The sequence below is a fragment of the Aegilops tauschii genome, chromosome 1, assembly GCF_002575655.3.
Source record: "Aegilops tauschii subsp. strangulata cultivar AL8/78 chromosome 1, Aet v6.0, whole genome shotgun sequence".
NCBI lineage: Eukaryota > Viridiplantae > Streptophyta > Magnoliopsida > Poales > Poaceae > Aegilops > Aegilops tauschii.
In genome coordinates, this window is record NC_053035.3 from 432,281,519 (window position 1) to 432,353,122 (window position 71,604).

Consider the following 71,604-nt stretch of genomic DNA (forward strand, 5'->3'; position numbering starts at 1 on the left):
GGCAACAAAGATCTTGCCTTCGGATCTGAGGTAGAAGGTATACCCAATAGTTTCATTAGGGTATCCTATGAAGACGCATTTTTCCGACTTGGGTTCGAGCTTTTCTGGTTGAAGTTTCTTGACATAAGCATCGCATCCCCAAACTTTCAGAAATGACAGCTTAGGTTTCTTCCCAAACCATAATTCATACGGTGTCGTCTCAACGGATTTCGACGAAGCCCTATTTAAAGTGAATGCGGCAGTCTCTAAAGCATAACCCCAAAATGATAGCGGTAGGTCGGTAAGAGACATCATGGATCGCACCATATCCAATAGAGTGCGATTACGACGTTCGGACACACCATTACGCTGAGGTGCTCTAGGCGGCGTGAGTTGTGAAACGATTCCACATTTCCTTAAGTGTGTGCCAAATTCGTGACTCAAATATTCTCCCCCACGATCTGATCGTAAGAACTTTATTTTCCTGTCACGTTGATTCTCAACCTCACTCTGAAATTCCTTGAACTTTTCAAAGGTCTCAGACTTGTGTTTCATTAAGTAGACATACCCATATCTACTTAAGTCATCAGTGAGTGTGAGAACATAACGATAACCACCGCGAGCCTCAAGGCTCATTGGACCGCACACATCAGTATGTATGATTTCCAATAAGTTGGTTGCTCGCTCCATTGTGCCGGAGAACGGAGTCTTGGTCATTTTGCCCATGAGGCATGGTTCACACGTGTCAAATGATTCATAATCAAGAGACTCCAAAAGTCCATCTGCATGGAGTTTCTTCATGCGTTTGACACCAATGTGACCAAGGCGGCAGTGCCACAAGTATGTGGGACTATCATTATCAACCTTACATCTTTTGGCATTCACACTATGAATATGTGTAACATCACGTTCGAGATTCAATAAGAATAAACCATTGACCAGCGGGGCATGACCATAAAACATATCTCTCATATAAATAGAACAACCATTATTCTCAGATTTAAATGAGTAGCCATCTCGCATTAAACGAGATCCAGATACAATGTTCATGCTCAAAGCTGGCACTAAATAACAATTATTGAGGTTTAAAACTAATCCCGTAGGTAAATGTAGAGGTAGCGTGCCGACGGTGATCACATCGACCTTGGAACCATTCCCGACGCGCATCGTCACCTCGTCCTTCGCCATTCTCCACTTATTCCGCAGCTCCTGTTTTGAGTTACAACTATGAGAAACCGCACCGGTATCAAATACCCAGGAGCTACTATGAGCGCTGGTTAGGTACACACCAATAACATGTATATCACATATACCTTTGGTATTGCCGGCCTTCTTATCCGCTAAGTACTTGGGGCAGTTCCGCTTCCAGTGACCGTTTCCCTTGCAATAAAAGCACTCAGTCTCAGGCTTGGGTCCATGCTTTGGCTTCTTCCCGGCAACTGGCTTACCGGGCGCGGCAACTCCCTTGCCGTCCTTCTTGAAGTTCTTCTTACCCTTGCCTTTCTTGAACTTAGTGGTTTTATTCACCATCAACACTTGATGTTCCTTTTTGATCTCCACCTCCGCTGATTTCAGCATTGAATATACCTCAGGAATGGTCTTTTCCATCCCCTGCATATTGAAGTTCATCACAAAGCTCTTGTAGCTAGGTGGGAGCGACTGAAGGATTCTGTCAACGACCGCATCATCCGCGAGATTAACTCCTAGCTAAGATAAGCGGTTGTGCAACCCAGACATTTTGAGTATGTGCTCGCTGACAGAACTATTCTCCTCCATCTTACAACTATAGAACTTGTCGGAGACTTCATATCTCTCGACCCGGGCATGAGCTTGGAAAACCATTTTCAGCTCTTGGAACATCTCATATGCTCCGTGCTGCTCAAAACGCTTTTGGAGCCCCGGTTCTAAGCTGTAAAGCATGCCGCACTGAACCAGGGAGTAATCATCACTACGCGACTGCCAGGCGTTCATAACGTCTTGAGTTGCTGGGAAAATAGGTGCATCACCTAGCGGTTCTTCAAGGACATATGCTTTCTTGGCAGCTATGAGGATAATCCTCAGGTTACGGACCCAGTCCGTGTAGTTGCTACCATCGTCTTTCAGCTTGGTTTTCTCTAGGAACGCGTTGAAGTTGAGGACAACATTAGCGTGGGCCATTTGATCTACAAGACATATTGCAAAGTTTTAGACTATGTTCATGATAATTAAGTTCATCTAATCAAATTATTTAATGAACTCCCACTCAGATAGACATCCCTCTAGTCATCTAAGTGATACATGATCCGAGTCAACTAGGTCGTGTCCGATCATCACGTGAGACGGACTAGTTATCATCGGTGAACATCTTCATGTTGATCGTATCTTCTATACGACTCATGTTCGACCTTTCGGTCTTCCGTGTTCCGAGGCCATGTCTGTACATGCTAGGCTCGTCAAGTCAACCTAAGTGTATTGCGTGTGTAAATCTGGCTTACACCCGTTGTATTCGAACGTTAGAATCTAGCACACCCGATCATCACGTGGTGCTTCGAAACAACGAACCTTCGCAACGGTGCACAGTTAGGGGGAACACTTTCTTGAAATTATTGCGAGGGATCATCTTATTTAAGCTACCGTCGTTCTAAGCAAATAAGATGTAAAACATGATAAACATCACATGCAATCAAATAGTGACATGATATGGCCAATGTCATTTTGCTCCTTTTGATCTCCATCTTCGGGGAGCCATGATCATCATCGTCACCGGCATGACACCATGATCTCCATCATCGTGTCTTCATGAAGTTGTCTCGCCAACTATTACTTCTACTACTATGGCTAACGGTTAGCAAAAAAGTAAAGTAATTACATGGCGTTTTCATTGACACGCAGGTCATACAATAAATTAAGACAACTCCTATGGCTCCTGCCGGTTGTCATGCTCATCGACATGCAAGTCGTGATTCCTATTACAAGAACATGATCAATCTCATACATCACATATATCATTCATCACATCCTTTTGGCCATATCACATCACACGGCATATGCTGCAAGAACAAGTTAGACGTCCTCTAATTGTTGTTGCAAATTTTACGTGGCTGCTATAGGTTTCTTAGCAAGAACGTTTCTTACCTACGCCAAAACCACAACGTGATATGCCAATTTCTATTTACCCTTCATAAGGACCCTTTTCATCGAATCCGATCCGACTAAAGTGGGAGAGACAGACACCCGCTAGCCACCTTATGCAACTAGTGCATGTCAGTCGGTGGAACCTGTCTCACGTAAGCGTACGTGTAAGGTCGGTCCGGGCCGCTTCATCCCACGATGCCGCCGAATCAAGATAAGACTAGTAACAGCAAGTAAATTGACAAAATCGATGCCCACAACAACTTGTGTTCTACTCGTGCATAGAAACTACGCATAGACCTAGCTCATGATGCCACTGTTGGGGATCGTTGCAGAAATTAAAAAAATTCTACGCATCACCAAGATCAATCTATGGAGCTTACTAGCAACGAGAGGGGAGTGCATCTTCATACCTTTGAAGATCGCGATGCGGAAGTGTTGCAAGAACGTGGTCGGTGGAGTCATACACGAAGCGATTCAGATCGCGGCCGAATCCGATCTAAGCACCGAACAACGGTGCCTCCGCGTTCAACACATGTGCAGCCCGGTGACGTCTCCCGTGCCTTGAACCAGCAAGGAGAGAGGGAGAGGTTGGGGAAGACTCCCTCCAGCAGCAGCACGATGGCGTGGTGGTGGTGGAGGAGCGTGGCACTCCAGCAGGGCTTCGCCAAGCACTGCGAGAGACGAGGAGGGAGAGGGGTAGGGCTGCGCCAAGAGAGAGGGAGACTCGTGTCTCTGGCAGCCCCAAAACCCCCACTATATATAGGGGAAGGGGAGGGGCTGCGCCCCCATCTAGGGTTCCCCCCTAGGGGTGGCGGCCAGCCCTAGATGCATCTAGGGGGCGGCCAGAGGGGGAGAGAGGGGGGCGCACCCTAGGTGGGCCTTAGGCCCATCTGAGCCTAGGGTTTCCCCCTTCTCCCCTTCCCTGCGCCTTGGGCCTCTTGGGGGAGGCGCACCAGCCCACCTAGGGGCTGGTCCCTTCCCACACTTGGCCCACGCAGGCCTCCGGGGCTGGTGGCCCCTCCCGGTGGACCCCCGAACCCTTCCGGTGGTCCCGGTACGTTACCGATAACGCCCAGAACACTTCCGGTGTCCAAAACGGGACTTCCCATATATAAATCTTTACCTCCGGACCATTCTGGAACTCCTCGTGATGTCCGGGATCTCATCCGGGACTCCGAACAATATTCGGTAACCACGTACATCTATTCCCTATAACCCTAGCGTCATCGAACCTTAAGTGGGTAGACCCTACGGGTTCGGGAACTATGCAGACATGACCGAGACATCTCTTCGGCCAATAACCAACAGCGGGATCTGGATACCCATGTTGGCTCCCACATGTTCCACGATGATCTCATCGGATGAACCACGATGTCAAGGATTCAATCAATCCCGTATACGATTCCCTTTGTCTACCGGTATAGCACTTGCCCGAGATTCGATCGTTGGTATACCGATACCTTGTTCAATCTCGTTACGGCAAGTCTCTTTACTCGTTCCGTAACACATCATCCCGTGACCAACCCCTTAGTCACATTGAGCTCATTACAATGATGTCTTACCGAGTGGGCCCAGAGATACCTCTCCGTCATACGGAGTGACAAATCCCAGTCTCGATTCGTGCCAACCCAACAGATACTTTAGGGGATACCCGTAGTGTACCTTTATAGCCACCCAGTTACGTTGTGACGTTTGGAACACCCAAAGTACTCCTACGGTATCCGGGAGTTGCACAATCTCATGGTCTAAGGAAAAGATACTTGACATTAGAAAAGCTTTAGCAGACGAACTACACGATCTTGTGCTATGCTTAGGATTGGGTCTTGTCCATCACATCATTCTCCTAATGATGTGATCCCATTATCAATGACATCCAATGTCCATGGTTAGGAAACCGTAACCATCTATTGATCAACGAGCTAGTCAACTAGAAGCTCACTAGGGACATGTTGTGGTCTATGTATTCACACATGTATTACGATTTCCGGATAACACAATTATAGCATGAAAAATAGACAATTATCATGAACAAGGAAATATAATAATAACCATTTTATTATTGCCTCTAGGGCATATTTCCAACAGTTCTTGACCGCTGTCCAGTGATCCACTCCTGGATTACTTTGGTACCTCCCTGCTAAACTAATAGCAAGGCACACATCAGGTCTGGTACACAGCATTGCATACATGATAGAGCCTATGGCTGAAGCATAGGGAACAATTTTCATTTTCTCTCTATCTTCTGCAGTGGTCGGGAATTGAGTCTTACTCAACTTCACACCTTGTAACACAGGCAAGAAACCTTTCTTTGCTTGATCCATTTTGAACTTCTTCAAAACTTTATCAAGGTATGTGCTTTGTGAAAGTCCAATTAAGCGTCTTGATCTATCTCTATAGATTTTGATGCTCAATATATAAGCAGCTTCACCGAGGTCTTTCATTGAAAAACTCTTATTCAAGTATCCTTTTATGCTATCCAGAAATTCTATATCATTTCCAATCAATAATATGTCATCCACATATAATATTAGAAATGCTACAGAGCTCCCACTCACTTTCTTGTAAATACATGCTTCTCCAAAAGTCTGTATAAAACCATATGCTTTGATCACACTATCAAAACGTTTATTCCAACTCCGAGATGCTTGCACCAGTCCATAGATGGATCGCTGGAGCTTGCACACTTTGTTAGCACCCTTTGGATCGATAAAACCTTCAGGTTGCATCATATACAACTCTTCTTCCAAAAATCCATTCAGGAATGCAGTCTTCACATCCATTTGCCAAATTTCATAATCATAAAATGCGGCAATTGCTAACATGATTCGGACGGACTTAAGCATCGCTACTGGTGAGAAGGTCTCATCGTAGTCAACTCCTTGAACTTGTCGAAAACCTTTCGCAACAAGTCGAGCTTTGTAGGCAGTAACATTACCGCCAGCGTCAGTCTTCTTCTTGAAGATCCATTTATTTTCTATGGCTTGCCGATCATCGAGCAAGTCAACCAAAGTCCACACTTTTTTCTCATACATGGATCCCATCTCAGATTTCATGGCCTCAAGTCATTTTGCGGAATCTGGGCTCATCATCGCTTCCTCATAGTTCGTAGGTTCGCCATGGTCAAGTAACATGACCTCCAGAACAGGATTACCGTACCACTCTGGTGCGGATCTTACTCTGGTTGACCTACGAGGTTCGGTAGTAACTTGATCTGAAGTTTCATGACCATCATCATTAGCTTCCTCACTAATTGCTGTAGGTGTCACAGGAACCGGTTTCTGTGATGAACTACTCTCCAATAAGGGAGTAGGTACAGTTACCTCATCAAGTTCTACTTTCCTCCCACTCACTTCTTTCGAGAGAAACTCCCTCTCTAGAAAGGATCCATTCTTAGCAACGAATGTCTTGCCTTCGGATATGTGATATAAGGTGTACCCAACAGTCTCCTTTGGGTATCCTACGAAGACACATTTCTCCGATTTGGGTTCGAGCTTATCAGGATGAAGCTTTTTCACATAAGCATCGCTGCCCCAAACTTTAAGAAACGACAACTTTGGTTTCTTGCCAAACCATAGTTCCTAAGGCGTCGTCTCAACGGATTTAGATGGTGCCCTATTTAACGTGAATGCAGTTGTCTCTAAAGCATAACCCCAAAACGATAGCGTTAAATCGGTAAGAGACATCATAGATCGCACCATATCCAGTAAAGTACGATTACGACGTTCGGACACACCATTACGCTGTGGTGTTCCGGGTGGCGTGAGTTGCGAAACTATTCCGCATTGTTTCACATGAAGACCAAACTCGTAACTCAAATATTCTCCTCCATGATCAGATCATAGAAACTTTATTTTCTTGTTACGATGATTTTCGACTTCACTCTGAAATTCTTTGAACTTTTCAAATGTTTCAGACTTATGTTTCATTAAGTAGATATACCCATATCTGCTCAAATCATCTGTGAAGGTGAGAAAATAACTATACCCGCCACGAGCCTCAATGTTCATCGGACCACATACATCAGTATGTATGATTTCCAACAAATCTGTTGCTCGCTCCATTGTTTCGGAGAACGGCGTTTTAGTCATCTTGCCCATGAGGCATGGTTCACAAGTACCAAGTGATTCATAATCAAGTGATTCCAAAAGTCCATCAGAATGGAGTTTCTTCATGCGCTTTACACCAATATGACCTAAACGGCAGTGCCACGAATAAGTTGCACTATCATTATCAACTCTGCATCTTTTGGTTTCAACATTATGAATATGTGTATCACTACTATCAAGATTCATTAAAAATAGACCACTCTTCAAGGGTGCATGACCATAAAAGATATTACTCATATAAATAGAACAACCATTATTCTCAGATTTAAATGAATAACCGTCTCGCATCAAACAAGATCCATATATAATGTTCATGCTCAACGCTGGCACCAAATAACAATTATTCAGGTCTAAAACTAATCCCGAAGGTAGATGTAGAGGTAGCGTGCCGACGGCGATCACATCGACTTTGGAACCATTTCCCACGCGCATCGTCACCTCGTCCTTAGCCAATCTTCGCTTAATCTGTAGTCCCTGCATCGAGTTGCAAATATTAGCAACAGAACCAGTATCAAATACCCATGTGTTACTGCGAGCTTTAGTAAGGTACACATCAATAACATGTATATCACATATACCTTTGTTCACCTTGCCATCCTTCTTATCCGCCAAATACTTGGGGCAGTTCCGCTTCCAGTGGCCAGTCCCTTTGCAGTAGAAGCACTCAGTCTCAGGCTTAGGTCCAGACTTGGGTTTCTTCTCCTGGGCAGCAACTTGTTTGTTCTTCTTCTTGAAGTTCCCCTTCTTCTTCCCTTTACCCTTTTTCTTGAAACTGGTGGTCTTGTTGACCATCAACACTTGATGCTCCTTCTTGATTTCTACCTCCGCAGCCTTTAGCATTGCGAAGAGCTCGGGAATTTTCTTATCCATCCCTTGCATGTTATAGTTCATCACGAAGCTTTTGTAGCTTGGTGGCAGTGATTGAAGAATTTTGTCAATGACACTATCATCCGGAAGATTAACTCCTAGTTGAATCAAGTGATTGTTATACCCAGACATTTTGAGTATATGCTCACTGACAGAACTATTCTCCTCCATCTTGCAACTGTAGAACATATTGGAGACTTCATATCTCTCAATCAGGGCATTTGCTTGAAATATTAACTTCAACTCCTAGAACATCTCATATGCTCCATGACGTTCAAAACGTCGTTGAAGTCCCGGTTCTAAGCCGTAAAGCATGGCACACTGAACTATCGAGTAGTCATCAGCTTTGCTCTGCCAGACGTTCATAACATCTGGCATTGCTCGTGCAGCAGGTTTGGCACCCAGCGGTGCTTCCAGGACGTAATTCTTCTATGCAGCAATGAGGATAATCCTCAAGTTACGGACCCAGTCCGTGTAATTGCTACCATCATCTTTCAACTTTGCTTTATCAAGGAACGCATTAAAATTCAACGGAACAACAGCACGTGCCATCTATCTACAACAACATAGACATGCAAAATACTATCAGGTACTAAGTTCATGATAAATTAAAGTTCAATTAATAAAATTACTTAAGAACTCCCACTTAGATAGACATCCCTCTAATCATCTAAGTGATCACGTGATCCATATCAACTAAACCATGTCCGATCATCACGTGAGATGGAGTAGTTCTCAATGGTGAACATCACTATGTTGATCATATCTACTATATGATTCACGCTCGACCTTTCGGTCTCAGTGTTCGGAGGCCATATCTGCATATGCTAGGCTCGTCAAGTTTAACCCGAGTATTTCTGCGTGTGCAAAACTGGCTTGCACCCGTTGTATATGAACGTAGAGCTTATCACACCCGATCATCACGTGGTGTCTCGGCACGACGAACTTTGGCAACGGTGCATACTCAGGGAGAACACTTGTACCTTGAAATTTAGTGAGAGATCATCTTATAATGCTACCGTCAATCAAAGCAGAATAAGATGCATAAAAGATAAACATCACATGCAATCAATATAAGTGATATGATATGGCCATCATCATCTTGTGCCTTTGATCTCCATCTCTAAAGCACCGTCATGATCACCATCGTCACCGGCGCGACACCTTGATCTCCATCATAGCATCGTTGTCGTCTCGCCAACTATTGCTTCTACGACTATCGCTACCGCTTAGTGATAAAGTAAAGCAATTATAGGGCGATTGCATTGCATACAATAAAGCGACAACCATATGGCTCCTGCCAGTTGCCGATAACTCCGTTACAAAACATGATCATCTCATACAATAAAATATAGCATCATGCCTTGACCATATCACATCACAACATGCCCTGCAAAAACAAGTTAGACGTCCTCTATTTTGTTGTTGCATGTTTTACCTGGCTGCTACGGGCTGAGCAAAAACCGTTCTTACCTACGCATCAAAACCACAACGATATTTTCGTCAAGTTAGTGCTATTTTAACCTTCAACAAGGACTGGGCGTAGTCACACTCGGTTCAACTAAAGTTGGAGAAACTGACACCCGCCAGCCACCTGTGTGAGAAGCACGTCGGTAGAACCAGTCTCGTGTAAGCGTACGCGTAATGTCGGTCCAGGCCGCTTCATCCAACAATACCGCCGAACCAAAGTATGACATGCTGGTAAGCAGTATGACTTGTATCGCCCACAACTCACTTGTCTTCTACTCATGCATATAACATCTACGCATAAACCTGGCTCGGATGCCACTGTTGGGGAACGTAATTTCAAAAAAATTCCTATGCACACGCAAGATCATGGTGATGCATAGCAACGAGAGGGGAGAGTGTTGTCTACGTACCCTCGTAGACCGAAAGCGGAAGCGTTATAACAACGCGGTTGATGTAGTCGTACGTCTTCACAATCGACCGATCCTCAGTACCGAACGTATGGCACCTCCGCGTTCAGCACACGTTCAGCTCGGTTACGTCCCGCGAACTCACGATCCAGTAGAGCTTCGGGGAAGAGCTTCGTCGGCACGAAGGCGTGATGACGGTGTTGATGAAGTTACCGACGCAGGGCTTCGCCTAAGCACCGCTACGATATGACCGAGGTGGATTATGGTTGAGGGGGGCACCGCACACGGCTAAGAGAGATCAATGATCAACTTGTGTGTCTATGGGATGCCCCTGGCCACGTATATAAAGGAGTGGAGGAGGGGGGAGGGCCGGCCTAGCTATGGCGCGCCCTGGAGGAGTCCTACTCCCGCCGGGAGTAGGATTCCCCTCCCCCCTTCCCTAGTTGGACTAGGAGAGAAGGAAGGGGGAGAGAGGGAGGAAGGAAAGGGGGGGCGCCGCCCCCCCTCCTAGTCCAATTCGAACCAGAGGGGGAGGGGGCGCGCGGCCTGCCTTGGCCTCCTCTCTCTCTCTCTCCACTATGGCCCATTAAGGCCCATACAATTACCGGGGGGTTCCGGTAACCTCCCGGTGCTCCGGTAAAATCCCGATTTCACCCGGACCATTCCGATGTCCAAATATAGCCTTCCAATATATCAATCTTTACGTCTCGACCATTTCGAGACTCCTCTTCATGTCTGTGATCATATCCGGGACTCCGAACTACCTTCGGTACATCAAAACACAAAAACTCATAATACCGATAGTCACAGAACTTTAAGCGTGCGGACCCTACGGGTTCGAGAACTATGTAGACATGACCGAGACACATCTCCGGTCAATAACCAATAGCGGAACCTGAATGCTTGTATTGGTTCCTACATATTCTACGAAGATCTTTATCGGTCAAACCGCCTAACAACATACGTTGTTCCCTTTGTCATCGATATGTTACTTGCCTGAGATTCGATCGTCGGTATCTCAATACCTAGTTCAATCTCGTTACCGGCAAGTCTCTTTACTCGTTCTGTAATGCATCATCCCACAACTAACTCATTAGTTGCATTGCTTGCAAGGCTTATAGTGATGTGCATTACCGAGAGGGCCCAGAGATACCTCTCCGACAATCGGAGTGACAAATCCTAATCTCGATCTATGCCAACTCAACAAGTACCATCGGAGACACCTGTAGAGCACCTTTATAATCACTCAGTTACGTTGTGACGTTTGGTAGCACACAAAGTGTTCCTCCGGTATTCGGGAGTTGCATAATCTCATAGTCATAGGAACATGTATAAGTCATGAAGAAAGCAATAGCAGTAAACTAAAACGATCAAGTGCTAAGCTAACGGAATGGGTCAAGTCAATCACATCATTCTCCTAATGATGTGATCCCGTTTATCAAATGACAACTCATGTCCATGGTTAGGAAACATAACCATCTTTGATCAACGAGCTAGTCAAGTAGAGGCATACTAGTGACACTCTGTTTGTCTATGTATTCACACATGTATTATGTTTCCGGTTAATACAATTCTAGCATGAATAATAAATATTTATCATGAAATAAGGAAATAAATAATAATGTTATTATTGCCTCTAGGGCATATTTCCTTCATTGTGATCCGGTATGGGAGAGGGGCGATCAGGTTTTTGGAGATCAATTCTATGTGTCGAGTGGCAGGGAGTGTGGGTACCTTAGACTTACAATAAAGATGTTTTTGTCCAATAATTTTTCATTTGCGTACCATTGCAATTCTTTGTTCCCAAAGGGCCCTCATTTTTTTGAAGTTATGTTTTAATATTAAATAACTCCTACATATCGACCGTGGATAACATGTTCACATCAACTTTGGTGAAAGAATAACCATTTACCGTATGTACATATACTACAAGATTAATTATGGTATAATAATCTATAAAACTTTTATTGTAGCTTACTGTACATTAACTCATATTGTGTCCTATGCACATCTTGCAAATAGCCAGTTTTTAATCAAAATCCATAGATGTATATTGATATGGATTTATCTATATGAATTAATTTATTTTATGAAATACTAAGAAACAAAATCATTTATACACATATATCCAGACAATAATGAACTTATGAGTTAAGGTTTTGAGAAATTAATCAAATGACCAAAGACAAAAAAAACTTATGAACTTCTATATTGACGCGCCACTTGGCTCTGATTGTGCACTTGTTTGTATGAGATGCAAAACGTGTTGAGGACCTCTTGAACGATGTAGGTTGAATCCGTGTGATAGGGATCTTAGCACTTTTTCTCATGAAACCAATCATTCACAATTTAGCCAAATTTTCCGTGCCCTAGGACGACGAACAACGTCATCGGCTCCTCCGGTGGCTCCATTTCAGTGGTGGACGGCGGGACGGGGATGGGGGACGACGACTGTTGGGGCGTGAGAGGGCGGGGCTTTTCGCATGGGAGGAGGGGCAGCATCGTGCAAATTCGCGCGCTTCGAGTCTTGTTTCGGGTGGGTCCATGTTGTCGGAGTCTGACGTGCCAAACTCCCCCAGATCTTCCCTCGGTTTGGTGCCTTTTTTTGCAGGATTTTGACCGTCCAAACCGTTCCGAACATCTTAAGTGAGCTGTGTTGGATGGCTAAAAGTGTACGGGCCGCCCGGTATGAATTTGAGGTTGATTTGGTTGGGAGCCTAATAATTTGGCCAAGCAATTAAAAAATACCCCTAGGAAAAAGTTTTATTAATACAACATTTAGAGCAACTCCAATGGGGCGACCCATTTTGTCCGCGGCCGTCCGTTTGTGTCGGCGCGGACAAAAAAGCCGGCCCAACGCGCCAACCCAAACGGACGTGCGTCCGCTTTCGTCCGCCCGCCGACCCATTTCCGGCCCATTTTTGAGCCTGATTTGCGTCGGCGCGGACACGCGACGGACGCGCGTGCGCTCGCCCTCTTTCCTCACCGGGCCCGCTGGTTGGTGGCACATTGGATTCACACCCTCGCCCGCCTGCTTCGTCGCCGACGCCGCCGGCCTTTTTTCCAGATAAAAATGGATACATAGATAGTTCTAGCGTACACAGATAAAAGAAAAAAGACCACTACTCGTCGCTTTCTGACTCGGACTCGGTAATGTCCTCCTCCGACGTCTGAATGTAGGCGTCAGCATGCTGCTCGTCTTCAAAGTCCCAACCCGTCGTTTCTCGTAGCTTCAGTTTCAATTGAGTTGCCTGCTTCCGCGAACGCTTGTCCTCCCGATAGGTGGCTCGCTCCGTCCTCCTCGCGTCCCTCTCCAACCTCCTTTGCTTGTAGAACTGGCGCTCGTCGACGATGTCCTGCGGGAAGCGTTCGCGCCACAGCACCAAGGTTTCCACGTCCATCTCGGCGATGGCGAGGCGACGCTGCCGCCTCCGATGGACACGACGATCCTCGTCGGTGAAAAGCCGCGGGAGAGGCGCCAGATCCTGCGCCCGCTGGCTCGACATGTCGGGAAAATTCATATCCCGACGAGGCCTCAGGAGGCGCCACGCCGCCGCGTCGTGCGCGCGGGCCGCCTCCTCTGCGGTGTCGAAGGTGCCGAGGATGAGACTTTCTCGCGAAACCAGATCTCGGAGGAGAAGGCGCCGGAGCGGCGCTCGCGGACTCCGCGAAAATCCGAAGCGCCCAGGCGGCGGATCGACATGGTGGCGCAGATGCGGCGAGGCTAGTGAGGGGGGAGAGACGAGTGGGCGGCGGACAAAGTGTGGAGGGAGCGCCTTCTTAACGAGCGCCGGCCGCGGCGCGCGCGCGAACCTTTTCCGCGCGTTGGAGCGCCAAAACCAGCGTGCGCTAGGCCGCTTTCCCCCGCGCGCGAACCTTTCCCGCACGCTGGAGCGCCAAAAACAGGGCGACAGCATGAACGCTGGCATGATCTAGAACGCGCGCGGTCATAAAATGGGTCAGCCCGTTAGGCACACTGCCGACCAAAACTAAAAAGGGCGGACGGCGGACGGGCGGTCGATCCAAACAGACAAAAAAGGACAAAAACGCCGTCCATTTGGGTCGGCCAGTTGGAGTTGCTCTTGATTGAAGAAGAAGGAGAAGAAGAAGAGAAAAAACACTTGTTACCCGAGATACCAGATTTTTGACCGGTGAACGGGAGAACCGTGCAGCGTGGCGAGACGGTGGCCCCGCACAGAACCCGCAGCCCGCCCCGGCTGCTGTGTGTGTTCAAGTCCCCGTCTGGCTCCGGCCATTTACGTCGCACACGTGGATCGCGCCTGGACCTATCCGCCCCGCCCCCTCCAATCACCGAGCCGCCTCGTTTCTCTCGCCTCGTCACGCCCTCCGCTCCCTCCCTCAGTCAACAGCCGATCTCCAAAATTTCCTGCCCCTCCCCCTCCCCCTCCTCCTCCTCGCTTCTCCATCCTTCTCCTCCGATCTCTCACCGGAGCCCGGCTCACCGAGCCCAAACCCCTATTTATACCCCGGGGAGGCAGAGCAGCAGCGTCACCCATTCCCAGGGGCAGCCAGCCGAGACGTGGGAGGACTTCGGAGCGGGCCGCGGAGATGGGCCTCGTCCACTGCCTCCCGCTGCTCCTGCTGCTGCTCTCGGCCGCGGCCGCGGCCGCGGGCGGCGGGGAGAGCGTCTCGGCCTCGGACTACGAGGCGCAGTTCGAGGCGTGGTGCGCGGAGCACGGCAAGGCGTACGCGACGCCCGGGGAGCGCGCGGCGCGGCTCGCGGCCTTCGCGGACAACGCGGCCTTCGTGGCGGCGCACAACGCCGGCGCCGCCGCCAACGGACTGGGATCCCCGTCGTACACGCTCGCGCTCAACGCGTTCGCCGACCTCACCCACGACGAGTTCCGCGCCGCGCGCCTCGGGCGCCTCGCCGTCGGCCCGGGTCCCCTCGGGGCGGCTTTGCCGTCGGACGGGGGCTTCGAGGGCGGCGTGGGCGCCGTGCCCGACGCGCTCGACTGGAGGCAGAGCGGCGCCGTCACCAAGGTCAAGGACCAGGGCAGCTGCGGTGAGCTCCACGCTTGTCAATCTCTTGTTCTGCAACACTTCATACATTGCAGGGCTCATCTGTTTTTCTCCGTCAGAGTTTTGCTGTTCGTTCGTGTAGTTGTTGGGTTCTAATGCTAAAACTTAGAGATCGAGATGTGGTACGTGCATATCAAATCATAGTGATGCTAAAGATCTGAATGACCGAGGTATTATTGCCGCAAATGATTCTAGGAACTAGAATCCATGGCAGGGAGCAGCAGCTGACACATACTCTAGCTAACCTCCCCCTGTCATAACTCATTAGGTAATACGTTGATTGGTTAGCGCCTGGCATTTAGCAGCATGTAGTCCTGAAGTACTTATCATCATGCCCGGTTAGAGAAGATGTTGAAAATATGTCTCTGTTTAGTTTTTTCCCAGCCCAATTTGCAAGTTTACTGACTAATTTCTCCAAGCTATGCTGGTTTGTAGTCACTTATACTCTTCTCAACGGTAGATTCATGGACTTTGTTGTCCTTGAAAATGTGAAAGATATCAAGGTATTGAAGTGACTACTTAGAAAAATAGATTGATGCCCCTTCCGTCCCATATAATATAAGATCGTTTAGCAAGCAGATAATTAGAGATAGGATTATGCCTCTAGCTCCTTATGTGGTTTGTAGGTGCTGTTGCTTTTTAGGTCATCCCACACAAGAGAATTGTTTATATTCTTTTTGTTAGCTTTTGCCATGGAAGTAGCGATGCGCTGCTTCAGTGTGTAGTTCAGTTGTGCATTACAGCTTAAATAAAAATCTCAGGAAATTTTTGTTATTCTTCCAGGCTCCAGCAATCCAGAATTGTAGGTTCGGGATTATCTTAGGTTGCCCATGGGCGATGGCTATACTGGAAATTTGTAATTAGATATGACAGCAATATAAGAACTGCGTCAGCAGTTCATTTTTACAAAATAGGATCAAGAGTGACACTAAAGAAGTGAAGGCGCAAGTCTCTGTTTCCACGAAATCACTCCTTTGGACTTGTATTGTCTTGTTTTATTCAAGGCCTTGATACAGGATACTTGAAGTATTTTTCAGTTTTAACAGTCGGTGCTACCTCATTTCTTATTAGTAAACCACACCAAGTACTTCCGGTTCATGTGGTCTGGATTGTCGTTCAGGTGCTTGTTGGAGCTTCTCAGCTACAGGTGCCATGGAAGGAATAAACAAGATCACGACAGGCTCTCTTCTCAGCCTTTCTGAACAGGAACTAATCGATTGTGACAGATCCTACAATGCTGGTTGTGGCGGTGGGCTCATGACCTATGCTTACAAGTTTGTGATTAAAAATGGTGGGATTGACACGGAGGATGATTACCCGTTTCGTGAAGCGGATGGAACATGCAACAAGAACAAAGTAAGATGGAGGTGTTGCCGTGTAGAAAACTACCTTGAGCATGTTTAGGCACGTGATGTGTCATATTCATGCAATTTGTCTGCTTGTTTTGCAGCTGAAAAAGCATGTGGTAACAATCGATGGCTACAAGGAGGTGCCTCCTAGCAAGGAAGACTTGTTACTACAAGCTGTTGCCCAGCAACCTATTAGCGTGGGAATATGTGGCAGCGCTAGGGCATTTCAGCTATACTCCCAGGTTTGAATGCAATTGTGCTCTCACTAACTTATTTAACACACTTCTACCACACCTTGTACTTGACTTCCATTATTTTCATATTCAGGGTATCTTCGATGGTCCATGCCCAACGTCTCTTGATCATGCAGTCCTAATTGTGGGATATGGTTCTGAAAACGGCAAGGATTATTGGATTGTGAAAAATTCTTGGGGTGAAAGATGGGGAATGAAGGGCTATATGCATATGCACCGAAACACTGGCTCGTCGTCAGGTATCTGTGGCATAAACATGATGGCATCGTTCCCCACAAAAACAAGCCCGAATCCTCCTCCTTCACCAGGGCCTGGCCCAACCAAATGCAGCGCTTTTACCTCCTGCCCTGAAGGATCCACATGCTGTTGCTCATGGCGTGCCTTGGGATTCTGCCTTTCCTGGAGCTGCTGTGAGCTGGATAATGCAGTCTGCTGTAGCGATAACCGTTCTTGTTGCCCCCATGACTATCCTATATGTGACACGGCTAGGGGACGCTGTTTGAAGGTAAACACAAGTGATTTTATGCATTCTTATTTGAGGTTTCGTCATGTTTGTGACTTAGGAACTGACCTGCCTGAAAGCTTGATATGGTTAAGTTTGACAAATGCTCTGGAATACTTTTCCCTCCATCTTTATTTTCTTCATATCCCATTTCAGTTTTTGTACGTAGAGACTGTGTCGTAGGTTAAGTTAGTCAGGTTACCAAGGCATAAACATACATGAAACCGGATAAATGCTGTGTATCCTGATGACTGATCATTTGGTGAATTTACTGTTTCAGGGTAATGGCAACTTCTCCAGTATAGAGGGAATTAAGAGGAAGCAAGCTTTCTCCAAGGTTCCCTCTTGGAATGGTTTGTTGGAGCTTTTGGATCAATAGACATACAAAAAAGGTATGGGTCACAGGTAAGATCATGCCAACTTGATTCATCCGGTGCTGCCATCAGTGCGACCACTCCTCCCCTCCTGAATCCCTGGTACTAACCGGTGATCGCCCTTTCTCGCATGCAGATACACATGTATGCACGGTCTTGTACAAGCGGTGGGGTTCACTGCGTTCTTCAGGTGCCCTGCCGCCTCTAGCTGCTGGTTGTCTTGCACGGAGATGTCCCAACGCGTTCAGTGAAAAATAGAGATGCCCAGAACTCCGAGATTGATCGTAGTGTGCACTGGTGAACCACGCAGCCGGTACTGTATTGTAGTACGTATAATTTTATGATGATTGTACATGTCAGATTAGCCTATGATGGGTTGAGCCAGATATTGGTTACACAGCACAGATGGTCTATTTTTACTCGGCTTGTATTAGATGTGAGAGAACCACCCATAATAAAGAGATACGTGCATCAAATCAAAAATAGAGATACGTGCATCATGTTCCATAACCTGTTGGTGGCTGTGTTTATTTGAACATGGCTCCAACAACTGTGCAAACCATGGTGACCATGGTTAATCTTTGTTAACCTTGCTATGGTTAACCTTAACATGGCCACGTTGTTCATCTTTTTTTGGAGCTTCTTGGGTTAACCTTGCTCCGCCCGAACCGGGAAGGTGATGGTCAGCGAGGGACGCGTTCACCCACGGCTGGCGGCGCACCCGGTGCCGGCGAAAGAGAGCATCCATCGCACGGACGAACATATTCCCGACCTCGATACACCGTCCAAAGGGGCAGCGTGCGGCGAGCCACCCATCCCAGCCGAGCCACCTGCGCCGCCAGTTCGATGCCTGACGGGATGGGCGACGGCGCCGGAGCCCCACACAGACCCGGCCTGGCCACGCCCGGCTCCGCCTGGAGCACGCGCGCCAAGTGCTCCCTTGACGATTCTCCCGCGGCAAACTCGTATTCTTCTCGGTGCCGTGCCGTGTGCCATCACCACCGCACCGCCAAATTCGTTCCTTATTCGTGTGCAGCTGAGGCCGTGAACATGGTGACAGTTTTCCACCATGTCAACCAGAAAACGCATCAGAAATCACTCAAAAAAACAGAAGACGCGCATCAGAAACACTACACAATCAACATGTGCTCGCCCGCGAAAGGTAGAATAAACAGGGAATCCCGCAAAGGGAATTTCTGTTTCGCGCCGGTCATCCACACACTCGAGAAAGTCATTCCAGAAGGCCAAGTGAAAGGCAATTTTTCGCGTGGAGAATAACTCGAGAAGGTAAAAAATAAATTCTGTACTTCTCCAATCGCCGAATTTCTGCGCGGCACTGCGGATGGGCGAAAGGGGAATATATGACAGACAATACTGGGGAAAGATTAGATTGGGTTGTTCTCCATTTTGTGGAAAGATCGCGTTGTTCTCCATTTCGCGTGAATTGGCTCCAGCAGGCCGGAGAATCCAGTTCTCCTGGTTGCTTTCAGTTCTCCTCAGCCGTTAAACGCGGTTGCCTGCTTGCGACAGTGGCTGCTTTTCGCCTCGCCTTCTTGCTCCGGCGATCCTATAAATTGGCCAGGTCGGTGTTTCTTCGTGTGTCAGTAAGCACACGGCTCGCAACGCAGTAGCAGCAAGGTGGTAGTAAGAGGAGGCACAGTTTGAACCCTCCATCTCCGAAGTGTTTGAGCCCATTGGCAGGACCGAAATATGGTACACTATTCTGCTTTTGCTCATGAATCATGACCTTTGTGTGTGCATACCTAGCTAATTATTACATCATGTTCCTAAATATATGCGTGTGAACAACAGAGAAATGGGATTCTAATAATGAATAGAATCTCCAGAAATGTTGTCTGGTTAAGGATTCCACTGGCATTTCAGACATGTGAGGTCTTAATTTTCAAATTTGTTGGAGTTGAGTTGTAGGTCTCTATAATTTCTTCTGACCCAGAACCTAACTTTTTCCTTGATGGTGCACAATATATCGATACTTTTTCGCCCATCGAAATCATGCTAACTGAATATCATGACAACAAATTTGATTTTATGGCAATGAAGCATAAGCACATTATTTTCTTGATGGATTTATAGTTTGTAGCGTTCAAATCCAACGATCATGCTCTAACCCAAAATCTTGGTTGCCGTGTCTAACAGAGCGCCAACGGGAAGAGCCCCATAGTGGTTGGGCCCTGGGGAGGGACAGGAGGATACCCCTGGGACGACGGTGTGTACTCGACGGTATGCCAGATTATGATCACCCATGGAGCTGCCGTCGACTCGATAAGAATCCAGTATGACCTGAAAGGACACTCGGTCTGGTCACAGACGCACGGGAGCACGGAGGACGGGTCTGAAACAGATAAGGTCTACCCTGCTAAAACCCTCACCAAAACATCTTCAGGCTTTCTATATATGATTGCAGAAGTTCTTCTGCACATAATCTGCAACAATGAACTTTTCATAGAACAAGTCTGCTTTCATAAGTTTTCATATTTCTGAACATAATCATTGAGACTTGGTATCTCTGATGATGCAGGTGAAGCTGGATGTTCCCGGAGAAATCCTACTGTCCGTGAGCGGCTACTACGGATCGGTCTGCGGTAGCCCGGTCATCATAAGATCACTGACGTTCCAGAGCAACCGCTCCAAGTACGGGCCTTTCGGCACCGAGGACGGCACGCCCTTCTCGCTCCCGGTGAGCAGCGGCAAGATCATCGGCTTCCATGGACGGTCCGGGTCGTACCTCAACTCCATCGGCTTCTACCTGAAGCAAGTCCACGTTCCGATTCCGAGTCCCCCGAGCTACCCAGCCTCGCCGCAGCTCCCGACGTCGGCGTACAGCAGAAACGGCTACACCGTCACCGAGGTCGACGATGAGCATGACATGGCCCTCGCGGTGCGGGACCGGGCCGACGGCTACGCCGTCTACGGTGCCGGTTACCCTAAGCAGCAGTACGCGCATCCGTCCCCGGACTACCACGATGGATCGATCATGAACAAGGTGTGGTGTGGTGTCACGTGCTTTTGCACTCTTTGTAAGTACGTCTGATGATGGCTCTGTAGTTTTTGTGTTCTGAAGTTGTGAACTTTGGTTGTGCAGATGGTTTCGTACCCTAGCTCGTACAGGGCGGCGGCCATGAGCGGGCCGGAGACGCACGGTCCGTGGGGCGGCAGCGGCGGCACCATCTTCGACGACGGCGTGTACACCGGCGTGTGGCAGATCAACCTGACCCGCGCGGTGGGGGTCACCTCCATGAAGGTGCTGTACGACCGGCACGGGCAGGCGGTGTGGGGCAACAAGCACGGCTTCAGCAGCGGCGTCCCGCCCGACAAGGTAATCAACGCCAACGACTGCTCATCTGCATGCTGCACAGACGATCAATCATGGAGTGGATGACTGACGCGCGCTCGTGGGTTGTTTGCTGCAGATCGCGTTCGACTTCCCGTCGGAGGTGCTGACCCACATCACCGGCTACTACGGCCCGACGATCATCATGGGCCCGACGGCGGTGCGGTCGCTGACGTTCCACACCAACCGGCGGCGGTACGGGCCCTACGGGGACGAGTACGGCACCTACTTCTCCACCAGCTTCGCCGACGGGCGGGTCGTGGGGTTCCACGGCCGGGAGGGCTGGTATATCGACGGCATCGGCGTGCACGTCCAGCAGGGCAAGGTGCCGAGGTCCCTCAGGGCCGCCGCCAGCAGGAGCCCGTCGCCGGCGCCGCGGTCCGACCCCGACCCGAGCGACGTGGACGAGGAGGTTCCCTACGCGGCCATGGTGAAGGAGCCGGCGGCGGCGGGGCCGGGGCCGTGGGGCGGGCCGGGGGGCCGGGCGTGGGACGACGGCGTGTACGCCGGCGTGAACCAGGTGTACGTGACGCGGGGCGCCCTCATCGGCTCCATCCAGATCCAGTACGACCGGGGCGACCGGTCGGAGTGGTCGGCCCGGCACGGCACCAGCGGCCACATCACGCACCGGGTGAAGCTGGACGCGCCGCACGAGGTGCTCACCTGCGTGCGCGGCTACTACAACGCCGACCCGGCCGAGGGGCCCCGGGCGCTGCGCTCCATCACCTTCGTCAGCAACCGCGGCAGGTACGGGCCGTTCGGCGACGAGGTCGGGACCTACTTCTCGTCGCCGGCGACGGCGGAGGGGAAGGTGGTCGGGTTCCACGGCCGGAGCGGGCAGCACCTCGACGCCATCGGGGTGCACATGCAGCACTGGCAAGGGGACCGCCGGGCCGCGCCCAAGTACGTCCTGTCAAAGTACCTCTTCTGAACGACACGGGACGGCGCGCTTGTGGCTTCTAGATTTTGTGGAAAATTGTTACAGGGACGGAGTAAATTTCTTTGTGACGGTCATGAAATAAATTAATTTGGGTCACCTATTCATCGGTTGTCCGGAAAAAAAAATTGCTATCGGTTGTTTTCTCCGCCCCTAAGATTGAAATTCAATGGCCGAGCCATCTCACAATAGGAGAAGCCGAGCATCAGATATATTCAGCGAAGGTCGGATGCTACTCTGCAACGGATTTGCCGAGTGTTACGCCCAGCAAAGCCGGCTCGGCTTACCCCATGTCGAGGAAGCGGTATATGTTGAGATCCATTTGTCGGGGACTCGGTAAAAAATAGTCGCCAACATAAAGGTGCCTGGTTGCGGGCCGACAATGTGGTCAAGAAGTAAGCCGAGTGGCGCGTACGGCTTCTAGTTCAGCTATGGGCCAACCAGAAAGTACCACGTGTGTCCACCTAGAAGCCGAGTGCCGTGCGACACCTGCACGTCATACAATGAGCCGAGTGTATGCCCAATCCATCTTTTCTTCCTCCTCTCCCCCGCGACTGCCCCTCTTAGTATGAGCCGTCGTTGTCTTGGTCTTTCTTTCCTCTAAGAGCATCTCCAACCAAACATAGCTAATTTGATTATCCATACATACGGGGACGCATCCACTCATATCCAAAATCTCAAATCCATACAACCTCATGCAATGCAAGTCAACACAACGTATCATTGATTCAATTGAGCATAGCAAAATCATCATACAACTGGATATAGCAAGTTCAAAACATAGATAGTTCACCACTACGATAGCATTGATATGATCTATGATTAGATACGTGTAGATAAAGGTAAAATTCACAACTTCTTCGCTTTGCCTCTTCCCTTGTCATCTCCGAAGCGAAGGTATTATGTGTCTGACGTCAGAAGGGCCGTCAGAATTGTTGGAGGACTCGAAAAAAGGAGGGGAGCCCGGGCAGATGACGGGCGGCATGTGCCTGCTCCTTGGCGAGGCGTCTAGCTTTGGCGGCCGCCGCCGCTTTTCTCCTTGGGTGGGCGCGGGAGCTCCGCGATGGCATCAGGCGTTTATCTAGGCGTCTGGGAGGGTCCATTTGAAGATGTGCCACCAACTCCAAACCGACAACCCTGTATCTGAGCATGCCTCATGCCTCTCCTTCATGCCTCCCTTTGGGTGAGGTCATGTGCCCCTGGCGGCGAGTGGCTTCCCGTTTATGGCTACACCTGTGTGAGCGGTCGACTGATTCAAACAACAAATCCAGGCGTTCAGCAAGTCGGAATGAATTTCGGCTCATCACTCATTGTCGTGGGCCTCACGCGTATTCGCCTAACCGTGTTTGAATCAGACCCTCACGAAGCCATGGCTCCAGCGACCCGTTCACCACGTCAGCCAAAAAAAGAAAAAAAAAACTGTTCAATCACACGCCCATCTGAACCGTTCAACAGCCCCACGTAATTTCGCGCACCAGCAAAGGGCATATCCGTCATAGCGGGCGCATAAATTCTGATTCCTGCCTGCCTGCCGGACAATTTATCTTTGGGGAGGCGGGCCGGGATTGGAGACAGAGCCCACAAGGCAACAACAAAGTGCGCGTGAGAAATCAACAAGCGGTGCTTGCCGAGAAGAGAGAGAGAGATGGCGGCGTCGGCGGCGACGGCAACGGCGGCGGCGGTGGGGGCGGGGGAGGTGATCTCCGTCCACACCCTGGAGCAGTGGACCATGCAGATCGAGGAGGCCAACGCCGCCAAGAAGCTGGTACGCATCTTTCCGGATCGATCTCTCCCTCCCCCCTCGTCTTCTCCCGCAAGGCGGCACGGGCCGGGCGAGGATGCTCTTGTTTCAGATTTCGATATTATTACTCGAGCCGCCGAGGGTCAGGGTTTATTATGGTCGCCCGAATCTGAAGCCTGGCGGCGATTGGTTGGTGAAATTAAGACCTGGCTCGTGCATGGCGGTGGCCGCCCGAGGACGAATCTGCGCTTGGTCTGGTTGAATTTTGATGGTTTGGAGAGCATGTTACGGTCGGTTTCTTTTCCCCGTCTTATTAGGGCTGCCGTGGATCTCATCTTATCATGTTAAAAAGGAGACAGTTTCAGAACCGCGTGTACCGCTACTTCCTCGGTTTCTAAATATAGATCTTCTAAGATATTACACCACGGACTATGTACTGATGTATATATATATATACATACTTCAGAGTATAGATTCACTCGTTTTGCTCCGTATGTGGTATGCAGTTCACGGGGGGCACATCTGTTTGTATGGTCTTTTTGTCTGAAAACAGTGTTGGTTATGCTGTAATGTCATGGCATCTTTCTGCGATGCAGGGGGCATGGCTCTTTACATTACCCTTGCAGCATTTTATCATTTCAGCATTGTGCTGCCTCACATGCTTTTTTAGATTGTATAGGAATTGCTATTGCACGCAATTATCCCCTTATCCGTGCTGCTGCAGATTTGCACCAATATTCCGTATGTAGATCCAAACGTCTCCTCAAGTTTGCATAGTAAGATTGATTGTGCTAACTCCACTAAAAACACTGAACCAGGAATTTATATGATGATCATCTTGTTGTTTGTATATATTTTTTTGCGGGGGAGTTTATAACTTTCCGTGGATTTTCATCTCTGAAATTGTGGAACATCATAAAATTCCAGTGCTATTCTCTTCACGTGAATTATAACCTGGATTGATTGTAAGCTCTGGTAGGTGTTTATGGTGTTGAACTAGCAGTAGCATTATTGACCCATGCTTTGCACATTTGTGTCAAGGTCCTGTTAACCTTGTCGTTTGTAACAGGTGGTGGTTGACTTCACTGCATCATGGTGTGGACCATGCCGCATCATGGCTCCAGTTTTCGCTGATCTCGCCAAGAAGTTCCCAAATGCTGTTTTCCTCAAGGTCGATGTTGATGAACTGAAGGTAATGGAACCGATGGCGCTGTTTACAGAGCACAGAGTATCGTCGTGTGATTTCAGAGCTGTGTTACTAACAAGGTTTTATGTTGTATGAGCAGCCCATTGCGGAGCAATTCAGCGTTGAGGCCATGCCAACCTTCCTGTTCATTAAGGAGGGAGATGTCAAGGACAGGGTTGTCGGAGCTATCAAGGAGGAACTGACGACCAAGGTCGGGCTACACGCGGCGGCCCAGTAATCACCTAGCGGAGTAGTATTCGCCTAAATAAAATTGTGGCTCAAGAAGCGGTGCCTCTAATGGCACCATATATCCTGTGTACTGCTTGTTACTTGTTGGTTTATGAATGATGGTGAATCAAGTGTGACTTTATTCGGTAAACGGTTTGATTTTTGTGAGAGCTGATCTAATCCAGCTGTTCGGCTATAGGCTATGGCTATCGTGATGTTCCAAGTGATTAGCATGTCAAAATGCATATGATACTTGAATCCATGTCAGCTCATGTCGGTACATTGTTGCTCTCTTGATTCTTGATCCATGTCAAACAGGCTGATTTTGTGGCAAAACTAGCATGTGGAGACGACGAGCAAAGATCAGAGATTTGTATGTTGGGAGAAGAAAACACGCAATTCTTCCACGCCGCTACAAATTGTCACTCCAGAAAAAATAGAATTAAAATGCTGATGAGAGATGACATACAACACTATGAGAATTCAGAAAAGCTGACTATCGCTACACAGTTCTTCACAAGCTTGTTTGGACAGGACTCCTTATCTCTTCCAGTATGTGCTAACTTTTGAACGAGGATTTGGCAGATTCATATTATGCAGCAATTCGACCACTGTTATTGTACTAGATATGTCAGGCTTATCCTAAAGAAATTATGACTTCGCCTTCTCTTCTTCCTGGTGATGGATATAGTCTCGATGGCTTTTGATCCCGCAAAATATGTATGACCAACTCAACCTTAGTATGTTGGATGAACCTATCTCCTAGGCTGCGATTGTTAATGCTATCAACAGATCACCGGGTAACAGAAGCCCAGGCCCCGACGGCTTCGCAAACGAATTCTACAAGTATTTCAGTTCTGTGCTAAAGGAAGATTTGTTAGCTTTCTTCAGAGAGTTTCATGAAAACCCGTGGAGCTGTCCGGGATCAATTCTGCCATACCATAGTTTTATTGCCAAAGAAGGCGGCTGCGATGGATATCAGAGGCTTCAGGCCCATCTCTCTGGTACACAGTATCCCCAAGCTAGCCACCAAGGTCCCTTGCAATCCGTTTACAAGAAACAATCCCCATGCTGTCACACGCCTTGCAATCTGGTTTCCTAGCAGGTCGACGCATTGTTGAAAACTTTGCTTCGGCAGCCGAGCTAGTGCACCAGGCAAAGAAAAGGAAGAAACCAATGATTGTTTTGTTTTGAAACTTGACTTCCAGAAGGCTTTCCAGAGTGTCAGTTGGGAGGCTCTGGTCAACATAATGAGGGCTAGGGATTTTGGACAAAGGGGGATATGATGGATTCAAAGACTGTTAAGCACTAGCTCTTCCAGGGTCATGATTCTGGGGAGTTAGGAGGGGTGATCACATCTAAGAGTGGTCTCCGTCAGGGAGACCCGCCGTCACCATATTTGTTCGTTTCGGTTGCAGACGTGCTGCAGCAGTTATGCATCTCTGAGTTTAGACGCGGAAACCTGAAGCACCCCCTTGCAGTGGACAGCTTCTTCCCAGTGCTGCAGTACTCAGGCGATACTTTGCTGCTCATCCAAGGAAACGTCGAACAAGCAAGGATCATCGAGCGAATCCTCGAGTTGTTCTCACAGTACACTGGGCTGCAAGTTAATTTCAACAAGAGCACCTTTGTGCCCATTTGCATTGATTCAACCACACTTCAGGAGATTGCTGAGGTGCTGCAATGTCCGGTATCCTCTTTTCCTTGCACTTACCTGGGCCTTCCTTCATCTACCCAAAAAATTACGCATGGTATATGCTAATGCCGGTCATTCATAGAGTGGAAAAAAGACTTTTTTCTCGAATATAGTGGACAAAAGACTCTGGGTGGCTAGCCACCTTTCTTTCTTGGGGAGGCAGACTAATATTGATCAACTCGGTGCTCACTGCGATTCCAAATCATTTCATGGCATGCTTCTTGTGGCCTAAAGAGTCTTTACAAAAGCTGGGACAAATTCTGAGAGGTTTCTTAGTGTAAAATAAAATAAAAGCTAGACCTACGTAATAGTTGTTACGTACTTTACGTAAATAGCAACGCGGAGCCATATTAGTGGATAATTAGGCGGCAGGTTGGCTCGCACACGACTGACTTTCTGGAAGAAAAAGAGACGGCGGCACACGACAACAAGAACAGTAAACAGCGTCTGATGCCAATGTATCCTCATGTATATAACCTCAGTCTCACACATCTGAACTGCCTTCTTACACAAAAGCTAACCGCGACATGCAGCAGCCGTTTCTATTTCCCCAGTTCTGTGTTTGAAATTCATGGATGGTTTCCCACACCCACTAAATATGCAGTGATCAATTACAATTACACCACCATTCAGATGTCTTCCAAAATGTTCTAAAGCTACTAAAATGAGCCAACCGACCGAATTGTCGGATTTGTACAGATAGTGTAAATAGTGTAAATAGTCATCACTTCATAACATAAAGGTGCCGGCCAACGGAAATGACACTGTCAGGTGGTCAAGAAGTAAGCCGAGGCGCGCCCGGCTTCTAGTTCAGCTATGGGCCAGCCAGAAAAGTGCCACATGTGTTCACTCGGAAGCCGAGTGCCATGCAGCAGTTGCACAACATACAATAAGCCGAGTGTATGACCAAGCCATCTCTTCTTCCTCCTCTTTCCACCTCTTCCCTGTAGCGTGCCCCTCTCAGTCTGAGCCGCCGTTGAGACATAGCTAACTTGATTCCCCATACATCCCCCGGGGGGGGGGGGGGGGGGGGGGGATTCACACAACCTCATGCAATGTAAATCAGCACAACGTAGATGAATTAAACACATATCATTGATTTGATTGAGCATAGCAAAATCATCATGCAACCGGACATAACAAGTTCAAAACATAGATAGTTCACTACTATGATAACACTGATATGATCTGCGATAAGATATGAGTAGATAAAGATAAAATTCATGACTTATTTGCTTTATCCTTTCCCTTGTTGTCTCCAAAGCGACGATATTACGTGTTGGCATCCGGTGGGCCGTCAGAATTGTTCAGAATTGTTGGGAGTAGTGGAGGACTTGGACGAGGAGGGAGCCCTGGCAGACGAAGGACGACGCGGGCCCGCTCATTGGTGAGCCGGCTAGCTTTGGCGGCTGCCACCGCTTTCTCCTTCGGTGGGCGCTCGAGCTCCCCGGGTTTGAGCTACAATACTTTTGCATTTTTATGGCGATGCAAGGGGCGTTTGTCTCGGTGGTGGTCAAGGACCGACGCATGACACCGCGGATGAGCTCGTCGTCCGAGTCGGGGAGGGGACCAACACAGATCTACAAGAGCCACGCCTGCCTCGCGCGGTGAGCTGCCTATGCTTTTGACTCGAGCAGTTGCCTCCGCATGCTCGAATATGTCGGGACCAACACCCAACACCGACCGAGAGGAGCGAGGGGCGAAGGTGACGACCTGGAGCTGCAAGAGCCCCACCGGACCACTGGGCAGGTGTGGGCATAGAGCTGGAGGAGCGCCGCTAGGCCACCGGAGTGGTGTGTGGAGATCAAGCTACCGCCCCTATCCATCAGCGACCGGCAAAGGGCGTCGTCGCTCGACTCCACTGCGGGGGCATCCCAATCAACGAGGTCGGCTTCGGAGGAGGAGTCACTACTTGAACTAGACATGGTGGCGTCTCAATGCGGCGAAGGGTTAGGAAGAGGACTTGGAGTGGAGCGGTCAAGGGAGTGTGACTAGGATTTGGCCTGATTGGTGTTTTCATGGTATCGGGGTGGGCAAGTGCGGGCCAATCCGACATGACGGTCCCGTCCAGACGCATTGAAACCGCCCCATGTCAGCCCCACATAGCGGCAGGATATGTATGGTGCCGGGCAATCCAGACAAATAGGCTAGGTATAAGGGGTCCGATTGGATGAGTTTTTTGGGGTCTGAATTATGTCTGGGAGGGTCCATTTGAAGATGCTCTAAACCTGGCCACCAACTCCAACACCGACAACTATACATGGTCATCCGTCAGGCTGGGCCTACCAAGCCTGACGCAGAAAACCTAGGCCCAAGCCCGTCCCAGCCGTCGTGCCTAAAAAACAGGCCCAAGCCCGGCCCATCAGTCAAAAAGCCCATCAGGCCTCGGACCGGGTCTCTTCCTTAAACTGCAAATACGACGGGCCCGAGCCTAGCCTGGCCCGGCCATCGAGCTCAAAATCTAGGCCCAGGCCCGAGGCGTTGCCCATGGCCAGGTATACCGACAACCTGGTATCTGAGCATGTGAACCTCTTGCCTCCTCATGCAGTCCCCCTTGGGTGAGGTCATGGGCAGGGCTCATGGCTCGCCCTTGGCGGCCGTGGCTTCTAGTTTATGGCTACATGTGGCGAGGAATTGACTGATTCAAACAACAAATCCAGGCGTTCAGCAAGTCCGAATGAATTTTGGCTCATCCGACATCGACGTGGTTGTCAGATGATTTGGCTAATCGTGTTTGAATCAGGCACTCACGAAGGTACGGCTGCAGCAACCTGTTCACCACGTCAGAAAAAAAGAAGAACTGTTCACACACGCCTCAGGTGGCCCGCCCGTTTGAATGCACACGCACACGCCCATCTGACCGTTCAACAGTCCCAGTCCGGATAGCTACGGCCCCCAGCCCAAGGGGCTCCGCCGTAATTTCGCGCAGGAGGAAAGGGCATATTCGTCATAGCCCGCAGGATAAATTCAGATTCCTGCCTGCCGGACAAAGACAATATCTTTAGGGAGGCGAGCCGGGATTCGAGACCGAGGCCACAAGGCAACAACAAAGTGCGCGTGAGAAATCAACAAGCGGTGCTTGCCGAGAAGAGAGAGAGAGAGAGATGGCGGCGTCGGCGGCGACGGCAACGGCGGCGGCGGTGGGGGCGGGGGAGGTGATCTCCGTCCACACCCTGGAGCAGTGGACCATGCAGATCGAGGAGGCCAACGCCGCCAAGAAGCTGGTATACACATCTATCTATCTATCTATCTCCTGATTGATTTGGTTCCGTTATCCCCTCTTCCTCCTGCAAAGCGGCAGGAGCGCTAGGGTTTGTTTCAGATCCCACTCGATCCGTCGACCGCTAGTGTTTCTTTGTTCACACCACCCAAATCTAAAACCTAGGAGCAGTGATGCTTGGTGGATGAGAGCTGTTTCGTGTATGTAGTGGGCGCCTGACGACTAATCTGTGCTTAAAACAAGTTGCTGGATTGTTTTGCGTTTGCGATTCAGAGAGCGTATAGGGCTGATTTGTTTTCCCCCATCTTAGGGATGCGGCGAATCTGGTATTTGTGACCAGGAAAAATTGCAGCAAAAACAGTTAATCACAACTAGACTAGTTAACTGGACTTTCTTGTCAGGGGCTCTGCTAAGCCAATTGTTATAGTAGGCCGGAGAAAAACGCCAATTCAGATTTGAGACATTTGTTGTAGCGCAGGTGGCACCCCTCCCTGCAAGGTCTTTTCTTTGAATTGTCTGAAACCACTGTCATGTGTTGATTACGTTGTAGTAATAGCGTTGCCTTGACCCTGTGTAATGATGCATATGTTTGGAACATCTTTCTGTGTCAGCAGATCGCGCGTCTCTTTACACGACTCTTGCAATATGTTTTCCGGGCTGTGCTGCCTGACGAGTTTTGTGGGGTGTGGATGGAGATTGGAGAGTCCTTTTGTTCTTCTTGTTAAGATTGTAGAAATTGCCATTGTGTGCAATATCCCCCTATTTGATACTGCTACAAATTGGCACCAACATTGTACTATATGTAGATCGTGTCTCTTCAAGTCTGTATACAAAAAATGATGGTGTTAACCCACTGAAACTCTGAACCATGGCCTCATATGATGATCATTATGGAGTAGTTTGTAATATATTTTTTGCGGGGGAGTTTGCAACTTTTCATGGAGTTTCGACTCAGAAATTCTGGAACAAGCGCAGCAATCCAATGTAAATTTTACTCCCTCCGTTCTTAAATATAAGACCTTTTAGATATTCCACTATGGACTACATACGGATGTATATAGACATACTTTAGAGTGTAGATTCACTCATTTTGCTCCGTATGTAGTCTATAGTGGAATCTCTAAAAGGTCTTATATTTAGGAACTTGGAGTGCAAGCTCTGGTATAGGAATTAGCAATAGCATTTTTTTAAAAGCAAAAGCATTATTGACACATGCTTTGAATATATTCTTCACGATCATGTTAACCTTGTTTTGCACCTAACAGGTGGTCATTGACTTCACTGCATCATGGTGTGGACCCTGCCGCATTATGGCTCCAATTTTTGCTGATCTCGCCAAGAAGTTCCCAGCTGCTGTTTTCCTCAAGGTCGATGTTGATGAACTGAAGGTAATGGAACTGATGTCGCTGTTTACAGAGTATCGTGGTACAAATTCAGAGCTGTGTCACTAACAAAGCTTTATGTGTTGTATAAACAGTCCATTGCTGAGCAATTCAGCGTGGAGGCCATGCCAACCTTCCTGTTCATGAAGGAAGGAGACGTCAAGGACAGGGTTGTCGGAGCTATCAAGGAGGAACTGACGAACAAGGTTGGGCTACACGCGGCCCAGTAATCACCTAGGGGTGTAGTATTGGCCTAAATAAAATTGCCGCTCAACAAGTAGTGCCTCTAATGGCACCTTATATCCTGTGTACTGCTTGTTACTTGTTGGTTTATGGATAATGCGTTGCTTAATCCAAGCTAGTGTGCTTTTGCATAAATAGTTTTCGCCCCTTTGGATGTGAATTTGCCTGGATCTATCCTGATCTACAAGCTGGGATGTGCATGTGCACACGGTTCCAGTGTTGGTTCCCCTCTCCGATCCCACCTGGAACTGGAAGTTAACCTCCCCTTTTCAAAAAAAGGGAGGAAATTCTCTTCCGGATTCAAGCAGAAACATATTTTGATTCGGTTTCATCAGGCTAGCAATCCTCTCTTCATATATACCTGGACAATCGTCTTGTAGATAGCTTGAAAGGAGGGGAAGATCCATCCATGTACATGGAGGAGGGCTTGGAAGAGTACGACAACGTGACGGAGAGCGCCATCTTCGGCGCCTCGCTGACACCGCCTGCGCTGCCCCTTTTCAAAGGTCCTCCTCCGAGCTGGGTCCTCCTCGACGTCTCCGCCTACATAGCCGACGGCGGCGCCGCCACCGCCGGCACCACCGCCAAGTCCAGGACCAGGGGAGGCCATGCCATAGAGGTCACCATGATCGCCGCCCGCCCGCCGCTGGTCTCCCACATCCGCGTCAACTGCCCCGGCCTCAAGCCCACACGCTTCGCCATCGAGCCCAGGATCTTCGCCGCCGCGGATGGCCTCTTCTTGCTCGGCGTCGCCATCGGCCACCGGTCCCTGTGCACCCAGCCGGGCATGTTCGACTACTTCGTCTACCAGCCCGCCGCGCGCTCGCTCACGTCTCTCCCGCGCCCTCATGGCCGCTTCGGTCTCAGGGACGTCGCCCTCCTGCGCTGCAGCCCGAACAGCTCCTCCTACATCATTGCGTTCCTCGAGGGCACACGGGGCATGGCGTATGAGCTCCACCGCTTCCACTCCGAGACCAACACCTGGACCAAGAGCAAGCTGGAGCTTGGTGCCACTGCCATGAACCCTGCCATGGACTCCGTCTTCTTCTCCACTAGCAAGGTGTTCACTCTCGGCGGTGGTTTCGTGGGCTGGGCCGACCTCTGGCGCGGCGTCCTGCTCTGCGACGTGCTCCTCGACGACCCGGAGCTCCGCTACGTCCCCTTGCCGCATGCCTTCGGTGAGCGCAAGTGGGACGCCGTCATAACCAGGGACATCGCCGTTGTCGACCAAGGTTGCATCAAGTACGTCGACAAGCGGTCTGACGAGCACACTGGTGGTGGCTGGACACTCACCGCATGGAGCAAGAAGATCAACAGCAAGCCGTGGAAGGAGGAACAATGGCGCCAGGACTGCGAGTTGAGATCTTCTGATGTCTCTGTCCTTTTGCCGCCACTGCCGAGGCCATTCCATGAGCTCATGACAGGCCACCCCGTCATAAGCTTGCGGGGCGACGACGTCGTCTACTTGATGAGCAAAGAGAGCCTCAGGGACGACACGGCGTGGGTGGTCGCCGTCGACATGAGGAGCAAGTCGTTGCAGGAAGTGGTTGAGTTTGGCGGTGCCCGGAGATCAATAGGCATAAGCCTATATACAGAGCAGGATCGACCTCTGGTCATCCGAAGATCACCCCAGGTAATTCTATCTTGAATTAATCAGTTCGATCTTCGATCACCTGCTATTGCTCATGCCTAATCTGTTGGGCTTTTCTTATCTGTACAAATCCGACAATTCGGTCGGTTGGCTCATTTTAGTCGTTTTAGAACATTTTGGAAGACATCTGAATGGTGGTGTAATTGATCAATGCACATTTAGGGGGTGGAAAATCATCCATGAATTTCAAACACATAACTGGGGAACTAGAAACCGCTGCTGCATGTGGCGGTAGCTTTTGTGTAAGAAGTCAGTTCAGATGTTGTGTGAGACTGAGGTTATATACATTGGCATCAGACGCTGTTTAATGTTCTTGTTGTCGCTTGCTGCCATTTCTTTTTCTTCCAGAAAGTCGGCCATGTCATTTGCTCATGATTTGTGAAAATGGTTGCATGGTTTTGGAACTGCTAGCTCATGATTTACCGACACTAGCCAGTGTGTCTCAAGAAAAAGGAACACTGGCAGTATATATGTCTGAAAAAATAGCACTGGAAAGTGAGCTAATGAGAAGATGCTGCAGGGGGGGACTTTTCAAAACAATTTGAGTTGTATTACAAAATCCAAAAAAAAGGTAAGTATGACAGACTCCAAGCACAGCAGAAATAACCTTTGATCAGGATACAAGAGGTGATGCAAATTCAAACATAGGTCATGAAATTTTAGAATTATTCATTAATTCAAAAATGTTCATGAATTCAAAAATTGTATGCAAATTGAAAAAAATCGTGAATTAATTTTTTTTCATAAATTTGAAAAACTTGTTGATGAATTAAAAAAACATTTGCAAATTGCAAAAAAGTGTTTGTCCATTTAAAAAAAATCATGAAATATAAAATATTCAATAATTCAACAAAAATATTTATGAAATCAAAAAATGTTCATGATATTCAAATTGATTGTGAATTTTTAAAAGTATTCATGAATCTAATTTTTATTAACTTTAAAAAATTCGTTAGCCCGTTCTATTTGTAATTTGCTATCTAGCTAAGGCGGACGCGTAGTTCCGTAATGTGACCTTCGATTCTTGGCGAGTTCGAACAAGCCCTCGATAGCTAGGGTCTCAAAGAGGTTGCCCACGTTCTTGCTCATAAAACCTATTCTTCTTTGAAACTTTTTTTTGCTTCCAAGAGTATCAGCGATGCTTTGACAGGACAAGCAAGGTTTGAAGAGGATATCTTCAAGAGTTCCCTAACCCCCTGATTGAGAGTGCTATGATGGGCTATTGAAGTTCATCCCTAGGGTGTAGTGGGGCAGTGCAAATCCTATTTTCTATGCCAATCAATTGTCATAACCTTTGCTGATGTCATTTGCTTTAAAGATTTTAGCATCATGGATGTTCAACATGAAAAATAACAAAATAATATCTTTTAGGATAAAACCCATGCATAATTCAGCAAGTGTTTGGTTCTAACTCTAGATTATTGTGGTCGATAATGATTACTGAGCCATGTACAATGTACATTCAGTCCAAATGTCCAATGGCTTATACACTGGTTCCCGAATCGAATACGAAAGATCGGAAATGTTCGTTTGCTCTTCTCCACCCGATCAAGAAGTGACCGGTCTCAAATGTAAGTGCTTTCTTCCGTGCATGCTATTCTCGTGTTCCATGATTAGAGAAGACATGTTTCTAGTTTTCTTTGAGGTAATAAACAAGTTGTATCCCGCTTTGCTTATCTTGATGTGGAATCTATCGTTGACCACCCATGAATGTAGGTAGAAGGTGTTTTTTTCTTAACTCTTTCTAGGCCTCAGCTTGATTGGACTTCGTCAGCTCTTGTCGTTCAGCTTCCTCTCTCCTCTCTCATCTTGTCTCTCCCCTTCTGGATGTCCGCTATTTCACTATATGTTGTGTGTTACCATAGACAAGAGGTTATACTGTCATTCATAACTTTTAAGCCCAGGTCTCATGTATTCTGAATCAAAAGCGGGTATCAATGCTCTATGGAAGTCTGTCTCTTTTCCGAAAGTTCTACCTTATACCAATTCGTAACTTGGTACGCCGGAAAAGTAATGCTAACACTTTTGTATCCAAGACGTGGCCCCTTCAAATATTGGAAAATAAACTATATATTGTTTTTTCAGGGTTCTATGAGCATAAATGGAAACACTTGCCTCTTCTTCGACAAATGAATATGCCTCGCCTCGAACATAAAGAAATCCTGAGTAAAGAGAGAGATTTTCCACACGAACAAACATCCCGTCAGGTTCAAAATGACATAGGTGAATCGGATCAACACCAATCTTACACCAACAAGGAGTCGCTTTGTTTGCACAGTTGGCAGGCCGCCTTCCTAATCTGCAGCCTCACCGGTCAAAAGAATCCTCTATCTGGACTCCCGCTAGACCTCTGACTGGCCTAGGGAACTTCTCTAAGCTCGAGAACTCCTTTATCCTCACTTAAAGCGCCACCGCCTCCCTCCCCACCCTATGGGAGGCGCTGCCTTCCGTGGTCATCGTCGGAGGGCAGGCCTGAATCCTACCGTTGATCGCGTGTGCTCGCCACACCTAGGCTTTGTTGGGGAACGTAGCATGCAATTTCAAAAAAATTCCTACGATCACGCAAGATCTATCTAGGAGATGCATAGCAACGAGAGGGGAGAGTGTGTCCACGTACCCTCGTAGACCGAAAGCGGAAGCATTAGGTTAACACAGTTGATGTAGTCGAACGTCTTCACGATCCAACCGATCTAGTACCGAACGTACGACACGTCCGAGTTCAGCACACGTTCAGCTCGATGAAGTCCCTCGAACTCTTGATCCAGTAGAGGGTCGAGGAAGAGTTTCGTCAGCACGATGGTGTGGTGATGATGATGGTGATGTGATCCGCACAGGGCTTCGCCTAAGCACTACGACGCTATGACCAGAGGCGTAAACTGTGGAGGGGAGCACCGCACACGGCTAAGAGAACAATTGATGTGCTATGGGGTCCCCCTGCCCCCGTATATAAAGGAGGGGAGGAGGAGGCGGCCGGCCAGGAGGGGCGCACCATGGGGGGAGTCCTACTAGGACTCCACTCCTAGTAGGATTCGCCCCCTTTTTCCTTTCTTACCGGAGGGGAAAAGGAAGGAGAAGGAGAGGGAGAGGGAAAGGGGGGCGCCGCCCCCTCCCCTAGTCCAATTCGGACTGCCATGGGGGGGGGGGCACCCCTTGCGGCCCTCCTCTCTCTCCACTAAGGCCTCGGGGGGTTCCGGTAACTCCTCGGTACTCCGGTAAAATACCCGAACCACTCGAAACCATTCCGATGTCCGAATACTACCTTCCAATATATGAATCTTTACCTCTTGACCATTTCGAGACTCCTCATCATGTCCGTGATCTCATCCGGGACTCCGAACAAACTTCGGTCACCAAAACACATAACTCATAATACAAATCGTCATCGAACGTTAAGCGTGAGGACCCTACGGGTTCGAGAACTATGTAGAAATGACCGAGACACTTCTCCGGTCAATAAACAACATCGGAACCTGGATGCTCATATTGGTTCCTACATATTCTACGAAGATCTTTATCGGTCAAACCGCAATAACAACATACGTTATTCCCTTTGTCATCGGTATGTTACTTGCCCGAGATTCGATCGTCGGTATCATTATACCTAGTTCAATCTTGTTACCGACAAGTCTCTTTACTCGTTCTGTAATGCATCATCCCGTAACTAACTCATTAGTCACATTGCTTGAAAGGCTTATAGTGATGTGCATTACCGAGAGGGCCCAGAGATACCTCTCCGATACTCGGAGTGACAAATCCTAATCTCGATCTATGCCAACCCAACAAACACCTTCGGAGACACCTATAGAGCATCTTTATAATCACCTAGTTATGTTGTGACGTTTGATAGCACACAAGGTATTCCTCCGGTATTCGGGAGTTGCATAATCTCATAGTCAGAGGAATATGTATAAGTCATGAAGAAAGCAATAGCAATAAAACTTAACGATCATTATACTAAGCTAACGGATGGGTCTTGTCCATCACATCATTCTCTAATGATCTAATCCCGTTCATCAAATGACAACACATGTCTATGGTCAGGAAACTTAGCCATCTTTGATTAACGAGCTAGTCAAGTAGAGGCATACTAGGGACACTCTGTTTTGTCTATGTATTCACACATGTACTAAGTTTCCGGTTAATACAATTCTAGCATGAATAATAAGCATTTATCATGATATAAGGAAAATATAATAACAACTTTATTATTGCCTCTAGGGCATACTTCCTTCAGTCTCCCACTTGCACTAGAGTCAATAATCTAGATTACATTGTAATGATTCTAACACCCATGGAGTCTTGGTGCTGATCATGTTTTGCTCGTGGAAGAGGCTTAGTCAATGGGTCTGCAACATTTAGATCCGTATGTATTTTGCAAATCTCTATGTCTCCCTCCTTGACTTGATCGCGGATGGAGTTGAAGCGTCTCTTGATGTGTTTGGTTCTCTTGTGAAATCTGGATTCCTTCGCCAAGACAATTGCTCCAGTATTGTCACAAAAGATTTTCATTGGACCCGATGCACTAGGTATTACACCTAGATCGGATATGAACTCCTTCATCCAGACTCCTTCATTTGCTGCTGCCGAAACAGCTATGTACTCCGCTTCACACGTAGATCCGGCCACGACGCTCTGCTTGGAACTGCACCAACTGACAGCTCCACCATTCAATATAAATATGTATCTGGTTTGCGACCTAGGGTCATCCGGATCAGTGTCAAAGCTTGCATCGACGTAACCATTTATGACAAGCTCTTTGTCACCTCCATAAACGAGAAACATATCCTTAGTCCTTTTCAGGTATTTCAGGATGTTCTTGACCGCTGTCTAGTGATCCACTCCTGGATTACTTTGGTACCTCCCTGCTAAACTTATAGCAAGGCACATACCAGGTCTGGTACACAACATTTCATACATGATAGAACCTATGGCTGAGGCATAGGGAATGACTTTCATTTTGTCTCTATCTTCTGCAGTGGTCGTACATTGAGTCTGACTCAACTTCACACCTTGTAACACAGGCAAGAACCCTTTCTTTGACCAATTCATTTTGAACTTCTTCAAAACTTTATCAAGGTATGTGCTTTGTGAAAGTCCAATTAAGCGTCTTGATCTACCTCTATAGATCTTGATGCCCAATATATAAGCAGCTTCACCGAGGTCTTTCATTGAAAAATTGTTATTCAAGAATCCTTTTATGCTGTCCAGAAATTCTGTATTATTTCTAATCAATAATATGTCATCCAAATATAATATTAGAAATGCTACAGAGCTCCCACTCACTTTCTTGTAAATACAGGCTTCTTCAAAAGTCTGTATAAAACCATATGCTTTGATCACACTATCAAAACGTATATTCCAACTCCGAGATGCTTGCACCAGTCCATAAATGGATCGCTGGAGCTTGCACACTTTGTTAGCACCTTTAGGATCGACAAAACCTTCTGGTTGCATCATATACAACTCTTCTTTAAGATATCCATTAAGGAATGCAGTTTTCACATCCATTTGCCAAATTCCATAATCATAAAATGCACCAATTGCTAACATGATTCGGACAGACTTAAGCATCTCTACGGGTGAGAAGGTCTCATCGTAGTCAACTCCTTGAACTTGTCGAAAACCTTTCGCAACAATTCGAGCTTTATAGACAGTAACATTACCGTCAGTGTCAGTCTTCTTCTTGAAGATCCATTTATTCTCTATGGCTTGCCGATCATCAGGCAAGTCAACCAAAGTCCATACTTTGTTCTCATACATGGATCCCATCTCAGATTTCATGGCCTCAAGCCAGTTCGCGGAATCTGGGCTCATCATCACTTCCTCATAGTTCGTAGGTTCGTCATGGTCTAGTAACATGACTTCCAGAACAGGATTACCGTACCACTCTGGTGTGGACCATACTCTGGTTGACCTACGAGGTTCAGTAGTAACTTGATCTGAAGTTTCATGATCATCATCATTAGCTTCCTCACTAATTGGTGTAGGAATCACTGGAACTGATTTCTGTGATGAACTACTTTCCAATTCGGCAGAAGGTACAATTACGCTATCAAGTTTTACTTTCCTCCCACTCAATTCTTTCGAGAGAAACTCCTTCTCAAAAAGGATCCATTCTTAGTAACAAAAGTCTTGCCTTCGGATCTGTGACAGAAGGTATACCCAACAGTTTCTTTTGGGTATCCTATGAAGACGCACTTCTCCGATTTGGGTTCGAGCTTATTAGGTTGAAGCTTTTTCACATAAGCATCGCAGCCCCAAACTTTAAGAAACGACAACTTAGGTTTCTTGCCAAACCACAGTTCATATGGAGTCATCTCAACGGATTTAGATGGTGCCCTATTTAACGTGAATGCAACCGTCTCTAAAGCATAACCCCAAAACGATAGTGCTAAATCGGTAAGAGACATCATATATCGCACCATATCTAATAAAGCACGGTTACGACGTTCGGACACACCATTACACTGTGGTGTTCCAGGTGGCGTGAGTTGCGAAACTATTCCACATTGTTTCAAATGAAGACCAAAATCGTAACTCAAATATTCTCCTCCGCGATCAGATCGTAGAAACTTTATTTTCTTGTTATGATGATTTTCTACTTCACTCTGAAATTATTTGAACTTTTCAAATGTTTCAGACTTATGTTTCATTAAGTAGATATACCCATATCTGCTCAAATCATGTGTGAAGGTCAGAAAATAACGATACCTGCCGCGAGCCTCAACACTCATCGGACCGCATACATCAGTTTGTATTATTTCCAATAAGTCAGTGGCTCGTTCCATCGTTCCGGAGAATGGAGTCTTAGTCATCTTGCCCATGAGGCATGGTTCGCAAGCATCAAGTGATTCATAATCAAGTGATTCCAAAAGCCCATCAGCATGGAGTTTCTCATACGCTTTACGCCAATATGACCTAAATGGCAGTGCCACAAATAAGTTGCACTATCATTACTAACTTTGCATCTTTTGGCTTCAATATTATGAATATGTGTATCACTACGATCGAGATTCAACAAAAAATAGAACATTAATCAAGGGTGCATGACCATAAAAGATATTACTCATATAAATAGAACAACCATTATTCTCTGATTTAAATGAATAACCGTCTCGCATCAAACAAGATCCAGATATAATGTTCATGCTCAACGCTGGCACCAAATAACAATTATTCAGGTCTAAAATTAATCCCGAAGGTAGATGTAGAGGTAGCGTGCCGACGGCGATCACATCAACTTTGGAACCATTTCTGACACGCATCGTCACCTCGTCCTTAGCCAATCTTCGCTTAATCCGTAGCCCATGTTTCGAGTTGCAAATATGAGCAACATAACCAGTATCAAATACCCAGCGCTACTACGAGCATTAGTAAGGTACACATCAATAACATGTATATCAAATATACCGTTCACTTTTCCATCCTTCTTATCCGCCAAATACTTGGGGCAGTTCCGCTTCCAGTGACCAGTCCCTTTGCAGTAGAAGCACAGAGTTTCAGGCTTAGGTCCAGACTTGGGCTTCTTCCCGGGAGTAGCAACTTGCTTGCTATTCTTCTTGAAGTTCCCCTTCTTCCCTTTGCCCTTTTTCTTGAAACTAGTGGTTTTGTTAACCATCAACACTTGATGCTCCTTCTTGATTTCTACCTCCGCAGCCTTTAGCATCGCGAAGAGCTCGGGAATTGTCTTTTCCATCCCTTGCATGCTACAGTTCATCACGAAGCCTTTATAGCTTGGTGGCAGTGATTGAAGTGAAGGAAATATGCCCTAGAGGAAATAATAAAGTTATTATTTATTTCCTTATTTCATGATAAATGTTTATCATTCATGCTAGAATTTTATTAACTGGAAACTTAGTACATGTGTGAATACATAGACAAAACAAAGTGTCCCTAGTATGCCTCTACTTTACTAGCTCGTTTATCAAAGGTAGTTATGTTTCCTAACCATAGACATGTGTTGTCATTTGATGAACGAGATCACATCATTAGGAGAATGATGTGATGGACAAGACCCATTCGTTAGCTTAGCATTATGATCGTTATAGTTTCATTGCTATTGCTTTCTTCATGACTTATACATGTTCCTCAGACTATGAGATTATGCAACTCCCGAATACCGTAGGAACACCTTGTGTGCTATCAAACGTCACAACGTAACTGGGTGATTATAAAGATGCTCTACAGGTGTCTCCGAAGGTGTTTGTTGGGTTGGCATAGATCGAGATTAGGATTTGTCACTCCGTGTATCGAAGAGGTATCTCTGGGCCCTCTCGGTAATGCACATCACTATAAGCCTTGCAAGCAATGTGACTAATGAGTTAGTTGCGGGATGATGCATTACGGAACGAGTAAAGAGACTTGCCGGTAACGAGATTGAACTAGGTATGATGATACCGACGGTCGAATCTCGGGCAAGTAACATACCGATGACAAAGGGAACAACGCATGTTGTTATGCGGTTTGACCGAGAAAGATCTTCGTAGAATATGTGGGAGCCAATATGAACATCCAGGTTCCGCTATTGGTTATTGACCGGAGATGAGTCTCGGTCATGTCTACATAGTTCTCGAACCCATAGGGTCCGCATGCTTAACGTTCAGTGACGATCGGTATTACGAGTTTATGTGTTTTGATGTACCGAAGGTTGTTCGGAGTACCAGATGTGATCACGGACATGACGAGGAGTCTTGAAATGGTCGATACATAAAGATTGATATATTGGAAGGTTATATTCGGACACCGAAAGGGTTCCGGAGGTCACTGGATAAATACCGGAGTACCGGGAGGTTACCGGAACCCCCCGGGGGGTCAATGGGCCTTCATGGGACTTAGTGGAAATAGAGGGCAGCAAGGGAAGTGTGGGGCGCCCCCCTAGGCCCAAACCGAATTGGTTTGGGGTTTGGGGGGCCGCCCCCCTCTTTCCTTCTCCCCTCCTCCTCTTTCCTTCCCCTCCTAATTGGACTAGGAAAAGGGGAACCTACTCCTAGTAGGAGTAGGATTCCCCCCTTGGGGCACACCCTGTGAGGCCGCCGGCCCCCTCCCCTTTCTCCTTTATATACGGGGGAGGGGGGCACCCCTAGGACACACAAGTTGATTATTGATCTCTTAGCCGTGTGAGGTTTCCCCCTCCACCACAATCCACCTCGGTCATATCGTTGCAGTGCTTAGGCGAAGCCCTGCGCCGGTAGCTTCATCATCACCGTCATCACGCCGTCGTGCTGAGAAGCTCTCCCTCGACACTCAGCTGGATCGAGAGTTCGTGGGACGTCACCGAGCCGAATGTGTGCAGATCGCGGAGGTGCCGTACTTTCGGTACTAGGATCGGTCGGATCATGAAGACGTACGACTACATCAACCGCGTTGTCATAATGCTTCCTCTTATGGTCTACGAGGGTACGTGGACTACACTCTCCCCTCTCGTTGCTATGCATCACCATGATCTTGCGTGTGCGTAGGATTTTTTTTTGAAATTACTGCGTTCCCCAACACTGGCATCCGAGCCAAGTCTATGCGGAGATGTTATATGCACGAGTAGAACACAAGTGAGTTGTGGGCGATAATTGTCATACTGTTTACCAGCATGTCATACTTTGATTCAGCGGTATTGTTGGATGAAGAGGCCCGGACCGACATTACGCGTACGCTTACGTGAGACTGGTTCTACCGACGTGCTTCGCACACAGGTGGCTGGCGGGTGTGAGTTTCTCTAACTTTATTTGAATCAAGTGTGACTACGCCCGGTCCTTATTGAAGGTTAAAACAACACACTTGATGAAAAATCGTTGTGGTTTTGATGCGTAGGTAAGAACGGTTCTTGCTAAGCCCGTAGCAGCCACGTAAAACTTGCAACAACAAAGTAGAGGACTTCTAACTTGTTTTTGCAGGGCATGTTGTGATATGATATGGTCAAGACGTGATGAGATATAAATTGTTGTATGAGATGATCATATTTTTGAAATTATCAGCAACTGGCAGGAGCCTTATGGTTGTCTCTTTATTGCATAGGATGCAAGTGCCATGTAATTGCTTTACTTTATCGCTATGCGATAGCAATAGTTGGCGAGACGACCATATGACGACACATTGATAGAGATCAAGATGATAGAGATCATGCTGTCATGCCGATGACGATAGAAATCATGATAGTACTTTGGAGATGAGATCAAAGGCACAAGATGATGATGGCCATATCATGTCACATATTTTGATTGCATGTGATGTTTATCTTTTATACATCTTATTTTGCTTGGTTTGGCGGTAGCTTTATAAGATGACCCCTTACTAAAATTTCAAGGTATAAGTGTTCTCCCTGAGTATGCACCGTTGCGACAGTTCTTCGTGCTGAGACACCACGTGATGATCGGGTGTGATAAGCTCTACGTTCACATACAACGGGTGCAAGCCAGTTTTGCACATGCAGAATACTCGGGTTAAACTTGATGAGCCTCGCATATGCAGATATGGCCTCGGAACACTCGAGACCGAAAGTTCGAACGTGAATCATATGGTAGATATGATCAACATAGTGATGTTCACCATTGAAAACTACTCCATCTCACGTGATGATCGGACATGGTTTAGTTGATATGGATCACGTGATCATTTAGATGACTCGAGGGATGTCTATCTAAGTGGGAGTTCTTAAGTAATATGATTAATTGAACTTCAATTTATCATGAACTTAGTCCTGATAGTATTTGCATATGTATGTTGTGGATCAGTAGCTCGCAAATAGCTTCCCTATCTTATTTATGATATGTTCCTAGAGAAAAACTATGTTGAAAGATGATAGTAGCAATGATGAGGACTAGGTCCGTGATCTGAGGATTTTCCTCATTGCTGCACAGAAGAATTATGTCCATGATGCACCGCTAGGTGACAGACCTATTGCAGGAGCAGAAACAGACGTTATGAACGTTTGACAAAGCTCGGTATGATGACTACTTGATAGTTTAGCGCACCATGCTTTATGGCTTAGAACCGGGACTTCAAAAATGTTTTGAACACCATGGAGCATATGAGATGTTCCAAGAGCTGGAATTGGTATTTCAGACTCACGCCCGAGTCGAGAGGTGTCAGGACCCCGATTCCAAGTCACACCGATCTAGCCTGTAACACCTCATATCACATTGCGGCCTGACGCACGGTACTCCCACGGGTGTCGCCTTACCATGGCCCGGGACCGTTTGTGCCTTTTGGCTCACGTATATGACAATGTCGCTAGCATCCATATGACAGAGAACCCGGGCCGACATGGCTAGTCGTGAACCCAAAGCGGCACTAACGTATGGGGACAGGCATACATGAATCAACATCGAACGTGTCGGTCAGCAGCGTGTGAATCCGGGCTGTAGCACTGGGCTAACAGGACTCCGGGAACCCGGGCTGTAGCAGGCTAGGCAGGACTCCGGATGTCACCGCGTGACATTTCCCCGAAGGGACAGACACATGAACGATATGAATCACATGCCGGCCAGTCAGGTGTCCAGAGCAGTAGTGCTGGGCTAGCAGGACTCCGGTGAACCGGGCTGTAGCGGACTACTATGGCTCAAGGAGGCACTAGACTACATTTCCCCATAAGAGAGGCTGCCAAGGATAAACAACTAGATTGTCGGATCCCACACATACCAAGCATTTCAAACATACACACAATATGCTCGATATGTGCAAATACAACATGGCATCACAACAAAACTCTACAACTCAAAGTACTTTATTTAAAGGGCTCCGGAGAGCCTTACATAACTTGTTCATACAGATAGGGGTCACATGACCCGACACTCAAGTCATACAATCATACAAGCACATGCGGAAGCAAACTGTCTGGGTACAGACGCTAGAAAGAAAGAAGGCTTGACGAAGCATGTCTATCTACGTAGGCCCTTCACAAGCCTAGATCACCACCTGGGTGGCAAGTCACTCGTCGTCGTCGAGTTCTACGTAGAACCCATCAGAAGGGGCGGTGTTGTCGTCTGAAAACAATAATTGAAGCAACATGAGTACAAAGGTACTCAGCAAGTCTTACAACAGATCCTACTATACATGTTCATTCTCAAGAAGGTAGTGGGGTTATTGCAGCAAGCCAGCTTTGACTCTTGGCTAAGCTATCCTACGATACACCACCTGTGAAATAGTTTTCGCACACGAGTCCACTAATCACCATCTCAATACCCCACCGTGGATCCTCCCTCGTCATCCCACGAGAGGGCCATCCGCGGTACTCACACTTATCTTGAGGCTTTTAGTAGTATCCATTTACTTGTCTATGAACTGCATAAGTGACCAAGTAGTCCTTTACCGCGGACGCGGCTATTCGAATAGTTTTATACCCTGCAGGGGTGTACTTCGTCACACACGCTCTCACCACTTATCGTCGCTACACGACGTGTACTCGGCAACCTTCAAGCGGAAGCCCAACGTGGGTGTCGGCCACAGCCTACCTAAACACTTGAGTCTCTAGTCCAGGTTTATCGCCTATTCAGGATCCATCCGCAGGGAGTCCGGCCGAGGTTTCCACATACGGCCCCGAACGATGTGTGCAGGGTTCCCGAGACACCAAACGGGCGACTCGGTACACCGGGCCACGAGCCTACCGCATCACAGCCCACCCCTTGGTCAGCGCTGTCCACGGCCTCCAGCTTACTACAAACACCAGAAACTACGTGCAACTCCTGGACAGAGGACAAGGGTGATTAAGAAGCCGAGGGGGTCCATTGGTTTCGGGCCCAATGCGTGGTAGTAGCTGAATCTTAAATCACGCATACAGATCTCAGTTCTTAGGGACGGTCTCAATGAAACAACCCACCATGTACTCCTACATGGCCTCCCATCGATACCTTTACCAAATCGTATTCAACACTTCACTCTCATTACCGACACACACTTTCACTCTAGTTCATCACCCCGATGAGCCAGACCTGACACGACTCTAAGCGTAGCAAGCATAGCATTGTAGGAACACAACATGGCTCAATCAACTCCTACACATGCTAGTGGGTTTCATCTAGTTACTGTGGCAATGACAGGTCATGCAAAGGAAAGTGGGTTCAACTACCGCAACACACAGCAGTTTGAATCGCGTTGTCTTAATGCAGTAAACGAGAGCAGAAGCGAGAAGATGGGTTTGTATCGAAATGATCAATGGGTTGCTTGCCTGATGGAGTGGTGGTGGGATACTGCCCTTCAGTTGGATACTCGTGAATATCCTCGGAGGCAGGACCTACCACAATGAACATACCGAAGCACAATCAACACCAAGCAAGTGCAACAATATGATGCATGCATGAGACATGGCAAGATGGATGTATTGGGCTAATGCAACTAAGGCCAGATGGGTTTGGACTATTTTGAATCAAAGATTCAAATTCCAAGTTCATAAATGGCCCATGTTAGTGCTTTATCTTGTTCTGCAATAAACAGTAGGTTAACTTGCTTAAACATGCATGAAACCAATACAGATGGATAGAATGGATTTTTCTGATCATTTTTCATATATAAATCTTTTCATTCTGAGCTATAGATTATTTTCTATGATTTTTTTGAAGTTTGTGATAATTTCTGGAATTTCCAATATAAGAATAATTCCAGTAATTAAATTGCTTAATGCGTCAGCAGTGCGTCATGATGACGTCAGCGGTCAACGGGGTCGTCCAGGTCAAACCTGACGTGTGGGTCCCCTGTGTCAGTGTCACTGTTAGGTAATTATCTAATTAGGATTAATTTTAACTTTAACTCAGATTAACTAGCAGGCGGGCCCCACTTGTCAGTGACTCTGGGGGGTCAACCCGTGGTCAAACCACGCTGACTCGCCGGCGTTTAGCCGCTGGCGACGTCCAGACGCGGCGGTGGAGTGCGGGATCCCTCCTCCGGCGACCAAATGGACGGCGGAGAGTACCTACGTGTAGCTGGGAGCGAACCGCGTCGACTGGTTGTGGTGGTGGAGCTCGGGGTCACCGGAATCGACACCGGCGACGAGCCGTGCGGCTGCCGGGGTACGGGCGTGGTTGGATCCGTTGCTAGAGAGCACGGCGAGGGACATGCGATGGTGCTACGGGTTCCTGGCGTTGCGGTGGAGCTAATGGCCACGGTGGTGCGGCCGTTGGATGGCCGGAGCCTCGTCGGCGACGAGCTCATGAGGCGGCGTGTACGGGTGAGCTACGTGCGGTGGCTGCGGAGCTCGAGAGGGATAGAGGAGAGGATGGGAAGGTGGCCATGCTCACGGCGGTTGCGACGGAGCGGACGGCGAGGTCGGAGGCGAGCTGTTGCAGTGGCGACGGCGGAGGGGATCACCGACGGTGAGCGGCGAAGGCGAGGTCGGAGGCGAGGCTTCGGGGCAAACGAGCGCTCGGGGCTCGACCTGCTCGAAGGAGTGGGCGACGGCGGAGCTGTTGGACACGGTGGGACGGCGCGAGGTCGACGGTGGGCGCGGCTACTCCGGCGAGGTGGCTGCGGCTGCGTCGGCCATGGTGGAGGAAGGCGAGGGAGAGGCGATGGGGGAGAATGGGGGTGTCCAGAGGCTCGGGGGCGCGTCGAGGGGTTCGTCCAGCGCATCCACGGGCGAGGCGGCAAGCAGGTGGCGCCGTGGCGAGCTCGCGCTCGCCGGCGTCACCTCTCTGCCTGCTCTGGCGAGAGCAGGCAGCTGACTGGCGCGGGCCAGCACAGTGCTGGGCCGCCAGGTGGGCTGCCAGGTAAGTCCTTCTGCTTTCTGTTTTCTCTTTTATTTATTTATTTCTGTTCTGTGTTTTGAAATAGTAAAAATACTATTTCATTTGGAAAAATCCTGAAAATATTCTGAGGCACCTTTGAAATTATTCTCAACAGCCTAAAAATACCTTCAAGATTATTTGGGCATTTGAAAATATTTATAGGATTTAAAATGCCCAAATGCAAATACTTATGGCCTGTGCAAAAATCCAAGATGGCCTCGAAAAATATGAAACCATTTTTGGCAGAGGTTTTAGCCAGAACCAAAGATGGTGAACATTTATGGAGGGCATTTCAGGTTCATTGAAAAGGATTTTAGTAAACCCTAGTTGTTTCAGGGGGGGTGCTGGGGGTTTCTGGCATCCCCATTTCAGGTTTCTGTGAAAAATAGACATGATGGAACACTCTAATGCATGAACTAGCTAGGATGTGACAAGAGGTATGAGACCTTTGACAAGTACTTTGCCTACAAGATGGAGGAGAATAGCTCAACCAGTGAGCATGTGCTTAGATTGTCTGAGTACTACAATTGCTTGAATCAAGTGGGAGTTAATCTTCCAGATAAAATAGTGATTGATAGAGTTCTCTAGTCACTATCACCAAGTTATTGGAACTTCTGATGAACTATAATATGCAAGGGATGATGAAAACGATTCCCGAGCTCTCCGTGATGCTAAAATCGGCGAAGGTAGAAATCAAGAAAAGCATCAAGTGTTGATGGTTAACAAGACCACTAGTTTCAAGAAAAGGGCAAAGGGATAGAAAGGGAACTTCAAGAAGAATGACAAACAAGTTGTCACCCCCGTGAAGAAGTTCAAAGCTAGACCCAAGCCTGAAACTGAGTACTTCTACTGCAAAGGAAATGGTCACTCGAAGTGGAACTGCCATTGATACTTGGCGGATAAGAAGGATGGCAAAGTGAAAAAGGTATATTTGATATACATGTTATTGATGTGTACTTTACTAGTGTTTATAGCAACCTCTCGGTATTTGATACTGGTTTAGTTGCTAAGAGTAGTAACTCGAAATGGGAGTTGCAGAATGAACAGAAACTAGTTAAGGGTGAAGTGACGATGTGTGTTGGAAGTAGTTCCAAGATTGATATGATCATCATCGTACACTCCCTATACTTTCGGGATTAGTGTTGAACCTAAAATAAATGTTATTTGGTGTTTGCGTTGAGCATGAATATGATTGGATCATGTTTATTGCAATACGATTATTCATTTAAGTCAAAGAGTAATTGTTGTTCTATTTACATGAATAAAACCTTCTATGGTCATACACTCAATATAAATGGTTTATTGAATCTCGATCATAGTGATACACATATTCATAAATATAGAAGCCAAAAGATGCAAAGTTAATAATGATAGTGCAACTTATTTGTGGGACTGCCGTTTAGGTCATATTGGTGTAAAGTGCATGAAGAAACTCCATACTGATGGGCTTTTTAAATAACTTGATTATGAATCACTTGATGCTTGCGAACCATGCCTCATGGGCAAGATGACTAAGACTCCATTCTCCGGAACAATGGAGCGAGCCACTGACTTATTGGAAATAATGCATACCGGTGTATGCAGTCCAATGAGTGTTGAGGCTCACGGCGGGTATCATTGTTTTCTGACCTTCACAGATGATTTGAGCAGATATGTGTATATCTACTTGATGAAACATAAGTCTGAAACATTTGAAAAGTTCAAAGAATTTCAGAGTGAAGTGGAAAATCATCATAACAAGAAAATAAAGTTTCTACGATCTGATCGCAGAGACGAATATTTGAGTTACGAGTTTGGCCTTCAATTAAAACAATGTGGAATAGTTTCGCAAACTCAAGCAACCTGGAACACCACAACATAATGGTGTGTCTGAATGTCATAACCGTACTTTATTGGATATAGTGCAATCTATGATGTCTCTTACCGATTTACCACTATTGTTTTGGGGTTATGCATTAGAGACAGCTGCATTCACGTTAAATAGGGCACCATCTAAATCCGTTGAGACGACACCTTATGAACTGTGGTTTGGCAAGAAACCCAAGTTGTCGTTTCTTAAAGTTTGAGGCAGCGATGCTTATGTGAAAAAGCTTCAACCTGATAAGCTCGAACCCAAATCAGAGAAATGTGTCTTCATAGGATACCCAAAAGAGACTGTTGGGTACACCTTCTATCACAGATCCGAAGGCAAGATCTTTGTTGCTGAGAATGGATCCTTTCTGGAGAAGGAGTTTCTCTCGAAAGAAGTGAGTGGGAGGAAGGTAGAACTTGATGAGGTAATTGTACCTTCTCCCGAATTGGAAAGTATTTCTTCACTGAAATCAGTTCAAGTGATGCTTACACCAATTAGTGAGGAAGTTAATGATGATGATCATGAAGGTTCGGATCAAGTTACTACCGAACCTCGTAGGTCAACCAGAGTACGTTCCGCACCGGAGTGGTACGGTAATCCTATTCTGGAGTTCATGTTACTTGACCATGATGAACCTACGAACTATGAGGAAGCGATGAGATGGGATCCATGCATGAAAACAAAGTGTGGACTTTGGTTAACTTGCCCGATGATCGGCAAGCCATCGAGAATAAATGGATCTTCAAGAAGAAGACTGATGCTGACGGTAATGTTACTGTCTACAAAGCTCGACTTGTTGCGAAAGGTTTTCGACACGTTCAAGGAGTTGACTACGATGAGACATTCTCACCCATAGCGATGCTTAAGTCCGTCCGAATCATGTTAGCAATTTCTGCATTTTATGATTATGAAATTTGGCAAATGGATGTAAAGACTGCATTCCTGAATGGATTTCTGGAAGAAGAGTTGTATATGATGCAACCTGAAGGTTTTATTGATCCAAAGGATGCTAACAAAGTGTGCAAGCTCCAGCGATCCATTTATGGATTGGTGCAAGCATCTCGGAGTTGGAATAAACGTTTTGATAGTGTGAGCAAAGCATATAGTTTTATACAGACTTGCGATGAAGCCTGTATTTACAAGAAAGTGAGTGGGAACACTACAACCTTTCTGATAAGTATATGTGAATGACATATTGTTGATCGGAAATGATGTAGAATTTTCTGGAAAGCATAAAAGGAGTGTTTGAAAGGAGTTTTTCAAAGAAAGACCTCGATGAAGCTGCTTACATATTGAGCATCAAGATCTATAGAGATAGATCAAGATGCTTGATAAGTTTTTTCAATGAGTACATACCTTGACAAATTTTTGAAGTAGTTCAAAATGGAACAGTCAAAGAAGGAGTTATTGCCTGTATTGCAAGGTGTGAAATTGAGTAAGACTCAAAGCCCGACCACGACAGAAGATAGAAAGAGAATGAAAGTCATTCCCTATGCCTCAGCCATAGGTTCTATAAAGTATGCCATGCTGTGTACCAGATCTATTGTATACCCTACACTGAGTTTGGCAAGGGAGTACAATAGTGATCTAGTAGTAGATCACTGGACATCGTTCAAAATTATCCTTAGTGGAAAAGGATATGTTTCTCGATTATGGAGGTGACAAAAGGTTCGTCGTAAAGGGTTACGTCGATGCAAGTTTTGACACTGATCCAGATGACTCTAAGTCTCAATCTGGATACATGTTGAAAGTGGGAGCAATTAGCTAGAGTAGCTCCGTGCAGAGCATTGTTGACACAGAAATTTGCATAATACATACGGATCTGAATATGGCAGACCCGTTGACTAAACTTCCTCACAAACAAAACATGATCACACCTTAGTACTCTTTGGGTGTTAATCACATGGCAATGTGAACTAAGATTACTGACTCTAGTAAACCCTTTGAGTGTTGGTCACATGGCGATGTGAACTATGGGTGTTAATCACATGGTAATGTGAACTATTGGTGTTAAATCACATGGCGATGTGAACTAGATTATTGACTCTAGTGCAAGTGGGAGACTGAAGGAAATATGCCCTAGAGGCAATAATAAAGTTATTATTTATTTCCTTATTTCATGATAAATGTTTATTATTCATGCTAGAATTGTATTAACCGGAAACTTAGTACATGTGTGAATACATAGACAAAACAAAGTGTCCCTAGTATGCCTCTACTTGACTAGCTCGTTTATCAAAGATGGTTATGTTTCCTAAACATAGACATGTGTTGTCATTTGATGAACGGGATCACATCATTAGGAGAATGATGTGATGGACAAGACCCATTCGTTAGCTTAGCATTATGATCGTTATAGTTTCATTGCTATTGCTTTCTTCATGACTTATAGATGTTCCTCAGACTATGAGATTATGCAACTCCCGAATACCGGAGGAACACCTTGTGTGCTATCAAACGTCACAACATAACTGGGTGATTATAAAGATGCTCTACAGGTGTCTTCGAAGGTGTTTGTTGGGTTGGCATAGATCGAGATTAGGATTTGTCACTCCGTGTATCGAAGAGGTATCTCTGGGCCCTCTCGGTAATGCACTGTTGGGGAACGTAGTAATTTCAAAAATTTCCTACGCACACGCAAGATCATGGTGATGCATAGCAACGAGAGGGGAGAGTGTTGTCCACGTACCCTCGTAGACTGACAGCGGAAGCGTTATCACAACGCGGTTGATGTAGTCGTACGTCTTCACGATCCGACCGATCAAGTACCGAACGTACGGCACCTCCAAGTTCTACACACGTTCAGCTCGATGACGCCCCTCGAACTCCGATCCAGCCGAGTGTTGAGGGAGAGTTTCGTCAGCACGACGGCGTGGTGACGATGATGAAGTTCCACCGACGCAGGGCTTCGCCTAAGCTCCGCGACGGTATTATCGAGGTGTAATCTGGTGGAGGGGGGCACCGCACACGGCTAAAATATCGTATATCAAGTGTGTTCTTAGGTGCCCCCCTGCCCCCGTATATAAAGGAGCAAGGGGGAGGCTGGCTGCCCTAGGCGCGCCAAGGAGAGAGGGGGAGTCCTCCTCCTAGTAGGAGTAGGACTCCCCTTTCCTAGTCCTACTAGGAAAAGAGGGGGGGGGGGAAGGAAAGAGAGGGAGAGGGAGAGGGAAAGGGGGCTGCGCCCCCTCTCCTAGTCCAACTAGGACTCCCCTTGGGAGGGGGCGCGCCACCTCCTGGCTGCTGCCCTCTCTCTCCCCTCAAGGCCCACCAAGGCCCAATACTTCCCCGGGGGGTCCCGGTAACCCTCCGGCACTCCGGTTTAATCCGAAACTTCTCCGGAACACTTCCGGTGTCCGAATATAGTCATCCAATATATCAATCTTTATGTCTCGACCATTTCGAGACTCCTCGTCATGTCCGCGATCACATCCAGGACTCCGAACAATCTTCGGTACATCAAATCACATAAACTCATAATATAACTGTCATCGTAACTTTAAGCGTGCGGACCCTTTGGGTTCGAGAACTATGTAGACATGACGGAGACACCTCTCCGGTCAATAACCAATAGCGGGACCTGGATGCCCATATTGGCTCCCACATATTCTACGAAGATCTTTATCGGTCAGACCGCATAACAACATACGTTGTTCCCTTTGTCATCGGTATGTTACTTGCCCGAGATTCGGTCGTCGGTATCTCGATACCTAGTTCAATCTCGTTACCGGCAAGTCTCTTTACTCGTTCCGTAATACATCATCCCGCAACTAACTCATTAGTCACAATGCTTGCAAGGCTTATAGTGATGTGCATTACCGAGTAGGCCCAGAGATACCTCTCCGACAATCGGAGTGACAAATCCTAATGTCAAAATATGCCAACCCAACAAGTACCTTTGGAGACACCTGTAGAGCACCTTTATAATCACCCATTTACGTTGTGACGTTTGGTAGCACACAAAGTGTTCCTCCGGTAAACGGGAGTTGCATAATCTCATAGTCATAGGAACATGTATAAGTCATGAAGAAAGCAATAGCAACATACTAAACGATCGGGTGCTAAGCTAACGGAATGGGTCAAGTCAATCACGTCATTCTCCTAATGAGGTGATCCCGTTAATCAAATGACAACTCATGTCTATGGCTAGGAAACATAACCATCTTTGATTAACGAGCTAGTCAAGTAGAGGCATACTAGTGACACTCTGTTTGTCTATGTATTCACACATGTATTATGTTTCCGGTTAATACAATTCTAGCATGAATAATAAACATTTATCATGATATAAGGAAATATATAATACTTTATTATTGCCTCTAGGGCATATTTCCTTCAGTCTCCCACTTGCACTAGAGTCAATAATCTAGATTACATAGTAATGATCCTTACACCCATGGAGTCTTGGTGCTGATCATGTTTTGCTCGTGGAAGAGGCTTAGTCAACGGGTCTGCAACATTCAGATCCGTATGTATCTTGCAAATCTCTATGTCTCCCACCTGGACTAAATCCCGGATGGAATTGAAGCGTCTTCTGATGTGCTTGGTTCTCTTGTGAAATCTGGATTCCTTTGCTAAGGCAATTGCACCAGTATTGTCACAAAAGATTTTCATTGGTCCCGATGTACTAGGTATGACACCTAGATCGGATATGAACTCCTTCATCCAGACTCCTTCATTTGCTGCTTCCGAAGCAGCTATGTATTCCGCTTCACACGTAGATCCCGCCACGACACTTTGCTTAGAACTGCACCAACTGACAGCTCCACCGTTCAATGTAAATACGTGTCCGGTTTGCGATTTCGAATCGTTCGGATCAGTGTCAAAGCTTGCATCAACGTAACCCCTTACGATGAGCTCTTTGTCACCTCCATAAATGAGAAACATATCCTTAGTCCTTTTCAGGTATTTCAGGATGTTCTTGACCGCTGTCCAGTGATCCACTCCTGGATTACTTTGGTACCTCCCTGCTAAACTTATAGCAAGGGACACATCAGGTCTGGTACACAGCATTGCATACATGATAGAGCCTATGGCTGTAGCATAGGGAACATCTTTCATCTTCTCTCTATCTTCTGCAGTGGTCGGGCATTGAGTCTTACTCAATCTCACACCTTGCAGTACAGGCAAGAACCCTTTCTTTGCTTGATCCATTTTGAACTTCTTCAAAACTTTGTCAAGGTATGTGCTTTGTGAAAGTCCAATTAAGCGTCTTGATCTATCTCTATAGATCTTTATGCCTAATATATATGCAGCTTCACCGAGGTCTTTCATTGAAAAACTCTTATTCAAGTATCCCTTTATGCTATCCAGAAATTCTATATCATTTCCAATCAGTAATATGTCATCCACATATAATATCAGAAATGCTATCGAGCTCCCACTCACTTTCTTGTAAATATAGGCTTCTCCAAAAGTCTGTATAAAACCAAATGCTTTGATCACACTATCAAAGCGTTTATTCCAACTCCGAGAGGCTTGCACCAGTCCATAAATGGATCGCTGGAGCTTGCACACTTTGTTAGCTCCGATCGACAAAACCCTCCGGTTGCATCATATACAACTCTTCTTCCAGAAATCCATTCAGGAATGTAGTTTTGACATCCATTTGCCAAATTTCATAATCATAAAATGCGGCAACTGCTAACATGATTCGGACAGACTTAAGCATCGCTACGGGTGAGAAGGTCTCATCGTAGTTAATCCCTTGAACTTGTCGAAAACCTTTCGCAACAAGTCGAGCTTTATAGATAGTAACATTACCATCAGCGTCAGTCTTCTTCTTGAAGATCATTTATTTTCAATGGCTTGCCGACCATCGGGCAAGTCAACCAAAGTCCATACTTTGTTCTCATACATGGATCACATCTCGGATTTCATGGCTTCAAGCCATTTTGCGGAATCTGGGCTCACCATCGCTTCTTCATAGTTCGTAGGTTCATCATGGTCTAGTAACATGACCTCCAGAACAGGATTGTCGTACCACTCTGGTGCGGATCTGGATCTAGTTAACCTACGAGGTTCAGTAATAACTTGATCTGAAGTTTCATGATCATTATCATTATCTTCCTCACTAATTGGTGTAGGTGTCATAGAAACTGATTTCTGTGATGATCTACTTTCCAATAAGGGAGCAGGTACAGTTACCTCATCAAGTTCTACTTTCCTCCCACTCACATCTTTCGAGAGAAACTCCTTCTCTAGAAAGGATCCATTCCTAGCAACGAATATCTTGCCTTCGGATCTGTGATAGAAGGTGTACCCAACGGTCTCCTTTGGGTATCCTATGAAGACACATTTCTCCGATTTAGGTTCGAGCTTATCAGGTTGAAGTTTCTTCACATAAGCATCGCAACCCCAAACTTTAAGATACGACAACTTTGGTTTCTTGCCAAACCATAGTTCAAAAGGCATTGTCTCAACGGATTTCGATGGTATCCTATTTAGAGTGAATGCAGCCGTCTCTAAAGCATAACCGCAAAACGATAGCGGTAAATCAGTAAGAGACATCATAGTTCGCACCATATCTAATAAAGTACGATTACGACGTTCGGACACACCATTATGCTGTGGTGTTCCGGGTGGCGTGAGTTGCGAAACTATTCCGCATTGTTTCAAATGTAGGCCAAACTCGTAACTCAAATATTCTCCTCCACGATCAGATCATAGGAATTTTATTTTCTTGTTACGATGATTTTCAACTTCACTCTGAAATTCCTTGAACTTTTCAAATGTTTCAGACTTATGTTTCATTAAGTAGATATACCCATATCTGCTCAAATCATCTGTGAAGGTGAGAAAATAACGATATCCGCCACGCCTCAATATTCATCGGACCACATACATCTGTATGTATGATTTCCAACAAATCTGCTGCTCTCTCCATAGTTCCGGAGAACGGTGTTTTGGTCATCTTGCCCATAAGGCACGGTTCGCAAGTACCAAGTGATTCAAAATCAAGTGATTCCAAAATTCCATCAGTATGGAGTTTCTTCATGCGCTTTACACCGATATGACCTAAACGGCAGTGCCACAAATAAGTTGCACTGCCATTATCAACTCTGCATCTTTTGGCTTCGACATTATGAATATGTGTATCACTACTATCGAGATTCATTAAAAATAGACCACTCTTCAAGGGTGCATGACCATAAAAGATATTATTCATATAAATAGAACAACCATTATTCTCTGATTTAAATGAATAACCGTCTCGCATTAAACAAGATCCAGATATAATGTTCATGCTCAACGCTGGCACCAAATAACAATTATTTAGGTCTAAAACTAATCCCGAAGGAAGATGTAGAGGTAGCGTGCCGACGGCGATCACATCGACTTTGGAACCATTTCCCACGCGCATCGTCACCTCGTCCTTAGCCAATCTTCGCTTAATCCGTAGCCCCTGTTTCAAGTTGCAAATATTAGCAACAGAACCAGTATCAAATACCCAGGTGCTACTGCGAGTATTAGTAAGGTACACATCAATAACGTGTATATCACATATACCTTTGTTAACCTTGCCATCCTTCTTATCCGCCAAATACTTGGGGCAGTTCCGCTTCCAGTGACCAGTCTGCTTACAGTAGAAGCACTCAGTTTCAGGCTTAGGTCCAGACTTGGATTTCTTCTCCTGAGCAGCAACTTGCTTGCTGTTCTTCTTGAAGTTTCCTTTCTTCTTCCCTTTGCCCTTTTTCTTGAAACTAGTGGTTTTACTGACCATCAACACATGATGCTCCTTTTTGATTTCTACCTCCGCTGCCTTTAGCATTGCGAAGAGCTCGGGAATTGTCTTATCCATCCCTTGCATATTATAGTTCATCACGAAGCTCTTGTAGCTTGGTGGCAGTGATTGAAGAATTCTGTCAATGACGCAATCATCCGGAAGTTGAACTCCCAGTTGAATCAAGTGATTATTATATCCGGACATTATGAGTATATCCTCACTGACAGAACTATTCTCTTCCATCTTGCAGCTATAGAACTTATTGGAGACTTCATATCTCTCAATCCGGGCATTTGCTTGAAATATTAACTTCAACTCCTGGAACATCTCATATGCTCCATGACGTTCAAAACGTCGTTGAAGGCCCGGTTCTAAGCCGTAAAGCATGGCACACTGAACTATTGAGTAGTCATCAGCTTTGCTCTGCCAGACATTCATAACTTCTGGCGTAGCTCTTGCAGGAGGTCTGGCACCTAGCGGTGCTTCCAGGACATAATTCTTCTGTGCAGCAAGGAGGATAATCCTCAAGTTACGGACCCAGTCCGTGTAATTGCTACCATCATCTTTCAACTTAGCTTTCTCAAGGAACGCATTAAAATTCAACGGAACAACAGCACGGGCCATTTATCTACAACATAGACAAGCAAGATACTATCAGGTACTAAGTTCATGATAAATTTATGTTCAATTAATCATATTACTTAAGAACTCCCACTTAGATAGACATCCCTCTAATCATCTAAGTGATTGCGTGATCCAAAGCAACTAAACCATGTCCGATTAACACGTGAGATGGAGTAGTCTCAATGGTGAACATCACTATGTTGATCATATCTACTATATGATTCACGCTCGACCTTTCGGTCTCTGTGTTCTGAGGCCATATCTGTATATATGCTAGGCTCGTCAAGTTTAACCTGAGTATTCCGCGTGTGCAACTGTTTTGCACCCGTTGTATTTGAACGTAGAGCCTATCACACCCGATTAACACGTGGTGTCTCAGCACGAAGAACTTTCGCAATGGTGCATACTCAGGGAGAACACTTTTATCTTGAAATTTTAGTGAGAGATCATCTTATAATGCTACCGTCAATCAAAGCAAAATAAGATGCATAAAGGATTAACATCACATGCAATCAATATAAGTGATATGATATGGCCATCATCATCTTGTGCTTGTGATCTCCATCTCCGAAGCACCGTGCTCGTGATCTCCATCTCCGAAGCACCGTCATGATCACCATCGTCACCGGCGTGACACCTTGATCTCCATCGTAGTATCGTTGTCGTCTCGCCAAATCCTTGCTTTTACGACTATCGCTACCGCTTAGTGATAAAGTAAAACTATTACATGGCGATTGCATCTCATACAATAAAGCGACAACCATATGGCTCCTGCCAGTTGCCGATAACTCGGTTACAAAACATGATCATCTCATACAACAAATTATATCACATCATGTCTTGACCATATCACATCACAACATGCCCTGCAAAAACAAGTTAGACGTCCTCTACTTTGTTGTTGCATGTTTTACGTGGCTGCTACGGGCTTAGCAAGAACCGTTCTTACCTACGCATCAAAACCACAACAATAGTTTGTCAAGTTGGTGCTGTTTTAACCTTCGCAAGGACCGGGCGTAGCCACACTCGGTTCAACTAAAGTGAGAGAGACAGACACCCGCCGGTCACCTTTAAGCAACGAGTGCTCGCAACGGTGAAACCAGTCTCGCGTAAGCGTACGCGTAATGTCGGTCCGGGCCGCTTCATCTCACAATACCGCTGAACCAAAGTATGACATGCTGGTAAGCAGTATGACTTATATCGCCCACAACTCACTTGTGTTCTACTCGTGCATAGCATCAACGCATAAAACCAGGCTCGGATGCCACTGTTCGGGAACATAGTAATTTCAAAAAAATTCCTACGCACACGCAAGATCATGGTGATGCATAGCAACGAGAGGGGAGAGTGTTGTCCACGTACCCTCGTAGACCGACAGCGGAAGCGTTATCACAACGCGGTTGATGTAGTCGTACGTCTTCACGATCTGACCGATCAAGTACCGAACGTACGGCACCTCCAAGTTCTACACACGGTCAGCTCGATGACGTCCCTCGAACTCCGATCCAGCCGAGTGTTGAGGGAGAGTTTCGTCAGCACGACGGCGTGGTGACGATGATGATGTTCCACCGACGCAGGGCTTCGCCTAAGCTCCGCGACGGTATTATCGAGGTGTAATCTGGTGGAGGGGGGCACCGCACACGGCTAAAATATCGTATATCAAGTGTGTTCTTAGGTGCCCCCTGCCCCCGTATATAAAGGAGCAAGGGGGAGGCCGGCTGCCCTAGGCGCGCCAAGGAGAGAGGGGGAGTCCTCCTCCTAGTAGGAGTAGGACTCCCCTTTCCTAGTCCTACTAGGAAAAGAGGGGGGGAAGGAAAGAGAGGGAGAGGGAGAGGGAAAGGGGGCTGCGCCCCCCTCTCCTAGTCCAACTAGGACTCCCCTTGGGAGGGGGCGCGCCACCTCCTCGCTGCTGCCCTCTCTCTCCCCTCAAGGCCCACCAAGGCCCAATACTTCCCCGGGGGGTTCCGGTAACCCTCCGGCACTCCGGTTTAATCCGAAACTTCTCCAGAACACTTCTGGTGTCCGAATATAGTCGTCCAATATATCAATCTTTATGTCTCGACCATTTCGAGACTCCTCGTCATGTTCGCGATCACATCCGGGACTCCGAACAATCTTCGGTACATCAAATCACATAAACTCATAATATAACTGTCATCGTATCTTTAAGCGTGCGGACCCTTTGGGTTCGAGAACTATGTAGACATGACTGAGACACCTCTCCGGTCAATAACCAATAGCGGGACTTGGATGCCCATATTGGCTCCCACATATTCTACGAAGATCTTTATCGGTCAGACCGCATAACAAGATACGTTGTTCCCTTTGTCATCGGTATGTTACTTGCCCGAGATTCGATCGTCGGTATCTCGATACCTAGTTCAATCTCGTTACCGGCAAGTCTCTTTACTTGTTCCGTAATACATCATCCCGCAACTAACTCATTAGTCACAATGCTTGCAAGGCTTATAGTGATGTGCATTACCGAGTAGGCCCAGAGATACCTCTCCGACAATCGGAGTGACAAATCCTAATCTCAAAATACGCCAACCCAACAAGTACCTTTGGAGACACCTATAGAGCACCTTTATAATCACCCAGTTACGTTGTGACGTTTGGTAGCACACAAAGTGTTCCTCCGGTAAACGGGAGTTGCATAATCTCATAGTCATGGGAACATGTATAAGTCATGAAGAAAGCAATAGCAACATACTAAACGATCGGGTGCTAAGCTAACGGAATGGGTCAAGTCAATCACGTCATTCTCCTAATGAGGTGATCCCGTTAATCAAATGACAACTCATGTCTATGGTTAGGAAACATAACCATCTTTGATTAACGAGCTAGTCAAGTAGAGGCATACTAGTGACACTCTGTTTGTCTATGTATTCACACATGTATTATGTTTCCGGTTAATACAATTCTAGCATGAATAATAAACATTTATCATGATATAAGGAAATATATAATACTTTATTATTGCCTCTAGGGCATATTTCCTTCATGCACATCACTATAAGTCTTGCAAGCGATGTGACTAATGAGTTAGTTGCAGGATGATGCATTACGGAACGAGTAAAGAGACTTGCCGGTAACGAGATTGAACTAGGTATGATGATACCGACGATCGAATCTCGGGCAATGAACATACCGATGACAAAGGGAACAACGTATGTTGTTATGCGGTTTGACCGATAAAGATCTTCGTAGAATATGTGGGAGCCAATATGAACATCCAGGTTCCGCTATTGGTTATTGACCGGAGATGAGTCTCGGTCATGTCTACATAGTTCTTGAACCCGTAGGGTCTGCACGCTTAACGTTCGGTGACGATCGGTATTATGAGTTTATGTGTTTTGATGTACTGAAGGTTGTTCGGAGTACCAGATGTGATCACGGACATGACGAGGAGTCTCGAAATGGTCGAGACATAAAGATTGATATATTGGAAGGTTATATTCGGACAACGGAAGGGTTTCGGAGGTCACCGGATAAATATCGGAGTACCGGGAGGTTACCGGAAACCCCCGGGGGGGGGGGGGGGTCAATGGGCCTTCATGGGCTTTAGTGGAAATAGAGGGCAGCAAGGGAAGTGTGGGGCACGCCCCCTAGGCCCAAACCGAATTGGTTTAGGGTTTCGGGGGCCGGCCCCCTCTTTCCTTCTCCCCTCCTCCTCTTTCCTTCCCGTCCTAGCTGGACTAGGAAAAGGGGAACCTACTCCTAGTAGGAGTAGGATTCCCCCCTTGGGGCGCACCCTATGAGGCCGCCGGCCCCCTCCCCTTGCTCCTTTATATACGGGGGAGGGGGGCACCCCTAGGACACACAAGTTGATTATTGATCTCTTAGCCGTGTGCGATGTCCCCCTCCACCATAATCCACCTCGACCATATCGTTGAAGTGCTTACGCGAAGCCCTGCGCCGGCAGCTTCATCATCACCGTCATCACGCCGTCGTGCTGACGAACCTCTCCCTCGACAGTCAGCTGGATCGAGAGTTCGTGGGACGTCACCGAGCCGAACGTGTGCAGATCGCGGAGGTGCCATACTTTCGGTACTAGGATCGGTCGGATCGTGAAGACGTACGACTACATCAACCACGTTGTCATAATGCTTCCGCTTACGGTCTACGAGGGTACATGGACTACACTCTCCCCTCTCGTTGCTATGCATCACCCTGATCTGGCATGTGCGTAGGATTTTTTTTTTAAATTACTGCGTTCCCCAACATGAAGAACTCTGTCAATGACACTATCATCAGGAAGATTAACTCCCAGCTGAGTCAAGTGGTTATGGAACCTAGACATTCTGAGTATGTGTTCACTGACAGAACTGTTCTCCTCCATCTTGCAGCTATAGAACTTGTTGGAGCTTCATATCTCTCAACTCGGGCATTTGCTTGAAATATTAAATTCAACTCTTGGAACATCTCATATGCTCCATGACGTTCAAAACGTCTTTGACGTCCCGATTCTAAGCCGTAAAGCATGGCACACTGAACTATCGAGTAGTCATCAGCTTTAGTTTGCCAGATGTTCATAACATCCAGAGTTGCTCCTGCAGCGGGCCTTGCACCTAGCGGTGCTTCCAGGACGTAATTCTTCTGTGCAGCAATGAGGATAATATAACGCCCACGATGCAGCTATATCTCCCACGTGTCGAGGCACGACTTAGAGGCATAACCGCATAGTGGTTTTGTCGCAAGAAGGGTCATCTTCACACAATCCCATGTAATGAACAAGAATGGGATAAAGAGTTGGCTTACAATCGCCACTTCACACAATACATGAATATAATTCATACATCATCCAAAATACAATCATATATAGACCAACTACGGTCAAGATCCAGATGAAAATAAGACAACCCCAAATGCTATATCCCCGATCGTCCCAACTGGGCTCCACTACTGATCATCAGGAAAAGACACATAGTAACGACCACGTTCCTCGTCGAACTCCCACTTGAGATCGACCCCATCATCTGCACTGGCATCGTCGGCACCTGCAACTGTTTTGGTAGAATCTGTGAGTCACGGGGACTCAGCAATCTCACACCCGCGAGATCAAGACTATTTAAGCTTATAGGAAAGGATGGTGTAATGAGGTGGAGCTGCAGCGGCAATAAGCATATATGGTGGCTAACATACGCGAGAGAGAGCGAGAAGAGAAGCAACGGAGCGGTTGTCAACTAGCAATGACCAAGAAGTGATCCTGAACACCTACTTGCATCATACATAACTCAGACCGTGTTCACTTCCCGGACTCCGCCGAGAAGAGACCCTCACGGCTACACACGCAGTTGATGTATTTTAATTTAGGTCAATTGACAAGTTTTCTACAACCGGACATTAACAAATTCCCATCTGCCTCATAACCGCGGGCACGGCTTTCGAAAGATAATACCCTGCAGGGGTGTCCCAACTTAGCCCATCATAAGCTCTCACGGTCAACGAAGGATAAACCTTCTCCCGGAAAAATCCGATCAGTCTCGGAATCCCGGTTTACAAGACATCTCGACAATGGTAAAACAAGACCAGCAAAGCCACCCGAATGTGCCGACAAATCCCGATAGGAGCTGCACATATCTCGTTCTCAGGGCACACCGGATGGGCAAGATGTCGGGTTGGCATAGACCCTGGTTACCCAGGGGGCGCCGGACATCGCCCAGTTTGGGCCAGCACTCGAAGGAACACTGGTCCGGGGGTTTAAAATAAAGATGACCCTCGGGCTCGCGAAAACCCGGGGGAAAAGGCTTAGGTGGCAAATGGTAAAACCAAGGTTGGGCCTTGCTGGAGGAGTTTTATTCAAGGCGAACTGTCAAGGGGGTCCCATAAATCACCCGACCGCGTAAGGAACGCAAACTCAAGGAACATAATCCCGGTATATCGGAAACTAGGGCGGCAAGAGTGGAACAAAACACCAGGCATAAGGCCGAGCCTTCCACCCTTTACCAAATATATAGATGCATTAATTAAATAAGAGATATTGTGATATCCCAACATAACCATGTTCCAACATGGAACAAACTTCTACTTCACCTGCAACTAGCAACGCTATAAGAGGGGCTGAGCAAAAGCGGTAACTTAGCCAATCAACGGTTTGCTAGGAAAGGATGGTTAGAGGCTGACATGGCAATATGGGAGACATGATATAGCAAGTGATAGGTAGCGTAGCATGGCAATAGAGCGAACAACTAGCAAAGCAAAGATAGAAGTGATTTCGAGGGGTGGTCATCTTGCCTGCAAGGTTCTCAAAGTTGTCGAGAGCTTGATCCTCGTAAGCGTACTCAACAGGTTCCTCGTTCACGAACTCGTCCCCCGGCTCTACCCAAGACAAGAACACAAACAAACGGAACCACAATTAACAACGAGAAATGTACAAGCAACATGATGCAACACGTGTATGATATGCAAGATATGATATGCGATGCATATGCGTGCTCCGGAAGGAAAATGATGAACATGGCAGTAACTTGGCAAACCAAGCATGCCACTGGAAAGATGAGATGATTTCGGTCGAAATCGATATAAAGATCACCGGAATCGGATGCACGGTTTGCAAATGGCAAGCAAAACAAGAATGACACGAATCTGCGATAAACAGCATGATAGCACTTAAAATGCAACAAGTAACAATGCTACAGCACCCCAACATAGCAAAAAATCATATGACAGTAATCTACAGGAGATGCTTGACAAAAGATAAACACTGAGCTACGGCTAGTTCACAACATAACAAGCTCAAATAAGCATGGCAAAAGTGCAAAAGATAACAGGTTCACTGACTTAGTGAAAAACTGGACATGGCAGAAAACAGCATCAGGTAGCAATGTTCAGAGCACGAAATCAACATGCTACAGGAACTTAACATAGCAAAATAAGGCATGACAGTGTTCTACTAAATGCACATGACAAAAGTCCCTTACTGACCATAAGCCAAAAAGGGCCAGAAGATATGATGGCAAGCATGTAAACATAGCAAGTTTCGTTATCAGGTTTCAGACTTGGCGGAAAACAGAGCATGGCAGAAACAATAATATGAAGGCCTCTTTGTGAGCTTGATGCACTCACTACAGAGCAATACATGACAAACCAAGCATACCTACAGCAAGATGGCATGTCTATGAAGCTATCCATGGCAAGAAAAAAATCATAGCATGTATGGATCAACTACAATAAGCTTGGCAAAAATGAATATCATGTTAAGAATCTGCCAGAAATATTTTATAGCAAAAGTAGAGCACAATTAGATCATGCTATGGCACTCCATAATTGCAAAAAATTGCAGGAATGGATCAATTACAACAATAGCCACAAAACATCCTTACTGAATATCTCCAAAATATGCATGGATCTCTCTGTAGCATCAAGTTTACATGGCAACAAAATAACAGCAGACAGACTTCGAGAAATCAGTCCCTGAAATCAGAAATATTATGGGGCCTACTTTGCATGCTTGTGCTAGTCACCACAGAGATCACAAAAATACATGGCATACACCTTTGGAAAGATGGCATGGCATACTTCGAAACACATGTAGAGCTCATGCCCATAACATGCACAGATTAAATGATACAAAAATGACAAATCTCCAAGTTCTGATAAGAACTTGCAGATAACAGCAACTAGCCCTCTAGCAACAGAGATTTGGGCATCAAGATGACCTCTAATGAACATGGTGCAATTTAACAAAATGTAGAGCAGCACGAGACGAACAATTTGACATATTACACGTGCGAATCGGAGCTACATGCAAGGAGTTATGCAACTATGAACAGAGGCACTTGCTGTAAAAATCCAGGACTTAGAAAATTAGAGGGGGGCTCGGGGTCAACCTGCGCGTTGACCGGATCTGGATCCCGATCGGGAAGAGCTCGAGCTCGGCTCGGGGGCGCCGCTGGACGGCGATGGAGGAGGAGAGGGAGGCCCGAGGCGGCGGGCGGCGCCGCGGCGGCGGGGGTCGGCGCCGGCGTGGGGAGGCGGTGAGGCGGCGGCGGGTCGGCGATGGCGGCAGCGGCGGCCGGCGCCGAGGCGCGAGGGCGGCGGCGCGGTGCGGGCGCGGAGGCCGGGCGGCGGCGGGCGCGCGGGCCGGGCGGGCCGCGGCGTACGGGCGCGGGCGACGGCGACACGTGGCGGCGGCGGTGCAGGAATTTCGTCCAGCGCCGGGCGGACGTGTCCGGCGCGCGGAGGGACGAAGCTAGGGTTTGGACTGCGTTTGTTATTTTGGGATGCTCACATATTTATAGGTAGAGGGAGCTAGGAGGCTCCAAATGAGGTCCGGTTTTCGCCCACACGATCGTGATCGAACTACCTAGAGCATGGAAGGGAGTTTGGTGGGTTTTGGGCTGGTTTTTAGAGGGGTTTTGTTGGACACTCAAATGGACTTTGCGGATGCCCGGTTAACCGTTGGAGTACCAAACGACCTCCAAATGGAACAAAACTTGACCGGTGGTCTCCGGGTGGTATATTAAGGCCACTTGACAAGCCTCGGTCCATTCCGAGAAAGTTTGACACCCGCACACGAAAGGAAACAAGAGGGATGCGCCGGAGGAGATAGGAGCGCCGGATTGCAAAATGGACAACGGGGAAAATGCTCGGATGCATGAGACGAACACGTATGCAAATGCAATGCACATGATGACATGATATGAAAATGCATGACATGACAAAATGCAAAACGAAAGACAAAACCCGACCACGGAGGGAATATCATAACACATAGCCAAGAATGGCAAGAGTCGGAGTTACAAATATGGCAAGTTACATGCGGGGTGTTACAGATAATCCTCAAGTTACGGACCCACTCCGTGTAGTTGCTACCATCATCTTTCAACTTAGCTTTCTCTAGGAACGCATTAAAATTCAAGGGAACGGTAGCACGGGCCATTGATATACAATAACATAGATATGCAAAAAAAAACTATCAGGACTAAGTTCATGATAAATTAAAGTTCAATTAATCAAATTACTTAAGAACTTCCACTTAGATAGACATCCCTCTAGTCATCTAAATGATCACGTGATCCATATCAACTAAACCATGTCCGATCATCATGTGAGATGGAGTAGTTTTCAATGGTGAACATCTCTATGTTGATCATATCTACTATATGATTCACGTTCGACCTTTCGGTCTCAGTGTTCCGAGGCCATATCTGCATATGCTAGGCTCATCAAGTTTAACCCGAGTATTCTGCACGTGCAAAATTGGCTTGCACCCGTTGTATGTGAACGTAGAGCTTATCACACCCGATCATCACGTGGTGTCTTGGCACGACGAATTGTAGCAACGGTGCATACTCAGGGAGAACACTTATACCTTGAAATTTAGTGAGGGGTCATCTTATAATGCTACCGCCGTACTAAGCAAAATAACATGCATAAAAGATAAACATCACATGCAATTAAAATATGTGACATGATATGGCCATCATCATCTTGTGCCTTTGATCTCCATCTCCAAAGCACCGTCATGATCTCCATCGTCACCGGCTTGACACCTTGATCTCCATCGTAGCGTCGTTGTCGTCTCGCCAACTATTGCTTCTACGACTATCACTACCGCATAGTGATAAAGTAAAGCAATTACATGGCGATTGCATTTCATACAATAAAGCGACAACCATAAGGCTCCTGCCAGTTGCCGATAACTTTTACAAAACATGATCATCTCATACAATAACTTATATCGCATCATGTCTTGACCATATCACATCACAACATGCCCTGCAAAAACAAGTTAGACGTCCTCTACTTTGTTGTTGCAAGTTTTACGTGGCTGCTACGGGCTTCTAGCAAGAACCGTTCTTACCTACGTATCAAAACCACAACGATTTTTCGTCAAGTGTGCTATTTTAACCTTCAACAAGGACCGGCCATAGTCAAATTCGATTCAAATAAAGTTGGAGAAACATACACCCGCCAGCCACCTGTGTGCAAAAGCACGTCGGTAGAACCGGTCTCATGAACGTGGTCATGAAATGTTGGTCCGGGCCGCTTCATCCAACAATACTGCCGAATCAAAATAAGACGTTGGTGGTAAGCAGTATGACTATTATCGCCCACAACTCTTTGTGTTCTACTCGTGCATATCATCTACGCATAGACCTGACTCTGATACCACTGTTGGGGAACGTAGCATGCAATTTCAAAAAATTTCCTACGATCACGCAAGATCTATCTAGGAGATGCATAGAAACAAGAAGGGAGAGTGTGTCCACATACCCTCATAGACCGAAAGCGGAAGCGTTAGGTTAACGCGGTTGATGTAGTCGAACATCTTCACGATCCAACCGATCTAGTATCGAACGTACGAAACCTCCAAGTTCAGCACACGTTCAGCTCGATGACGTCCCTCGAACTCTTGATCTAGTAGAGGGTTGAGGGAGAGTTCCGTCAGCACGGCAGTGTGGTGACGGTGATGGTGTGTGATCCACGCAGGGCTTCGCCTAAGAACTACGACGCTATGACCGGAGGCGTAAACTATGGAGGGGCACCGCACACGGCTAAGAGAACAATTGATGTGCTATGGGGTGCCCCTGCCCCCGTATATAGATGAGGGGAAGAGGAGGCGGCTGGCCAAGAGGGGCGCGCCATGGGGGGAGTCCTACTAGGACTCCACTCCTAGTAGGATTCGCTCCCCCCTTTTCCTTTCTTACCGGAGGGGAAAAGGAAGGAGAAGGGGAGGGAGCGGGAAAGGGAAAGGGGGGCGCCGCCCCCTCCCCTAGTCTAATTAGGACTGCTATGGGGGGGCGTCCACCCCTTGTGGCCCTCCTCTCTCTCCACTAAGGCCCATGTAGGCCTAATACTTCCCCTGGGGGGTTCCGGTAACCCCTCGGTACTCCGGTAAAATACCCGAACCACTTGAAACCATTCCGATGTCCGAATACTACCTTCCAATATATGAATCTTTACCTCTCGACCATTTCGAGACTCCTCATCATGTCTGTGATCTTATACGGGACTCCGAACAAACTTTGGTCACCAAAACACATAACTCATAATACAAATCGTCATCGAACGTTAAGCGTGCGGACCCTACGAGTTCGAGAACTATGTAGACATGACCGAGACACTTCTCCGGTCAATTACCAACTGCGGAACCTGGATGCTCATATTGGTTCCTACATATTCTACGAAGATCTTTATCGGTCAAACCACAATAACAACATACGTTATCCCTTTGTCATCGGAATGTTACTTGCCCGAGATTCGATCGTCGGTATCATTATACCTAGTTCAATCTTGTTACCGGCAAGTCTCTTTACTCGTTTCATAATGCATCATCCCGTAACTAACTCATTAGTCACATTGCTTGCAAGCCTTATAGTGAAATGCATTATCGAGAGGGCTCAGAGATACCTCTCCGATACTCGGAGTGACAAATCCTAATCTCGATCTATGCCAACCCAACAAACACCTTCGGGGACACCTGTAGAGCATCTTTATAATCACCCAGTTACGTTGTGACGTTTGATAGCACACAAGGTGTTCCTCCGGTATTCGGGAGTTGCATAATCTCATAGTCAGAGGAATATGTATGAGTCATGAAGAAAGCAATAGCAACAAAACTTAATGATCATTATGCTAAGCTAATGGATGGGTCTTGTCCATCACATCATTCTCTAATGATGTGATCCCGTTCATCAAATGACAACACATGTCTATGGTCAGGAAACTTAGCCATCTTATTAACGAGCTAGTCAAGTAGAGGCATACTAGGGACACTCTGTTTTGTCTATGTATTTACACATGTACTAAGTTTCGGGTTAATACAATTCTAGCATGAATAATAAACATTTATCATGATATAAGGAAATATAAATAACAACATTATTATTGCCTCTAGGGCATATTTCCTTCAGGCTTTTCATTTCAAGGCTGTAATACCTCTTCCGCAGGGAGCTGAGCCGAGGTCTTGTAGATAGACAGGCTTCCTTACACTACAAAAAAATACACTTCCGTGATGATACGTGTTTGTCACAGTAGGTCACATTTTTTGTCATGCATGTACATCCATGACAATTTTATGACAGAATCAAGATAGTCATACCTGTGCTATCGTAGAAGTGTTCCATGACATTACAAAAATTATCATCATGGAAGTGTCCACTTCCATGACGATAAATCACGCGTCACAGAAGTGCTTTCGTCAAGGGTGACCGGCACGTGGCATCCACCGTAACAGAACGCCGTTAAGCTATCGGGTCCGGTTTTGGATCCGATAACCCGCTAACAGCCCCGACCAATGGGGATTTTCCACGTGTAAAATCATCATTGGCTGGAGGAAACACGTGTCAGCTCACCGTTGGGACAGATGTCATCCACTCATTGGACCCAAAGCGCCTATGATACGTCAACACGTGGCACGGCCCAACAGAGGCCCATTCCTGTGAAAAGGCCGGCCCGTTTGACTTGGTAAAAGGTGGCAGGCCGGCCCACGGCAAGCCTGTTAACGGCCTGTTCGCATATAGCTCATTTACAGCCCGCTAACCGAGGGCCCTTTTATGGCCTATCCGAATTAGGCCCAGTAGCGTCATCTAGGCCGTCCAATATAATTCCAGCCCATTTTAACTTCCGGCCCATGTATGGCCCATGGCGTCTTTTGGCCCATCTGAGGCCCTTAGTAACCCTCGGCCCGTTAACGGCCCGTGGTAAAACTGGCCCGTGATGAACAGTGTATCACTTTATACCCATTGACGGTCCATTATACCGTTGGGCCGTTTCCAGCCCATGTTATCTTTCGGCCTTCTCAGGGACCATTTATTCTTGGGCTCATTTCCAACATTCGTTTACTTACGGCCCGTTACAGGCCTTTTCTGCTTGTGGGCCAAATTTAACCCGTGGATACAGTCGGCCCATTTGTGGCCCGTTAATCTGTTGGGCCATTTTCATAGCATCATCAAATACGATCGTTTAACGACCCGTTATGGCCAGCCCATAAAACATACGATTTCCACTCTAGCCCATTTACGGCCCCTTATACGGCCCGTACAAGGCCCATAGATGAGACGACCCGTAGAAGGCCCATTGACCCGATGGCCCACAGAAGGCCCATTGACCCGACGACCCATAGAAGGCCCATGGATCCGCTGTCCCATGGAAGGCCCATGGATCCGACAGCCGATAGAAGGCCCACGGATCCGATAGCCCATAGAAGGCCCATGAATCCGACGGCCACAGAAGGCCAGGGATCGTCCGTCCCGTAGATGGCCCATGGAACGTACGACCTGTGGAGGGCCATGGTCACTACAACGTTTGGGCGAGTTGGCCCCCGTTACTCTATACTATCACCTCTAAAAAACATACACTATACAATAAAGAGACTAAGGCATAGAAACGTAGAATAATCCTACACTATACAATAAAGAAATTACAGCCGATTATACCCACTGGGCATTATGGTTCGGCACCAGTGATAATAAAGCATACACAAACAACAAATTACATACACTGGGCAAATACAGCTCATGCATCATGGACGCGCATCAACATAACTTACCATTTGGACTATAATCTCTTCAGAAAATAGGATTGGCCGGATTTAGATAGCAGAAATTTCAGTCTGCAAAATCTCCAATTCCTTCGTTGTTACCTCAG

General features: G+C 46.9%; 5 protein-coding genes across 6 annotated transcripts; all 5 read left to right on the top strand.

Annotated features, from left to right (window-relative positions):
- Positions 1 to 14,268: 14,268 nt before the first annotated feature.
- LOC109741882 (low-temperature-induced cysteine proteinase) lies at positions 14,269 to 17,948 on the top strand. 2 transcript variants are annotated; one of them, XM_020300966.4, is made up of 6 exons: positions 14,269 to 14,969; positions 16,107 to 16,342; positions 16,437 to 16,577; positions 16,663 to 17,094; positions 17,372 to 17,496; positions 17,602 to 17,948. In XM_020300966.4, the coding sequence occupies exons 1-5, from the start codon at positions 14,513 to 14,515 to the stop codon at positions 17,468 to 17,470; spliced, it is 1,365 nt and encodes a 454-aa protein (XP_020156555.1). In that variant the 5' UTR covers positions 14,269 to 14,512; the 3' UTR covers positions 17,471 to 17,496; positions 17,602 to 17,948. The 2 variants fall into 2 exon arrangements, with proteins under 2 accessions (XP_020156555.1, XP_020156556.1); XM_020300967.4 differs by having other exon boundaries at positions 14,287 to 14,969; positions 17,372 to 17,483.
- Positions 17,949 to 19,036: 1,088 nt separating this feature from the next.
- Positions 19,037 to 21,890, top strand: LOC109741883 (jacalin-related lectin 3). Its single transcript, XM_020300968.4, has 5 exons — positions 19,037 to 19,178; positions 19,623 to 19,832; positions 20,005 to 20,469; positions 20,569 to 20,802; positions 20,897 to 21,890. The coding sequence occupies exons 1-5, from the start codon at positions 19,176 to 19,178 to the stop codon at positions 21,746 to 21,748; spliced, it is 1,764 nt and encodes a 587-aa protein (XP_020156557.1). The 5' UTR covers positions 19,037 to 19,175; the 3' UTR covers positions 21,749 to 21,890.
- A 1,334-nt stretch (positions 21,891 to 23,224) lies between these two features.
- Positions 23,225 to 25,060, top strand: LOC109741884 (thioredoxin H-type). The gene is made up of 3 exons (XM_020300969.3): positions 23,225 to 23,519; positions 24,565 to 24,687; positions 24,782 to 25,060. Exons 1-3 carry the CDS (start codon positions 23,400 to 23,402, stop codon positions 24,917 to 24,919), a joined length of 381 nt encoding a protein of 126 aa, XP_020156558.1. The 5' UTR covers positions 23,225 to 23,399; the 3' UTR covers positions 24,920 to 25,060.
- Positions 25,061 to 29,565: 4,505 nt separating this feature from the next.
- On the top strand, positions 29,566 to 31,585 carry LOC109741885 (thioredoxin H-type). The gene is made up of 3 exons (XM_020300970.4): positions 29,566 to 29,829; positions 31,091 to 31,213; positions 31,303 to 31,585. Exons 1-3 carry the CDS (start codon positions 29,710 to 29,712, stop codon positions 31,435 to 31,437), a joined length of 378 nt encoding a protein of 125 aa, XP_020156559.1. The 5' UTR covers positions 29,566 to 29,709; the 3' UTR covers positions 31,438 to 31,585.
- A 26-nt stretch (positions 31,586 to 31,611) lies between these two features.
- On the top strand, positions 31,612 to 33,411 carry LOC109741879 (uncharacterized). Its single transcript, XM_040389120.3, has one exon. The coding sequence runs from the start codon at positions 31,860 to 31,862 to the stop codon at positions 33,096 to 33,098; it is 1,239 nt and encodes a 412-aa protein (XP_040245054.1). The 5' UTR covers positions 31,612 to 31,859; the 3' UTR covers positions 33,099 to 33,411.
- Positions 33,412 to 71,604: the final 38,193 nt, after the last annotated feature.

Bases quoted from the DNA above. Each gene is read 5' to 3' on its own strand.
- LOC109741882 (XM_020300966.4), top strand. From the start codon at position 14,513: ATGGGCCTCGTCCACTGCCTCCCGCTGCTCCTGCTGCTGCTCTCGGCC. The intron at 14,970-16,106 runs GTGAGCTCCACG...ATTGTCGTTCAG, and splicing joins CAAGGACCAGGGCAGCTGCG to GTGCTTGTTGGAGCTTCTCA. The intron at 16,578-16,662 runs GTTTGAATGCAA...TTTCATATTCAG, and splicing joins CATTTCAGCTATACTCCCAG to GGTATCTTCGATGGTCCATG.
- LOC109741883 (XM_020300968.4), top strand. The intron at 20,470-20,568 runs GTGTGGTGTGGT...TTGGTTGTGCAG, and splicing joins ATGGATCGATCATGAACAAG to ATGGTTTCGTACCCTAGCTC. The intron at 20,803-20,896 runs GTAATCAACGCC...TGTTTGCTGCAG, and splicing joins GCGGCGTCCCGCCCGACAAG to ATCGCGTTCGACTTCCCGTC.
- LOC109741884 (XM_020300969.3), top strand. From the start codon at position 23,400: ATGGCGGCGTCGGCGGCGACGGCAACGGCGGCGGCGGTGGGGGCGGGG. The intron at 23,520-24,564 runs GTACGCATCTTT...CGTTTGTAACAG, and splicing joins CCAACGCCGCCAAGAAGCTG to GTGGTGGTTGACTTCACTGC. The intron at 24,688-24,781 runs GTAATGGAACCG...TTGTATGAGCAG, and splicing joins TCGATGTTGATGAACTGAAG to CCCATTGCGGAGCAATTCAG.
- LOC109741885 (XM_020300970.4), top strand. From the start codon at position 29,710: ATGGCGGCGTCGGCGGCGACGGCAACGGCGGCGGCGGTGGGGGCGGGG. The intron at 29,830-31,090 runs GTATACACATCT...TGCACCTAACAG, and splicing joins CCAACGCCGCCAAGAAGCTG to GTGGTCATTGACTTCACTGC. The intron at 31,214-31,302 runs GTAATGGAACTG...TTGTATAAACAG, and splicing joins TCGATGTTGATGAACTGAAG to TCCATTGCTGAGCAATTCAG.
- LOC109741879 (XM_040389120.3), top strand. From the start codon at position 31,860: ATGTACATGGAGGAGGGCTTGGAAGAGTACGACAACGTGACGGAGAGC.